Raw genomic sequence first — 72,089 nt, 5'->3', positions numbered from 1 at the left:
ACCTTTATTTTATCTGTATGCAGTGCTGAGAATCAAACCGAGCGCCTCATACATGCAGGCAAGCACTTTACTACCACTGAGCCACAACCCAGTGAGAAGTTTATTTTTTTATATTTTCTTTTAATCATCCTTTGGTGTTTGGGAAACTTTTTTTTTTTTTTGTGGTACCAGGGATTGAACCTAGGGGCACTTAACCACAGAGCCATATCCCCAGCCCTTTTTTATATTTTTATTAGTGACAGGGTCTCACTGAGTTGCTTAGGGCCTCACTAAGTTGATGAGACTGGGTTTGAACTCGTGATCCTTCTGCCTCAGTCTCCTGAGTCGCTGGGACAGGTGTGCTCCACATTGGGGGACTATGAAGTGTTTTGAGAATGGATCTCAAATTTATATATTTTGGTCAAGATGGAGAAATTGGACCAGATGCCCTAGGCTTAAACAGGTAGGATTTTAGATAAAATGTATGAAGCACCAGTTTTTAGACACTGAATAAAAGGCATTGTCTGACTTGAAATCCAGAAAGTAGGGGAAAGAAGTAGGTGAGTTCTATGATTGCCTGAGAGGCAGTTGCTGGACTGTGGTGCAGGAAGGCAGGGATTTGTCAAACCCTTGGTGTCTTGCTGAGTTGCAAAGATCAAGGCTGAAGTTAGAGAAACCAAGGCAAGACTGGTGAAGAGCAGGGAGTTGAATACAGAGGGAGCACCAGAGAATTGCAGAAAGGTCCCATCTTTGCTGGGTGTGGACTTGTGCATGTAGGAGAGACCCACCCAGTGCTCAGTCAATAACCACCAGAAAGGAGTGAAGAATACTATTACAATCTCATGCACTGTTGGCAATAGTTTGCATTCCCACCAACTAGAGTGAAAGACTTTGTACTTGGGGGCATCAGGTAGAATCCTTAGAAGGGTATTGACTTAGTAGAGGGGTTAATTTAAGACCTGCCCTACCAAAATGTAAAAGCAAACCTTGAAAGACTCTAATTCCAAATACCTTATCTGTGTCAGAACAAAACTCCAATGTTATATATAAGAATACAAACAAAACAAAATACAGCATGCAGTAATGTAAAATTTAAAATGCCCAACATCCATTGAAAAATTAACAAGCCTGCAATGTAGTAGGAATACATGGTCTACAATCAGGAGAAAAAAAATAGTTCATAGAAAAAAACTCGAAAATAATAGGGATGGTGGAACTCACAAAGATGCTAAAGCAGTTAAGAATATGCTCCATTGTTTAAGAAAAAAAAATCATGAACACAATAAGAAAAGAAATAGAAAATATAAGATAACCAAATATTACTTCTTTTTCTTTCTTTTTTTTTTGGGGGGGGGTTACTAGGGATTGAACCCAGGAGCACTCAACCACTGAGCCACACCCCCAGTCCTTTTTGTTTTTTATTTTGAGACTGTTTTACCGAGTTGCTTAGGGCCTCACTAAGTTGCTGAGGCTGGCTTTGAACTTGCAATCCTCCTGCCTCAGCCTCCCATGGTGTGCACCGCCACGCCTGACACAAATATTACTTCTATGGTGCTAAAAAGAAGTGAGCTCTCAAGCCATGAAAAGAATGCATACTACCAGGCAGAAGAAGCCAATTTGAAAAGGCAAAATACTGTGGCATTCCAACTCTTTAATAATCCAGAAAGAGTCAAACTATGGAGACAGGGAAAAGATTAGTGGCTGCCAAGAGTAAGGGGGAGAGAGGTATGAATAGTGCATTACAGAGGATTTTGGGGGGAAAAAGTAAAAACTAATTTAGTATGATGCTCCATTGATGGACACATGTCTTCATGCATTTACTGAAATCCATACAATGTACACCAGGAGTGAACCCAACATAAACTCTAATAGACTCTGGATGATTATGATGTGTCAGTGTAGACGCTATGCTACATACCACGCGGGAGGGGGGGCTGTGTTGTATGTGTGTAAAGTTAGGGTTTATGTGGGAACTCTGGTTTTTGTTCAGTTTTGCTGAGAACTTAAACCTGCTCTAAAAATAGTGTATTAAATATGTCAGAGACTGCGGGTTGCCTACCCCATTTATCTTCTCTTTCATGTTTGTTCTGGGGCTACAGTAACAGAGTACCACAAACTGGGTGGCATAAATAACAAAAACATATGTTCTCCAATTCCAGAGGCTGGTCATGTCCCCTGGAGTCAGTGTCTTCTGAGGGCTCTGAGAGAGACTCTGTTCCAACCTGCCCTCCTAGCTTCATGCACTCAAGCGTTCTTGGCTTATGGACAGAGTTGCTTTCTGTGCCTCTGTCTCTGTGTCCCGATTTCCTTAGTCATATTGGATTAGGGCTCGTCTTAGTGACATCACTTTAACTTGATAACCTCCTTAAAGACCCTATTTCCAAATAAAGTCGCATTCTGAGGTGCCCAGGATTAGGTCTCCAACATACCTTTTTTGGGAGGGCCACAGTTCAGTCCATAACACCTTTCTTCCTTCCTTCTTTTAAAAATTTTTAGTTATTGGTTCTTTTTAGTTACTCATGACAGCAGAATCCTTCTTTCTTATCAGCAGAACCCTGAGTGTGGCTGGCATGGCCACCTAGCCCACTAAACACCCATTTCTGAGACCCTTTTATAGTTAGGTATGGCCATTTGTCAGGTTCTGACCAAAGAGATGGAAGCAGGTGCCTGCTAGGGATTTCCTGCGAAAGTTTCCTTTCTTGTGAAGAGGATGGCCATATCCTCCGTCTGCTCCCTTCTTTCCTTTCACATGGAAGCCAGACTAGAATTGCTTTGTGGTTATGATGGCATCTTGCAGCTTGGGCTATTCACCTCATGACTTCCAGTGAGCAAAACAATGTCTGTTGTTGGGTGGGGAGGAGTGAGTGCGGGTAACTGAACTCAATCCTAACCAGAAGAATGTTTTAGGAGGAGACCTGGGGACTTTGTGCCTAAGACTTTTGAATAAAGATGGCACTAATTCCATCTAGAGGCTTCTGTGTGGTCAGGGAGCCAGTCTACCTGGAGGGAATTTCTGGGGAAGCCAGAATCAGTGCCTTTCCATCATGTTCTAAATATGGGGGAAAAGCACTCTGAGAGTCTTGGTGGAAAATAGGGAGGGCATGCAGACATCATTCCTAGACAACATACTAGGAGCTGAAGAGGAGCAGGAGGGACACCACCCATTCCCAGATGTTGAGTGACAATCATCACAGCCCTGGACTGCTATGACCAGACAGTGAATGAAAGTCAAGTACAAGGCCACTGTTCTTTGGGTGTAATGAATACCTTATCTAAGTGACCTTAGAAAAATACATTTAGCTTCAAATTGCTAAAATTTGTCAGTCCAAGATAAAATTGGTGGTACACAATTTTAATACTGGATGCACAGCGGTGTTTGTGGAAAGTCTGAGATGGAATAGACATAGAGCAGGGATTTCTTCTGGTTTGTTTAAGAAGAAAAGAACCGGGCTAGGGATGTGGCTCAAGCGGTAGCGCGCCCGCCTTGCATGCGTGTGGCCCGGGTTCGATCCTCAGCACCACATACCAACAAAGATGTTGTGTCCGCCGAGAACTAAAAAATAAATATTAAAAAAAATTCTCTCTCTCTCTCTCTCTCTCTCACTCTCTCTTTAAAAAAAAGAAGAAGAAGAAGAAAAGAACCGAGAAGGTTTGGGGTAGCTTGCATGATCTCTAGGAGGACTTGGGCCAAGATTTAGTCGCTACAGAGACAGAACAAAAGCAGCCAGGAGAAATGTCCAGGCAAGTCAGCTGTCACAGGTGCTGTCACCATTGCATTTCCTCAATGCCTGTTGCACTCAGGACTGACATGTTCCTAGAGCTGCCCAGAATAACCAAAGCCCTCTGACATCATGCTGCCACGAAGGGCCCCTCCGCTGCCGCCTCTGTGCTCACTCTTGTCACCAATGACAGGCCTGCTGGCAGAACTTGACCACCTCTCAAACTGAAGCTGTCGAGTCTCGGGAAGTGGAACATTCCAGAAGAGCCAAGGAGAAGAAAACCGAGAGGCTTCACTGAGCCGTCAGAGCATCTGCTGCTGAAGATGGCACTAGCTCAAGCCTGTGAAGCCCTGCACGGGCCAATGCAGCATACCGCACATTTCCATGCGCTTTTGAATCACTTCTGAATCGGAAATCCTTGTCGATTGAGGGTTTGTTATATTTTCAAAAACTTCTCATGCCAATGTAAAATTAGAACTGTTGCTTGCTTCTTGGAGGCTATTATCCCACGGATGCTATTTAGCATGCATTTCCAAATTCCAGAAACAGGCTGGCTGCAGCAGTGCATGCCTATAGTTTCAGAAATTCAGGAGGCTGAAGGCAGGACTATAAGTTTGAGGCTAGTTTGGGTAACTTAGCCAGACCTTGTCCCAATAAAAAAAGGGGTGGCCAATCTGGGGATCTAGCTCAGTGGTAGAGCAGCCCTAGGTCCAATCCCCAGGACCACAAAATGAGTAAAAATAAATAAATTCGGGAAACACTGGGAACTGGATGTGCATCATACGCTAGAGGAGGAGGCCCTCCCTAGGCCCTTGTCCACCTGCTTCTCTCCTGGCTGAACGCACTTTTCCTTTATGGTCTCATCCTCAGAAAGCTCTTAATTCCTGAGCTTGACTTTGACCCCTGACTTTCTGAGTTTGCAGCTGCATGTAGGCCATCTCTTTTTGAGGTACCAGAGGAACATCCAAATAAACATGGCAACATCCAAACTCACAGCTGTACTGATTAAATTTATTTTTCTTCCGGTGTTTTCTGGAAACCTCCAGATTCTATGTCCTCGAGTTTCTCTTTCCTCCATCTCTCACATCTGGTCCTCCTCCTGGACCCAGCACTCCTGCTGTGTCCAACATGGGCCTTGGTCCCCTTCTTTCCGAAGGCAGTGGTCACCACAGGCACCCCAGACCTGAGCTTCTGACAGCTAGGCTGCTCAATACTTCAGTTTCCTTGTTTCTATTAATTAATAAATTTTCCTAATTTTTATTATTTGGGGACTATTTACATTTATTCATAAATTAATATATTAACATATTTTATATATCACATTTATAATGACAGATGTCTGGAATGTACACAAAGGAGTATACTATCTTAATAGTTACTTTTAGAAAAACAAACACACTTTCCTTTTACTTGTGTACATAGACATCTGAATCAAACACCGTACACATAGCTTTTATCTTCCTGTGGATGGTGACACACACAGGCAGGCAGGTAGCTGCATATATATGGATACATTTCTGTGTTTTATTTGCAAACACCTTTATATAGTTATGTACAGATTTCTAGTTGTCCCACCCATATATATATTCATGCATATATAAATATGCAAATATTTATCAGACAAGGCTTGTTTTGCTGAGGAGGCCATATGGGTCTCAGCCTGGCATGAGTGACCTGAGGGACCCCTGGCTGCTGGCCCTGCCTCCTGCTGACCTTCCTCCTGGGGCTATGCCCAGCTCTTTGCCTTGCGCATGTGCAGTTTCCAGTCTCCTCATTTTCAAAAACAACTGGTAGGTTATTGTGAGGATTAAACAAGTTAATGTGTGTGTGGTATCCTTTGTGCATGACAAATTTCCCCAAAGTTCAGTAGATCAAACCACCCTCACTCACGGTCTCTCACTGTTGTGGAGGGTGGACTGTGGGAGCGGATCAGCAGGGTCCTCTGGTGTGGGGTCTCCGGTGACAGCTGGTGGAGCACCCCCCGTGCTCCTCTGGCTTCTCTCTCCCTGGGCCCTCTCTACCTGGCAGCCGAACTTCCTACATGGTGCCTAGAGACACTGGAGCAAGTGGCCCAAGATCAACCTGCAAAGCTCTAGGGCCTTTTCTCATTTAGCTCAGGGCTGGGGTTGTGGCTCGGTGGTAGAGCTCTTGCCTAGCATGTGCAAGACCCTGGGTTCCATCCTTAACACCACATATAAATAAATAAGTAAAGATATGTGTTCAACTACAACTAAAAAAATAAATATAAAGATAAAAAAGTCACTCTACTCATCCCCAGCAGCAGTCCCCCAAACCTCCCTGAGCTACAGGGGAGGAGACATAAATTATATTTGTGGGTGGGAGACCAGGCAGAAAACTTAGGAACTTTTAAAAAAAGCCATCACAGAGTGACCATGAAGATATATTGTAGCATTCACAATAGTCTACTTTTTATCTCTGGCAGAATAATTAAAAGCATTTAAATAAAGATATGCACACACATTTTTTTTTTCACAGAGAACTGATTTGAATCATAGACCACATTTTTTGTTTGTTTGTTTGTTTTTGCAGCCCTGAGGATTGAACTCACGCCTGCTCTACCACTGAGCTCCACCTCCAGCTCTTTCTATTATTTATTTATTTATTTGCTACTGGGGATTGAACTCAGGGGCACTGGGCCACTGAGGCCCATCCCAAGTCTTATTTTGCATTTTATTTAGAGACAGGGTTTCACTGAGTTGCTTAGCACCTCACTGTTGCTGAGGCTGTTTTTGAACTCTCCATTCTCCTGCCTCAGCCTCTCTAGCTGCTGGGATTACAGGTGTTTACCACCACACCTGGCTTCTATTTTTTATTTTGAGACAGGGCCTCACTCAATTGCCCAGGCCACACTTGAACTTGCCAGCCTCCTGCCTCAACCTCCCAAGTAGGTAGCTGGGTTACAGGTGTATGCTTTACCAAGCTAGCTGTCAATCACATTTATAATGACAAATGTCTGGAATGTACACAAAGAAGTATACTACCTTAATAGTTATTTTTAGAAAAGCAAACACACTTAATCTACCTCTTCCTGGTGGATATCTGGAAATGTTACCATCTGATATGATTTTGCTTCTAAAGCTATGTCACCTATAAAAATTCTCTTAACCCAATTTTAAAAGTCTGAAATTTCCACACTGTTTAGAATTCTTTCAAACTAAGATTTAAACTAGGGTTTGGACCCAATTGTTACAAATATAAATATAACACCTAATTAGTTTGTAAGAACAACTAGGGGAGAAGCCAATTTAGAAAATTAATTCCAGTAAAAACTTTTGCAAAGCTGGTGGGAATTGAAAACTCAGGAGTAGGTCCCCCACCTCCACCCCCTGCACCAGGGATTAAACCCAGGAGTGCTTAACCACTGAGCCACATCCCTAGCCCTTTTTATTTTTGGTTTTGAAACAGGGTTTCATTAAGTTGTTTAGGACTTCCCTAAGTTGCTCAGGATGGCCTTGAACTTGTGATCCTCCTGCTTCAGACTCCCAAATTGCAAGGATCATGGGCGTATGCCACTGTGTCTCGTCAGGAGTGGGTCTTAATAAGCCAGGGCAATCATCTCCTCTTCCTCCTCCTCCTCCCTCTCCCCTTTCTCTTTCTTCTTCTCCCTCCTCCTTCTTCTTCCTTATTCTACTTGGATCTAAGGATCTTTCTAAGGTCATTTCTTTTTTAGCTTTGATAGACATTAAATGGGAGTAACAACATAAACACCATATACAAATAGATCTTCACCTTGCTTTATCATGAAGCGTTAAATCAAGGTGTTCAAAATGATGAAGCATATCTAATTCATGACTTTGATTTTAAGATATCAGCAAAATAGTTCAGTGTGTGTGTGTATGTATGTGTGTGTGTGATAAACAGGTTTTTTTAGGACTAAGTGAAAAAGAAAAATTATTTAAAAAATTTTTTATCTTCTTCTAAATTTCTATTTTGTAAATGGTGTTTGATCTACTTAATGTGATTAGTGGTTTGTGATTATAATTTTATATGAACCGATCAGAGGTGAAACAGTAGTGTTTGCTCACACACTTTTCTGATGGGGGTGAGAAGGCTACTGACACCACCACTTTGTTGGTAATCTGTGCCCCAGCCTCGGCAGGGGCAGGTGAGTCTTCTTTGTGGCCCTGTGGCCACACCCTCTGGCTGTGTGGGAAGTCGCAGTGCCAAGGGCCTGTGCTTGAGGATCCACATTAGGCAGCTGTCTATCAGTTCTGCTCGTAGCGGCCTTGATTGCATGGACAGTCTTCGCATCTTTGTGGTCGATATCTTGGATTTGATCTTCCCTTGTTTCCTACACAGCCCTGCTCTCCTTCCCCCACAAGAATTTGCCATCTGAAAATCACTTACTTCCTTGAGTGATTCCTCTCGATTCTTTAAAGCTCCAAGGACTTTATAAGAGGAAAAAAAAAATCCCGTTGTGCTGGTTGAGTCATGCTTTGTGAAAATGAGCAATTTATGCCCAGCACGATGCTATGGCAATACTACATTAAGACTTTGCAGAGAACATGTGTCTTTTGAGAATTTTCTTACATGAAAGTATAAATAAAGTCACTTTGCTTTTCATTTCTTTGTTAAGCTTAACAAAATGTCTTCATTAAAAAAGACAATTAGGCTGGGTGCTGTGTCGCATGCCTGTGATCCCAGTGGCTGGGAAGGCTGAGACCGGAAGATTCAGAGTTCAAAGCCAGCCTCAGCAACTTAGTGAGACACTAAGCAACTCAGTGAGACCCTGTCGCTAAATAAAATACAAAATAGGGCTGGAATGTGGCTCAGTGGTTGAGTGCCCCTGAGTTCAATCCCCCAGTACCAAAATACAAAACAAAACAAAACAAAACAAAAAAAAACCAAAACAACAACAAAACCCTCTGAATTCCTCATCTGTTTCTCTTGTATCAAAATGGCAAGAAGGTCCAGTTCTGCTGGTTGGTTCTCACTCAGGAAGACCTCTACAAACCACATTACAGTTCTCTATCAGTCTGAGTTTCCCCATCTGCAAGGTGAGGACAATAATAATACCACCATTTTTAAGTCATAGAACATTTATCATTAAGTCGACTTTTATTGATTGGGTTCAGTGATGCATGCCTATAATCCCAGCAGCTCCAAGGCTGAGGCAGGAGGATCTCAAGTTCCAAGCCAGCCTCAGCAACTTAGCAAGGCCCTAAGCAACTCAGCAAGACCTTGTCTCTAATAAAATATTGCTCAGTGGGTTCAATCCCTGGTACCTCCCCGCAACTGACTTTGATTAATTAAATCCTCTGAGAAGCATAAGTATTCTTCTGCAATTGACAGCCTAGTTTCTAATACAAACTTCTCTACTTTCTATGATTGTATTTTATGTGGCTCCCCATCATCCCCAAATTTAATAGAGCCAGAATCTTTTATGGCCTTATGAATTGACTTTGAATTAGAGGCTGATGGTTCCAGATACTCTTTGTAGCACAAATAGAGCCAACAGGAAGCCAGCAGACTCTGTCTGAGGTTCTGACCAGCTCAGAGAGGCTGGCTCAGCAGAGTCCTGGGGGCTTCTCACAGGCCTTTCCCTCCCAGGGGACCCTCCACCACTGTACAGGCAGAATGCAGATGTGTTCTGAGCCAGACTTCGCCTCTCACCCTTTCCAACTCTTTTTCTTTCCCTAGGGGCTCAGGACTTCTCCCTTCCCACCTGGGAATCTTGGAACTTCCGAAATGGTGGCTGCCTGGCTCCAAGAAGACTCTATTTTGCAAGAAGCTGCCTTGTTCCGCCTTCCGCCCTCAGCAAGTTCTCTTTGTCTGTTAGGGAGTTCTCCCTGGGCTCAGGAGCTTTCAGATGACCTGTGAAGAACTTATGATGGGGAAAAGAAAAAAGGATTGACCCCCAAATAGGAAAATACAATGAATAAAGCAAATTTAAGAAACATTTGGTTAAGCCTACAAACTAAAAATTGTGCTGACATTACTAATTGATAAAAGGTCATAAAATATTCATAAAATAATTACACTTGGAAACAATTGGTGGTAGGTTAGTTATTTCTACTCAAAAGATTTCCAACCAAATACCATGATTGCTTAGAAACTTTGGTTACAGATTAAATGGTTTATTTATAGTTAAATCATTTCAAAGGCAAAATTCTTTTTCTTTTTCTTTTTTTTAATTAGAGCATTATAGTTATGGGTTAATTTTGACCAAACTATACCTGCATGGAATTTGATTTACTCTATTTCAGTCTCTGTTCCCTACTTGTCTCCCTCCCCCCCCCTTCCTATTATTCTTCTTCCTCTACTGGTTTTCTTTTTTGTTTATTTATTTATTCATTTATTTATTTTTGGTACCAAAAATTGAACCCAGGGGCACTTGGACACTGAGCCCCATCCCCAGCCCTAGTCTGTATTTTATTTAGAGACAGAGTCTCACTGAGTTGCTTAGCACCCCACTTTAGCTGAGGCTGGCTTTGAACTCATCATCATCCTGACTCAGCCTCCCAAGAGCCACTGGGATTACAGGCATGGGCCACCACGCCTGGGAAATTTATTTATTTTTGATTGGTACTGTCACATACACATAAAGGTGAAATTCCCTGCAATAAGTTTACATATAAGCACAACATAATTTTGTTAAATTCATTCCAAATTTCCTCCCCTTTCCTGTCTCTCTTCCTGCCCTCTCCATCTCCCCTATATCTTTATGATATTCTCCCCCATCCTTCTTCCCCTTATTTTGCTCTAACTTCTATGTATGAGAGAAAACATTCATCCCTTGACGTTCTGAGTCTGGCTTATTTCACTTAGCACGATGTTCTCTATTTCTACCCATTTACTGGCAAATGGCATAATTTCATTCTTCTTGATGGCTGAGTAAAACTCCATTGTGTATATATGCCACATTTTCTTAATCTGGGCTGATTCCATAATATGGCTATTGTAAATCATGCTGCTACAAACATGGGTGTGGCTATATCACTATAGTATTTTAGTTCTGATTTTAGTTCTTTTGGATAAATACCAAAGAATGGGAGGGCTGGGTCATATGGTGGTTCCATTCCTAGTGTTTTGAGGAATCTTCATACTGCTTCCAGAGTGGCTGCAGTCCTATCAACAACGTATCAGTGCACTTTCCCCCAATCCTTGCCAACATTTATTATTTGAGTTTCTGATCATTGCCATTCTGACTGGAGTGAGATGAAAGTGTAGCTTTGATTTGCATTTCCCTGATTCCTAGAGATGTTGAGAACATTTTTTCATGTATTTGTTGGCTATTTTGTGTTTCTTATTTTGAGAAATGTCTATTTAGTTCTTTCACCCATTTATTGATTGGATTACTTTTTTTTTCCTTTTGGTGTTAAGTTTTTTGAATTCTTTATATATTCTGGATGTGAATCCTTTATCTGACTAGCAACTGGCAAAGATTTTCTCCCATTCTGTAGGTTCTCTCTTCATGCTCTAAATCGTTTCCTTTGCTGTGCAGAAGCCTTTCACTTACTGACTTTTGGTTTTATTTCTTGCATTTTAGGGGTCTTGTTAAGGAAATCTGTGCTGGTGTCTATATGATGGAGTGTTAACCCTATTTTCTTCAAGCAGTTGCAAAATTTCTGGTTTAATTCCTAGGTCTTTGATTCATTTTGATTTGACTTTTGTGCAGGGTGAGAGTTGGGAATCTAGTTTCGTTGTTCTACATATGGATATCCAGTTTTCCTAGCACTCTTTGTTAAAAAGGGTGTCTTTTCTTCAACATATATTTTTGACACCTTTGTCAAGTAGCAGATGCTGTATATTGCTTTGTCTCTGTGTCTTCTTCTCTATTCCATTGGTCTTCGTGTCGACTTTGATACCAATATCATGCTCTTTTTCTTATTACAACTTTGTAGTACAATTTAAGATTGGGTATTGTGATGCCTCCTGCATTGTTCTTCATGCTCAGGATTGCTTTGGTCATTCTTAGTTTCTTACTCTTCCAAATGAATTTTTTAAAATATTTATTCTTTAGTTTTAGGTGGATACAATATCTTTATTTTATTTTTATGGGGTGCTGAGGATCAATCCCAGTGCCTCACATGTGCTAGGTGAGCACTCTACCACTTGAGGCACAACCCCAGCCCCCCAAATGAATTTTTAAGTCTGTTTTTTGCTGCAGTCTGACTGGGCACAAATCACGAGCCACTCAAGCAGGAACAAACTTTATTTCTGAACTCCACCAGCACACTCCACACACGCTCCCCGGGAACTCTCCCGAACGCCACCCACGTGGCTCCTCCAGGAACCCCACACACCAACCGGAACTCTCTCTCCAGGAACTTCCCCAACCATCGCGAACTCCCCAGGCAATCCTCACGAGAACTCCAAAGTATCGGGTGCCCAGGCGGACAGTAAAGGTCTAATATACAATTGAATCAATCCAGCATCATCTTAATGGCTTGCCTCTCAACCAATACTATAGGTAAAATGCCAGAGGCCATTCCGACTGGCTGTGGCTCTCAACAGTTTTTCATAGTTCTTTGAAGAATGTCATTGGTATTTTGATGGGGATTGCACTGAATTTGTATATTGCTTTGGTAATATGGCCATTTTGACAATATTGATTCTGCCTATTAAGAATATGGGAGGTCTTTCCATATTATAGGGTCTTATTCAATTTCTTTCTTCAGTCTTCTATAATTTTCACTGTAGAAATCTTTCACCTCCTTGGGTAGATTAAAGTCCCGAGTTTTTTTTTTTTTTTTTTTTTTTTAATGTTATTGTGAATGGGACGGTTTTCTTGATTTCTTCCTTGGCTGAATCATTGTTGGAATATAGGAAAACTATTGATTCATGGGTGTTGATTTTGTGTCCTGATACTTTGTTGAGTTCATTCATCAGCTCTAGAAGTCTTCTGGTGGAGTTTTTTGGGTCTTCCAGATATCAGATCATGTCATCCCCAGATGGAGATATTTTGACTTTTTCTTTTTCTCTTTGTAACCCTCTAATTTCCTTCTCTTGTCTGATTGCTCTGGATAGTGTTTCAAGAGCTAAATTGAATAGAAGTGGTCTTGTGCCTGATTTTAGAGAAAATACTTTCATTTTTTCTCTGTTCAATATGATGTTGGCTTTGGGTTTGTCGTATACAACATTTATAATGTTGAGGTAAGTTCCTTCTATCTCTAGCTTCTCCAACATTTTTAGCATGAATAGGTGCTAGATTTTTATCAAAGGCCTTTTCTGCATCTTTTGAGATGATCATATGATTCTTGTGCTTAATTCTGTTTAAGTGGTGGATTACATTTATTGATTTGTATATGTTGAGCCAACCTGGCATCCCTAGGATGAAACCCACTTGATCATGGTGTATTATCTTCTTGATGTGTGTTTTGAATAAAGTTTGCTAATATTAAGAATTTTCAGAGGCAAATTATTTATTTTTTTTTCAGAAAAACTGTACAATAATATGGGTCCATTTTGATACTGTTGAGTCTTCCTGCCCAATAATATGGTAAGTCTCTCCATTTATTTAGGTTTTCTTTAATGTCATTCATAATTTTCTTCTAAAAAGAATTTTTGTTTTCTTTTCTTTTCTTTTCTTTTCTTTTTTTTGGTACTGGGGATTGAATTCAGGGGCATTTGACCACTGTGCCACATCCCCAGCCCTATTTTGTATTTTGTTTAGAGACAGGGTCTCACTGAGTTGTGTAGCACCTGGCTTTAGCTGAGGCTGGCTTTGAGCTCCTGATACTCCTGCCTTAGCCTCCAGAGCTGCTGGAATTATAAGCATGAGCCACTGTGCCTGGCTCTAAAAAGATTCTTAAAATTTTTTTCTAAAGTATTTTTTGTTGCTTTTTAAAGGCATCTTTAAGTTTTTTCATTTTCTATTTGCTTGCTGCTGATGTATGGAAATACAATTGATTTTAGTATATTGACAGAGTATTGAGGAGACAAAAGAGACATTTTTAAAAAAGTTTTTATTATTTTTAATTCTTTAGAGATGAGGTGTCAATATGTTGCCCAGGTTGAACGTCATCTTCTGGGCTCATAGGATCCTCCCTCAGCCTCTCAGTCACACCAGCACACCTGTAGCTGTGAAACACTTATTAATTCTAAAGATTTGTTTGTAGATTTCTTTTGATGTTCTATATAAGTAATATCATCTGCAAATAACAACCAATTTTTAAAAAATATTTTCCAATTCCTATTCTTTTTATTTTTTATTTACCTTATGTTGTTCTACTTTACTGGCCAGATGTCCAACATAATATGAAATGGAGTGACGACACAGCAGTCTCTACTACATTCTGCTCTCGGAATTGCTCTCCTACTTTTTAATTTTCCCCAGTAAGTTGGCCCTCCTGATTACTCTTCCTGGAAGTCATCCAGCCATCACGCATGTCCTGGGTTGATACTTGCTTTTCTCACCCCATACTTGTTTAGTGTCCCATTTCCTTTGATGAATCAATAGAAGGTGGAGATTCACCAGGAAGGCTCATTCATTTATTTAATAAATATTGCATGAGTGTCTCCCAGGTTGTAGGCACTGTACAAAGGACTAAAGAGGTAGCAATGAACAAGACAAAGACCATCCCACCATGATGCATATGTATCTTCTAGTGGTAGAAGACAGACAGCTAACAAGTGAACAAATACACACAGTAACTGTGGCTTGGGGATAAGGGATGACAAATGAAACAATATGGGTGATACGCAGAGGGTAAGTGGAGGAACATCTAAGACAGGATGGTCACAGAGGAATCTCTAATGGGGACCTGTGAGTTGTGAGTGCTGAAGTTGGGGAAGGGGGACCCAGGTAAAAGGCTAGAGGAGAATTTGGGCAGAGGAGCCAGCAGATAGCCAAGGAGCCAGGAGCTCACTTGGCGAGTTTGAGGAACAGAAGGTTTGGCTGGAGCACAGTAGGGCAGGGTCGGAGCAGGGAGGGACTGAATGAGACTGTAGAGGCCGAGGGAATCTGGATTTTACTCTCTGATGGAAAGTCATTGAAGGGGCTCAGCAGGGCAATGGCATGATCTGCTTCCCTGTTTAACAGACCAGTGCAGCTGCTGTGAGGAACATTAGCTAGGGGTAGAAGTCAAGAGCAAGTCAGCACAGGCTATTTCCTGCCTCCCAAGCCCCACTGTCTCAGGAAAGAACAGGATCTGGTGGAAAAGCCTAGCTGCAAGAGTTTCTTGGAATGTGAATATTTAAGGCACAGGAAGGCAAGGGGAAAATGTCCTGTGAATGGCTTTTGAATAACCAATCCACAGCGTCTGCAGCTAGGAGTCATCTCCACTGTATCAGAAATGAGCCTACAGAAATAGACTGGACAATTTTTATTTATCTCATTTATAAAGGGCTAAACCATTAAAAAGCACACAGGTTGGTGTTGTAGCTCAGTGGTACAGTGCTTCTTAGCTTATGCTGGGCCCTGGGTTCAGTTGCCACACTGGGAAAAAACAAACATACAAACAACAACAACAACCAAAAGAAAAAAACCCAGCACACAGTTAAAAGAGAAGATCAAGGGCTAGAGTTCAGATTTCCTCCCCCCCCACCCAGTACTGGGTCTGGAACCCCAGGCTTCCTGAATGCTAGGTAAATGTTCTACCACTGAGCTGCATTGCCAGTCCTTTGAAAGAATTTTATTCTTGCCAGGTGTGGAGATGCATGCTTATAATCCCAGTGGCTTGGGAGGCTGAGGCAGGAGGATTGCAAGTTCAAAGTCAGCAAGGCTCTAAGCAACTCAGTGAGACCCTGTTTCTAAATAAAATATAAAAATGGGCTCGGGGGGGGGGGGCTGGGGCTGTAGCTCAGAGGCAAAGCGCTCGCCTGGCATGTGCGGGGCACTAGGTTTGATCCTCAGCACCGCATAAAATAAAATAAAGTTATTGTGTCCATCTATAATTAAAAAAAATTTTTTTTAAACCTTAAAAAAAAAAACGGGCTGGGGATGTGGTTAGTGGTTTAGCACCCCTGGGTTCAATTCCTGGTACCAAAAAATAAAAAGAAAAGGAATTTAATGCTGAGTCAGGGTCTCCCTAAGTTGCCCAGGCTGGTCTTGATTGTGATCCTCCTGTCTCAGCCCCCTGAGTAGCAGGGATTAATGAGTTCATATCTTTTGATCTCAGATTGAATGTGCTCTCTTATTACTTTAAAGCAATAAGAGCCCTGCAAAACGCGGATCTGGTTACACATATCCTGGTGTGTCTACTAGTGACCCTTTCTTGGAACTCTGTGAGCAACATCTATCATGTGTGCAATTATTAAGGCTGGACAGGCACTGAGGGATGCCAGGTCACCAAACTCAACTTTAGAATGAAAAGAAGCCTAAAACAGGAAAAGAAAAAGCAAAGTAATAAGCAGTGTCTTCTATTAAACTAGGAAATATTGTTTCACCAAATAATGATAAAATGGAGAAATATACCCCAAAGGACAGGAAGGACATTCCCCTGGATTCGGGGAACATTGGAGGTAAACATTGGCCTCCTCACCCTCCATTTGTCAGTGGATTATGACAAAGAGCCTAGGCAATTGGCTTTATGATAATGTATCTTAAACTCCTCCAATTCCTTTGTAATGATATTGGGAATTTCAATGAAATTCTACCCAGAAATAATGCTTCATAATGTGATGTATGTGTGTCTCACATACACATTATATATACTTAAGAGATAATAAGTATATTTCATATCTGTCACATGGCACTGTAGGCAGAATGTGGCTCTGTAGATGACTTGAAGTATTTAACTCAAGCAGTGAACCATCTCTTTCATTCATTTCCTTCGTTTAACCAATTTGGAAGAAAGCCTTGCTAAGGAATTGCATACCATAAAACATGCATATGGAGGGCTGGGGTTGTAGCTCAGTTGGTGGAGTGTTTGCCTTGTATGTGTGAAGCCCTGGGTTCGATCCTCAGCACCACATAAAAACAAATAAAAAAAAATTAAAGGTATTGCATTTGCCTACAACAACAACAAAAAATTAAAAACAAACAAAAATCATGTGTATAGAAATTAAATGAGATAACCAATGGGAAGCCCCCAGCAGAAGGTTTGCTGCACCATAAGCATTCAATAGCTTATAGCTATTGTTTGTGCAGAAATTCAAGGAAGGAACTGTGAACTGGATGGGGTGTTTTTGCACCTTGGTGGCTGCTTGCTCAGGGTCACCTGGGAGATGTTCATTACATTGGGAAATCTTCCTTGACTTAGTCCCTTTCCTGGTCCTTAAAGGCTCCCAAACTTTAAGTTTTCAGCCCACTCTGAGCAGCCATGCCTTTTGGGACAGACTCACTAACCAAACTCATAAGACCAATGTTCAGAACCAGAACCCAGTGTAGTCACAAATAGAAGGATGTGATTGTCCCATAAATTGAGGGGCTATGCTGACATGAGCCATAAAACATGAATATATGTTTTATATTCTATATGCATGTTTATGGTATGCAAAAAAATGAAATATTTTCTCCTTGGTGCCGCATTGTCAACCAGAGAATCGCTTGGTGAGCAGGGAATCTGGAACAGAGGCGTTTCCATACATGTAAATGTCATGTTTAATGATACCTGATGTATCCATTTCATAAGAGAGATTAGTTGCCAGGGGGCTCAGGAAATTCAAGGAAGGTAATTGCTTGGATGGAATTAGAACGATAAGGCTTGCCTCTGTGACTCCTGTTTTTCGACATGTTTGTAGCTCATAACCTTTTGGGTTGTAGATAGATATAAAACCTTTATTTTATGTATTTATTTTTATGCGGTACTGAGGATGGAGCCCAGTGCCTCACACCTGTTAGGTAAGTGTTCTACCACTGAACTACACCTGCAGCCCTGGGTTTTCAAATTCTCTCCCTTCCCCCTTCTTCTTCTTCTTCATTTTTTTTTTTTTTTTTTTTATTGTGGAGACTTAAAGACCTGCACAACTCCACCTCTAGTGCTGGGTTTGGTGCCCAGCCCCCACTGCAACACATGGCCAATCCAGTTTGTCCACACCTCCAGCCACTTCCCTCACCTCCTGCATGATTGTGAAGAAAATTCTAAACATTCTCATTGTTTTCAAAGCTATTTATCCAGTCTTGCAGGTTTGAGAGTTGTTTTTTTTCTTTCTCTGGTGAGTTTAGATGTCTTTGCTCAGATCTTAAAATGGCTCCCAGAGAGTGATCTTAAGTTCTTGGGGGGAGGCCAATGTTCTGCCAACAATCACATGGACATTAAGCCGTCTACTTCCACTTACTTTTATCTCTTCATAATCACTTGGGAACATTAGGAGTATCAGTTATGGGTCTGCACTGGAAAGCAAGGATGCCAGTTTTTCTGTGTTCCACCCACGGGACCGCCCAGATCTGCGGACTCTCTGCGAGTGCAGCTCAAGAACGTGTGCATTTAACACACTCCCAGGCGACGCCTCTGCGGCCAGAGTTAGCTAGAGAAGCACCTGGCTGAGGACGTTTTCAGAGATCATTACGGTACATAGGTCACAAGCCTGGTGCAGAGAAACTGGAAAGGAGACTTTTAGAAAACCAAGTGCATTTTTCTAACCCTTCTCTCTCTGGCTCTTGGTGACTCCTCCCTGGGCCAGGGCTCTGAGGCTGATCTCTGCTGTTCCGCGGTGGTGTGCCAGGGCAAAGTGCATGAACTCTGGAAAAGCTCTTGGCCGCTCAGAGGTCACTTGGTCCCTGGTTTCTGGCTGTGCCCCAGCTGTGGGTCTCCACACACACCCAAATGCACACAGGTCAAGGGCTCGAAGCCTTCTCATGTGTAAAGGAATTTCTTTACTGTCTCAATCCTGTGGGTCTCTTTTAGAAATCAGTTTCAGTCCCCGGTGGGGTGGACGCGAATCTCCAGCATACAGCCCACTCACATGGCGAGCCTGAATATGACTCGGTTCATCTCACTCTCCCTATAAAGGTCCTCAAGCCTTCCCTGTTTTGGAGACATTTTCTCTTTCTGTCCCAGATAGGAGCTAAATTCTAGGATCTAGAAGAAACCCAGGAAGTGGTGGATGGTACATTGATTTAATTCCAGATGGTTTGTGCCTGTGATTAATGAAAGAGCAACTTCCTCTGGTGAACCAAGACTCATTCTCCATAAGACACTGACTCATTTAAAAAAAAAAAAGAAAAAGAAAAAGGAGAAGTAATAGGTCAGGAAAGTGCAGAACTGTGTTATTTTAAGACATTTGAACCTATAACCCATATTTTGGCAAACAACTGTGCTAGCCATACAGAATTTAAAGAGCCACATAACTTAAAAAATGCTTTTGTTTTAAAAGATAAACTTTTGTTCAACTTTGTTCAACTTACTTTTACTGCAGTCTCTAAACATACTATTTAACCCTTTTGAAATTGGGATTTATTTAAAAAGTCATGGAAATTGTATGTTCAGTCAGCTACTCAAAGTTCACCCTGATGATAGGAAAGAGCATTAGCCAAGAATTTTTAAATTTCTATTTATTTATTTATTTTTTGGTACCAGGGATTGAATCCAAGGGCACTTAACCACTGAGCCACATCCCCAGCCTTTTTTGTATTTTATTTAGAGATTGAGTCTCACTGAGTTGCTACTAAGCACCTTGCCGTTGCTGAGGTTGGCTTTGAACTTGGGATCCTCCTGCCTCAGCTTCCTGAGCCATTGGGATTACAGGTGTACACCAAGGAGCCAGGCTAGCCAAGAATTTGTTTGTTTTGGGTTTCTTGTTTAGCAGCGCTGGGGACTGTATCCAGGACCTCACATGTGCTTCACCTCCACCCCACTGGTCAAATTTCCACATTTGCTTTTAAAATGTGTTAAATCATCCTCTCCCTATAGCTCTGTTCTCTGTCTTCTTGTAAGAAACAATGTAATAAATTCTTACCACAAGAGGGAGCTGGACCATGAAGAAATTCATGGATTATTTTGGAAACAAAAACTGGAGCGTGGGAGATTGAGGTTAGCCCAGGTGACAGTTTATTTTCACTAAGTGATTACTCCTGTCTTAGAGGCTCAGACCCAAAACCATAGACCTCATGCTTGATTCCTTACTTCCTAATGTAGGAGACATGTCTTTTTCTTTTTTTGGAGCTGGGGATCAAACGCAGGCCTTTGGACAATGCCAGACAGGTGCAGTTCCACCACGCAGATGCACCCCCCAGCCCTGAACCCTGTCTTTTTTTTTTTGGTGGTACTGAGGATTGAACCCCTCAATCCTCTGCTTCTTAAAGGCAGAGACAGTAGAATTTGCTGAGATGTAGGGTCAGGCATTTTTAGATGTAGATCTTATTAAGGTACGATGAGACCAAGATCCGGAGAAGAGTGCCGAGTGAAGACAGTTAATCACAGTTCCTGTGAGGTGGTGGTCTTCTTTGTTACAAAAACCGATTGATTGAGTTGGATTCTCTTTCCTCTTTCCCTCCCTCCCTCCCTCCCTCCTTCCCTCTTTCCTTCTTTCCTCCCTTTCTTTCTCCAGGGACTGAACCCAGGGATACTTTACCAGTGAGCCACATCCCCAGCCCATTTTTTTTTTTAACTTTGAGACATGGCCTTGTTAAATTACTTTGGGCCTAGCTAAATTGCTGAGGCTGGCCTCAAATTGGAGATCCTCATCCTAGCCTCCCAAGTTGCTGGGATTACAGGCGTGTGCCACTGAGCCCAGCTTGGATTTTTATATTTGAAGCTAGAAGCATTCTCATACTTGTAGAAGTAAAAACCTGGTACCAATTGAGATGACTGTTAATCCCCTTTCTCTATACTGTACACTATAAGAGGTGAAGCTCTGAAATCAAATGTTGCCTTTTTTTCTTTTCCTCCCACAGCAAAACAAAACTTTAGGAAAAACACATTTACTGAATTCATCAACATGTTTTGGGGGAGTTAGACAAAAGTTATTTTCTGTAATATTTGGGAGCAGAATCTTAATAAACAACCACAAATCAATCATATGCTGAGTTCAAACTGGATGACTATGCTATGGTTCAAATGTTGTGTTAGAACAGGGCATGCCGATGCACAACTTTAAATCCTAGTGATTCAGCGGGCTGAGGCAGGAGGTTCACAAGTTCAAGGCTAGCTTCAGCAACTTAGCAAGACTCTGTCTCAAAATAAGAAGATAAAAAGGGATGGAGATGTAGCTTGGTGATTAAATTCCCAGCAGCCCCCCCCCCCCAAAAAAAAAAAAAGAAAGGAAAAGAAAAAGAAAACGTTGTATTAGCTTTCCACTGCTGTGACCAAAAGACCTGACAAGAGCAACTTGGAAGAAGAAAAGTGTATTTTGGGCTCATGATTTCAGAGGTTCAGTCCATTTGTCAGCTGACCCCAGAGCTCTGGGCCCAAGGTGAGACAGAACATCATGGCTGAAGGGCATGGTGGAAGAAAGCTGCTCACTTCATGGCAGACGGGAAGCAGAGAGAGCTTGAGCCAGGGATAATATAATCCCCAAGGACCTACTCCTCCAGCCATGCCCTACCTGCCAACACTTACTACCCATTAGTCATGTGATTAATCCATCAAATGGTATTTCAATCATTAGGTCACAGCTCTCATAATCTAATAATTGCACCCATGAACATTCCCGCATCGTCTCACACATGAGCTTCTGGGGAACACCTCACATCCAAACCCAAACAAACGTGTTCCACAAATTTTACGTGTTGTAAACTTGATCCCCAAACTCATATGCTGATGGTTTTTGAAGGTGGGCCCACTGGGAGGTAATTAGGAACAGAGAAGGTCATCAGGGTGGGCCCCAGGAGGGGACTGGTGGTTTTATGAGAGTGGACACACACTTGCCCTGACTGGCCACGTGGTGCCTGTGGCCAGGTCATGATGCAGCACACAGCCCTCAGGGAGTGCTGAGCAGATTCCGGCTCTGTGCTCTCGGACTTCCCAGCTTCCAGAACTATGAGCCAAATAATTGTATTCTCCACAAGTTACCCATCTTAGGTATTTCATCATAGCAACAGGAAATGGAGTAAGATAGCCCACTTCTGAATGGCTGGTGCCTTCACCTGGAGGTGACTGCTGAATGGGCAGGTTGAATGATCGAGGTTTCAGTAACAAGTCTCCCTGGATGGTTACTGACACCAGCAGTGTTTGGTCTAGATCTTCTTCACATGACCTTTCTCTGTAACTCTTGGGCCCACAGGGAAGCTGCCTGATTCACTTTTGAAAGTTTAGCTTCTTAGAATTACCTGGTTTGTATTAAAATTTTAATTCTACACCTCTTTTCCCCCACAGGGAAGGATATCACCGTTGTGGTCTAAGCCATGAGTGCTGGTGGGGACAGACCTGCCTTAAGATCCAGTGTGGGACTTCCCTGTGCAAGCCGAGGAGCTGACCCAAGTCCACTTAGATCATCATCCTTGTTTCTGTTTCCTTTCTTCTGCAGAAGGAGGAGTGATGAGATCAAGGACTGGGCAATGGAAGGAGCCAGGAGAGCAGTTATGTCCTCTTCCAGGTGAGGCCTAACTGAGTCTCAGGTTGCCTGACCCAACTCCCTGAGGTTAACTGCTTTGGGGTCCTGGTGACCCAGCCAAGAAGGAAGCACTGTTTCGACTCTCTGTCGTTGGCTTTTGTGTTTTGGGAATAGTGGAGGGGATGGTTTAGAAATGTAGATTGTGAGTGGGCAGGAATAAGTTCCTGGGTTCTTCACCCCAAATGCCTCATAAGATTGCCAAAATCTCCTGCAATGTCTGACCTTTTTAAGATATCTTCCGTAAGCCATGAGTTGAAGCTTTTTAGCTTTCAGATAAGTTTCCTTAACACTTATGTATTCACTTCTGGTGCTGCGGCTAATGATTCAAGATTCATGAGTATTTGGGGACTCAGCTACTTCCTTCCCCTCCTGCTCTCCTCCTCAGATCTTACTGCAAAGCTTTGAAAGTGGAAAAGGCTGAAGAGCATTTTTAAACAATTTGTAATGTAAAGTTTTTAGTAATTTAGTTGCAGGACAATAACATTGTTTTTTCAACCAAAGAAAGACAAAGGCGGATGATTGTATATTTTGTTTAATACTTGCATTGTTTCTATAGCGCAATTATAGCAATCTTTAAATTTACTTTTCATTACAAATATTTGTCAAGTTTTGTTTCAGAAACATTTTTCCTACTCTCTTGCACATGCACCCAGACACGCTACAAAAAATTCATTCATAACACAGTAAGGGCAAACATTACTCATGTAAACATCTTCCATTAATTTCCCATAATTTAAAAAAATCATAGAATTATAGATATTGAATAAGGCTCATAGATTTTGTTCAAATTCCACAAAAGACCAAAGATGCTTCTTAACTGAGATGGGGTTGACTTTTGGTTGCGGCGAATGCCGGAAGCATCCCCCTGGCTTCCACTCCTTAAACATACCTCACAACCTAAAAAATGCATTTTTAGGAGAAAAAGAGAACAGAGAGGAAAAACTTTTAAAGTAGGGAGCTCAGAATCATGGACATAACTTTCTTATACCATAAGCAGGCATTTATGTCATCCCTGTCATTTCTCCATACAGCAATCAAGATTAAGTAGAGTAACCCCGAAATGTAACCAAGTAGATCTGTTAGGAGACATTGGCATGTGTGTTCATATTGCTAGTATACACAGTGAAAATTTGTCATGTTTATATTTCATTATATCCAGGACCAAAATGAACAAGAACAAAACAACCCACTCAAGTCCAATGTCACTATAAAGGATTTTTTTTTCCCCCCAGTAACTCAAGAGTCAGGGGGCTGGGAGGTATGCCTAGGGATGGGAGTGGTCTTGATATTTGGATGACTTCTAACAACTGCGAGTAAAGTCACAGAGGAAGCAAGGATTCCCGTTATCCGAGGACGTCTCTCTCTCTGGTTGGAAGTTTGGTGCTGGGGTGCATAGTCTTCCAGAGCTGAGACAGGGAATGGGCTGTGCTGAGAAATACGCCCCTGGCCGGCGGCTGCCTTCCCCTCCCTCCCTGGGAGGTGGAGGTCAGAAGGCAGGGATCGCTGGCAAAACCGTGAAGTCCCACCCTGGGGTCTGAGCCCCAACTCCACTGAGGGCAGCCTCCCTGACATTGTGACTAGGCAGTAGGGGTGGCGGTTGGTGGCCGGGCTTCACCCGGCCAGGTCTGGCTTCTGATTCTGCTGCCCTGCAAAGAAATTGTGCTCCGGATACTGCACCGGTGTCTCGAATGCCCCGGGTTGGCTCCCGGGCCCCTAGTGAGTCACTGAAAGGCGGACACACCTTCATTAGCACCAAACTAACCACCAGGAAGCGGCGGAGGCACTGGCGAAGCCTACGGGGCTCTCTCCGGACAGACCGACAGACGGACAGACCGACAGACGGACAGACCGACAGGAGGCTGCCTCGGTCAGAGTCGTGCGTAGGCTTTTTGATTTTTAAAAATCAAAATTGATCTGCATTATATCTCAATAGACTCAGATAATTCTCACCAAAATTTTTTGTAATGTGTTTAAATAGCACTGGAATAATTCAACTTCATTTAAATATATTCATTCTACCATGAAAATATTTCATACAAACATCTATTTACATACAAACACATCAAAATTTGTGAAAAGGGTTTCCACCCCCATGGTTGTATGGCTTGAAATCGTTTCATTGCTTTGAATATGTACGCACACATTTGGCAAAAGAAAAAAAAATTAAATTTAGAATTTAAAAAAAAACCAACCCAAAAACCTGACACCAAAGCTCCAAATTCCTCAAGGAAAGATCCAAGAAAAGAAACAATCTATTGAGGTACCTCAAGTACATGTAAATTTAATATATTTTGTGAACCTTTGATCTGTGGCAAATTAACATTACAACTATCCATCTTGCAACACAGTTTTGCTTGTTTTTCTACAACAAAAGATGTCTGGATTCTAAATCACTACTCTTAACACAGAACTTGAGGCAAGGGTTTGAAAACAAAACAGAGAACTCTGTCTTCTTGGAGGATTTTAAATGCATTTTGCACTGAGTGATTTAATTTTTTACACATTAAATGAAAATAACTAAAAGTGCCACATACTGTCTCACTAAGACAACCCTTTACTTCACTGTTCACAATTAATGCAATTTTATTTTTTCCGCAGTGCTGGGGATGAAACTCAGGGCCTCAGACTTCCTAGGCACATGCTGTGCCACTGAGCTAGTCCCCAGCCCAGTGAAATCTTCTTTTGCTACAATTAAATGTTGCAAATGGTTATATTTGACCTTGTTGGCTATTTCAGGTTATTCATGATGAGGAAATAGTTTTTCAAGTTTGATCAACCTACAGGGCAAAGAGGTTGAACTCTATTCCCAGATAGGTCCAAAGAGATCTTGAAAAACGAGTTCCCTTCTCAGGTGCTCAGGAAGACCAGGGGTGAAGCTGGTTAAAATCAGAATAGGTACTACAAAGCTCAAGTCCTCCTCAGCGGTCACTGTTAATTTCACCATTTCTTTGTGTCAGAAATTCAATCCTCCCCGTTGCTCTTGTTAGTCCACACAAATGCCAATTTGGGGACATGCTCTTACAGATTAGTTCCTATTCCTAACTCTAACACAAGATAATATTCATAATAGAAAAGATGCTAAGGCAAGGTCTAGTCATGCAGGGATTGGCTTGAGAGCTCTGAGTGAATCCCCTTGACCCCAGGGTGTCATGCACACACAGGTGCTGGCTCTTTTGGGAGAGCACAAGTCCTTATTCTGCACCATATGTGGGAGATACTATGCTAAGGCCACTTGATTCGGTTGCTTCCTATGTTCTTTTGTAAAGCATGTAAAAAGCAGAAAAATACATTCTGAAGCTTTTCCACTTTGGTTCAACCAAGGAGCAAACCCCTACCTCCTCAACAGTGAATTCTTCATGGAACCCCCCCCCCCCATCAACTTCTTCACCTACCTACCAACACAGTGAATCTCCACCCCCTGAGTGCCAACTGTGACAGTCAGAAGTTTGGGGGAGAGAGAGGGAGAGAGAGAGAGAGAGAGAGAGAGAGAGAGAGAGAGAGAGAGAGAGAGAGAGAGAGAGAAGGAAAGAGAGGGAGGGAGGGAGGGAGGGAGGGAGAGAGAGAGAGACAGACTAGTAAGAGAGGAGAGGCTCTCTGCATGGAGAAAGAGATGGGCTGGCGCTATCATTCCACACGGAAGCCCAGGCAGTTCTCATGCACGGAGAGGGAAGAGGAAAGAGACACAAGAGCTAGAAGACAGGTGAGTATGAGAAGAGGGAGAAAGACACAGAGAGATTTCCTCTTTCCTCTGATTTGTTGCAAGGTCACAGACAACCGCTAGGTTTTAAACCCAGAATGTGAGCATTCACTGATGTGGAGAATTGATTATCTGGTTAATCAATTAACTTACAACTCTCCAATCCCATTTATCCAAAAAAATATATATTTAAAAAAATCCCATTTGAATGGGATAAGAATAGCCCTTTAGAATAGAAATGATACCCCACTGAAACCACCCTCAGGCCCACCCATCCTCAGGCACGAAATGACTGAGCCAGCTGTGAGGAGGCATGACCTGCATTCTCTCCTCCAGCCCAGGTTTCACTGCCCAAGGTCATGACAGGGTGGATGAAAGCCATCTTTCTCCTGAAGACAGTCACTCACTTTGGGACACATTTAAATTAAAGCACCTATCAAAATACAAATCCAGAGCCTTGGCCCACCTGTCACAGTTCACAGACCAGTCTCTTTCTACAGAATAGAAGCAATCCTATCCTGGTGCCTTTCATCTAAAAACTCTATTGGGAGATCTTTCTGGAAGCCTGACAACTTCCTCTCCTGTGGGAACTGGCAGCTCAAGCTCATAAACAGGGATCCAACTGGATTCTCCGAAAACCACTGCCATCTAGCTGCAGAGGAGGCAGCTAGATGTTCCAGGAAGCCTGTCCTTGCAAAGAGAAGAGCAGCCCTGTCATTCACTGTCCTGGGGGTTGAACCCTGAGCCCAGAGGCCGCCTCAACCAAAAATCGGGAGCAGCCCCGAATCAAGCACTTTTGTCAAAGGTTTGGTGAGAACAACGTGTCACTGACAACCAACAGGGAACTTCCTCTGCCGGGTTCCTCACTCTCTCCCACTCCAGCAAGCACATCTCATCTGCTGGAGCTCTCTGCACAACTTGGAAGGCATTAGCTTTCAAGACCAAACCGACAGAGGTGACAGGTGGCACAGCTGACAGCTGCAGACTGGCACAACTGCTGCTCCCAGGCCTTCCAGCCACCTCATCTGTCCAGGCGGCTAAAGAAGACAGAGCCATGGCATGTGATGAGGGGGCTTATCAAAAATGACAGCTCTCAGAATTCACTCAGAGCAACCCCAGTTATGTTACAGATCTAATATGCTAAACTAAAAAACAGGGTTTTTTTTTTTCCTTATTTCTGTAGTGGTGATTATACATGGCTTGTGAAATGGCTGAAATGCTATCAATAATGCTTTTAAAGTATGCAGGTGTGAACTCTTAGCTTACAGGTAAGTGCTTTGAAATTACAACGAGGAAGGGTTTTAGCATTAAGGTTTGATTTGTACCTAGTGATCAGTATGTCTGCTTTCATAGTACTGATTTAAAATAAATTTTTGAATTCTGCGTTAGAATTCAAGTTTTCTGTTTGACTTCTGAATTCAATGCACTGGGCACCCCAAGCTAGGCTGTGCTAGGTTATGTACATGTAATGTGTACCCAGGGAGAAAAAAGAGTAGCTAGCACTATTGAAGATATTGCAAAATTGCCACAGTTACTGCTTGGAAATAACTAATTTTCCTCTCTTCTTTCTGAAAGTATATATTACAACTCTTCCATAACTTAATGCAAACAAAGCAAATTCATTTCTTCTCACATCTGAAAGCAAAGATATCTTTGTTTACATGCGAGAATAATAATTCTATAGTAATATCCTGGCCTTAGGAGCCAGTACTTATATTAGGACATAATAATGAAATAATGATATAGAAAGAACCAGAGAGACGTACACATTGCCACGGATGCAGAATCCATGTGGAAGTTTCTCCTGTGAAGGGCATCTATGATAGGGAATGAGAGGAGTAACTCAAGTGGGCTTCTGTTCACTAGGAAAAGAAACAAAGCCATTCTATTGCAAGATACAGATCAAAGGTTAAAAGGCAAATTATCCTACATTGAGAGAATAAAGATGTCGTCGTTCTCTACTCCAGCACGGCACAAAGGCAAGCGTAACGACAGTTTGCTTTGGCCGTAGGAAAAACATCATGGAAAACCCCCGACAAAAAAATGACTGAAAAAAAAAAACCCCTTTCCCTTTTTCAGTCTAATCATTTGGCATCTCTGAACGTGGTACAGGTTTAGACTTGAACCACCAAAGTACATGGTGTTGTCTGTGTCGGCGCTCGGCAAGACCTCTCAGTAAGACGTTGTTGCAAGGCTAGCTAATTTTAAATCTGGTATGAGTAATACAGTCAAACCTAGTTAGTATGCGAGAAAGTCGTTGCTAACGCAGGGTGAGAGGATGTGATGTCACAGCATGAGCAGTCCCTGGTTGTCCCATTGTTGGATAAACGTAGTGCATAGATCCAAGTTTCTATTCCAGGTCTCTGGACTCCGGAGCCAGGCCTTTCACTTTTGCTGGGTGGCCTGGAAGGCCTTCAGCTCCACCTGGTACCACTCGGGGGCTTCAGGCCCGCTCTTTCCAGGAGGGCTGTGGTCATAGCCGTAGGCAACTGTGAGCTCCTCGTCGGCCTCCACTGCTCGCAGGGTGCGGATGCATTTGATGGGCCCGAAGCGGGGGTGGACAAACCTAGACATCAAGATGCACACGGTCATGCCAGGGCCAGACCTGGGAGGGACAGGCAAAGGCCAGCGAGGGCCAGTGCAGATGAGCCCATGTGCTCTTGCCTGGGCACCGCTGGAGGGCACTGGAGGTGCACGCACAGGTCAGCCAGCTTCTGCTTCACCTGAGTGCTCATTAGACTAGAGCATCTCAGCCATGCCTAGACATAGGTGGGAATGTGCATTTAACAACACCTGGAGATTCACTGGCATATTCAAGTTTGAAAAGCACTGCTTTATCTTCCATTTTGAGCATATTGGGCACTCTATTTTTTTTGGGGGGGGGTACCAGAGATGGAACCCAGGGATGCTTAACTACTGAGCCACATTCACCATCCTTTTTATTTTGAAACAGGGTCTTATTTAGTTGCTTAGGGCCTCGATAAGTTGCTGAGGCCGACCTTGAACTTGTGACCCTCCTGTCTCAGCCTCTTTATTTGCTGGGTTACAGGCATGTGCCACTGCACTGGGCTATGGCACTCTGTATTTCTAAAGCAACAATCAGGGTCAACAACAAAAACCTGTCCTTAAAGAAAAGTGAGATCCCGTGCAGCTTCCCACAGTTCAGCTCACTGCCTGGTAGCATCAGGCTCCTTGGCTATTTCTCAAGCAGAAAGAAGGCTTGATCAGATTGCTTTTTTGGAATTGTAAGGACAGCCTTGTGGCTTTTCAAAAGCAAAAAAAAAAAAAACAAAACAAAACAAACAAACAAAAAAAAAAACAAAACCCCCATTTGTATTGTTCCCTATCCATAGAGAGGAAGTATTACTTTCTAGCATAAGAATAGATGAAGATTTCTTCCCAAGAGGGAAGTCTAGACCTTTCTGCCTACCTGTTTCTTCCATATTTCCCTTGGTGGGAAGCATCCTGTGAAGGGAACAATATCTCCTCCTAGTAAAATCCTCTCAGAACCAGAAGTGGGGTTAACACTCTATAATCACTTGCCACAGGTTCCCACCACTGTTCACCTGCCCAGCGCCCTGCACAACAGGTGCATAAATAAGTAATGGACTTAGCTCCCCTGACAGTTGCTGAAAGGGATCTAAGACCAACATGGCCAGAGAGCAATCTGTTTTATTTTTATATGCATTTGGCCAACTCAATCTCATTCACTTATAGTCATATGTTAAACAAAGGGCCCTGAGTTGGGGTGCACATGATAGTTTGGCTGACTCCCTCTGTTGGTGGTGGAGATAGGAGCATCTGAGGTTTGGGGCTATCTTCCATGTGGAATAAAAAGGAGCAACCTCTACCTCACACCAAAGGGGACTCAATGTCCTACCAGAGCTGACACCAGAGTCTCCTGACCCCAGGTTAAATGTCCCTTTTATGAAACATCACGAACATCTCTTTTATGATAAAATACTATTTCACCAAAGGGATGCTTAACTTGGGGTCAAAAGACTCTGTTGATAGTCCTGGGTCCACACATATTACTGGGTCTTCTTGGAAACTCTACCTTGTATTTCTCTCTCTCTCTCTCTCTCTTTGGTGGTGGTGCTGGGGATTGAACCCAGGGCCTTGTGCATGTTAGGCAAGCACTCTATCAATTGAGCTATACCCCCAGCCCCTCCACCTTGTATTTCTGAATCCCACTTTCTTAATCTATAAAATCATAATGATACTAGTAAGACTTACCCTATGGGGTCATCATGGTGACAAAATGGGGTCACACATAGAAAGCACCCCACACAAATCCTGGTACAATAGAGGACTTGACTAATATTAGTTACTGTGTGTGTGTGTGAGTATGCCTATGTGTGAACTTGTGTGTGAATGTGCGTGTGTGTATGAGCATGTGTAAGCATGTAAGCACACAGTAGTATCAGATTGTGTCCATCACAAAGGAGATGCCTGCACCAGGGATTGAGGAATTCCTTGTTAAAAAATCACAACTTTGTAAATTAAAATGTTCATCATAATTTCCATCATGTTCTTTCAGGATGAAGGAAAAAACTGCACTCCTGAACTAGAGCTCTGATTAATCTTCTGACCCACTGAAAAAATCCTGGGTTGCCTTTTCCTGGCCTATAGGGTTTCTATAATCCTCTTGTATTTCCATTCTCCTGCTCATCATCATTGTTTTCAGAGTAGATAATGGGCAGATTGAAAAGAAGGAACTTATTTCAGTGTTGATCCTCTTGGAGAGGGCATTCCCAACCCCTGGGCCTTCCTGATCTGCATTTCCTGGTCTGAAATCTGGACAGTAATACAAGTGGGCTCTTGAATTCCTGGGCTGATCAAATGAGAAAATGCATGAAAATCACCCAAAGTGAGGATTAGGGTGTGGCTCAGTGATAAAGTATGTGCTTAGCTTGTGTGAGTCCCTGGGTGTGATCCCCAGCACCACCACCACCACCAAAAAAAAAAAAAAAAAAAAGTACCCAGAGTAGTTACTGACCATTTTCAGATGCATGCTTGGCCATCAACCCAAACCTCTGTGCCAAGCAGTTTGACCCCTGTCCACATGTTACCTATATTTACAGCTAGGAAAGATCTTGTCTGTGTCCATTTGACATTTTGTGCCTGGTTACATTTAAAACAGCTTAGGAAAGTGGTGTTGTTTTACTTATATTAAAGTGTATGTAACAATACCAGTGTTGGGAAATAAATGAATGCTATGAATTGCAATTTGAATGTTACATTTGATTAGTATTCAAGTAGTCCTCCCCTGACCCCGAATAACTAAGGTTTGATCACACTGAGTTTGCACACCAACCAACCAACCAACAACCAAAGCAAAACCTGAAGAATGGGTTGGGAATGTGGCTCAGTGGTGGAGAGTATGCCTAACAGGTATGAAGCCCTGAATTCCATCCCCAGTTAAAAAAAAAAAAAAAAAAAAAAAAAAAAAAAAAAAAAAAAAAAAAAAAAAGCCCTTCCGAGTAAAGAGACTTGCATTTTTGCATTTGCACCAATAGAACTTTCTCTTGTCTCCTGTGCTCTCTTCCTTCTGGTGAGAAAAATCATGTCCTTGCAATAGAATCATAGAGCTAGTTTGTTTTAAAGGAGTGGTCTCAGTGGCATTTATGATGGTTAGTTCCCATGCTTTAGGGGCCTTGTTGTTTCACTGTGTGCAGCTTGGGGTGATGCTTTGGCTAATGCACTGGCCATGAAAGCCTTGCTGTTAATAACAGTGTCAGTTTCATTTCACTTGACACATGTCCTTTGCCATTTCTGCCGCTCTTTGAACAGAAATTGTAGCTCCAGTGCTTGTTATTGGCTGCCAAAGGGAGCAGATTACTGCCAGAATGATTTTTTAAGCCATCTCAGGGATGCAAGAGGAGACATTCCTGAGGAACCTTCAACTCTTGGCAATTTCCCTGCACATGAACTGCCTACGATCTGCTCTTGCTTATGCTAATAACCTGGGTGACCTGAGGAGCTGCAGTTATAATGAAGCAGAAAAGGTCAGGAGCAGCTCACTGGCTCCCAGGAAAAGCTGGCAGGCTCAGGTCAAGCTCAGGAGGCAATAGAGAAGCCCAGCTGTATCCTTCAGAGAACAGTCAGAGATGCTTGGCTTTGGGAAGAGGACATTTGGGGGCTTGTGAAAGCTGCTAAAATATTTGCAGCGCTATCATGTAGAAGAGAGAGTGACAGATTCCACAGGAAAGAGACAATTAGGACGGAGAGCTGAATATTATAGGAAAACCCATTTAGGCTCAATAAAAGAAACCTGCTAGTCCTCAAAACCCAAAGGCAAATTTCATGCTGTCTCTTTCAATTGCCTTTGTGGATAACAGTAAGCTCCGCACCAACGGAGGTTTCCAAGAAGAGAGTCAACGAGCAGATGGAAGGGCAGGCTTGAACACCAAGGGGGACAGGGTATTTGACTTTTTAAAATACAGCTTTGTTAATATATAATTCACGCACATAAGATTCACCATTTTAAAGTAGTCAATTCTGCGGTATTTAAATATTCACAAAGTTGTGAATCGATCACCATCATCTGATTTTGGAAATTTAATTGCCCTCAAATGACACCCCACTCCCATTAAGCAGTCACTCCTTAGGTGACCTCCCAGCCCCAGGCAGCCACTAGTCTACTTTCTGTCTCCATGGATTTCTCCCTTTGGACATTTCATACAAATGGAATCACCCAATATGTGGCCTTGGTGACCTGATTCTCCCATTTGGCGTAATGCAGCTAACTCTCATCACACTGTGGCAGGTGTCAGTACTTCATGCCTTTTTATTATCAGATAATTGGGGCTCTGATTTTATGGTGCTCTTCTATGAAACTTCATGCCCTTGGCGTAGGATTTTATTTCTCTCTTCCTTTCACATCATAAAAAGGGTTTCCTAACTTTCTCCATTGTACAGAGTAATTTCAGATAATCCTAAATTTTTTATTTTATCCTTTGTGTTTTTTTGCATTGCTGGGGTTCAAACCCAGGGCCTTATGCATGTTAGGCAGGTGCTCCATCACTGAGCGACACCCCCAGCCCCAAGTGAGAAAACTGAAGGACAAAAGGGCAGTAATAAAACAACAACCGCTAAGTAAATTCTTCCTATGGCATGTCCTACTGTGGAAGCACTTGTCTATCTCTTGGCTTGCCAAGGTCACAGGGTGGGGATGTCCGGATTTTTGTTTGTTTGTTCTTTTTAGATACAAATCACAGTAGAATGCATTTTGACATAGTATACATACATGGAGTGTAACTTCCCATTCTTGTAATTGTACATGATGTGGAGTTACACTGGTGGTGCATTCATATATGAACATAGAAAAGTTATGTCTGATGCATTCTGCTGTCTTTGCCATTCCCATCCCCTCCCTTCTCTTCATTCCCCTTTGTCTAATCTAATGGGGATGTTCAGATTTTGAGTTTCGAGTCATAACACAGGCCTGTGGCAGAGGCCCTTTGGTTATTCTGATGGGGCATTTTTTATCTAGATGTAGGGACACTTCCCAAGGGTGCTCCTCAGTCCCAGGGCCCCAGGCATAGATGCATCCAGCAGCTCCGGGCCCCACTTACATATCGTAGATGCAGTTTGGAGTGAAGGAGTGGTTCGCCTTGTGTCCCAAGGAGGCACAGTACTTGGATACGTGGTTATAGGGTTCAGGCACATCAATGACTGTGTCCTCATCGAGGGAGAGGGTGTTTCCATTAAGGGCCCAGTCCCTGCTGTCGACCTGCAGGGAACAAAACAGTGGGCATTCGAGGGTGCCTATCTCTCAAAACTCATAAGATGCCAGAGATATTAACTAATTTCTCCTTAAACTTCATAATTTGAGTATTATAGATGTGGAAAAACAAACACAAAACCCAAGACATCTCTCCACACATGGATGGTGCAAGCAGACAACTCAATTTACTTTTCATTGATTTCCCCCCCTCATTTTATATAGAAAAATTGAGTTCCCTCCCTTGTAAAGACACACAAAAATCGAACTAGATAACTTGAATTAAAAGTAAATGAAAGCTGAGGTGGTGGTGCATGCCTATGATCCCAGCAATTCAGGAGGCCGAAGCAGGAGGATCACGACTTCAAAGCCAGCCTCAAGCAACCTAGGAAGTCCTTAAGCAACTCAGCGAGATCCTGTCTCTAAATAAAAAATAAAAAAGGGGCTGGGGATGTGGTTCAGTGGTTAAGTGCCCTGCGTTCATCTCCCAGTTCTGGGGGCTGGGGGGTGGGGAGTAGATGAAGACGAGGCAAATAAATATATGAATAAATAAATAAAATAGGAACATCAAATGGATGTTCATGTATGAACATAGGCTAGTTATGTCTGATGCAGTCCCATCCCACCTCCTTTCCCTGGGAGAAGTGGGTGGTGATATAGCTCAGTGGTAGAGCACTTGCTTAGCAGGTGCGAGGCCCTGGGTCCCGTCCCCAAGAGATCTCATCATGTAAATGCAAATATTCCCAAATCGGAGAAAATCCCAAACCCCAGACATTTATGGTCCCAAACATTTCAGATAAGGAACCCTCAACCTGTAATGTCTTGTTTTCCTGAAGCCACTGTTCATATGCTGAACTTCTTGGGCTTTCTGGAGTGTGTCTTCAGAGGTCACAGGAACCCTGCTGTGTTGGAGTGCACTGTCCCTTGGCTGGTGCACCTGCTCTGCATGTGTGATATCTCATGGTTTTTTGTTCTTTGTTGTTTGGCAGGGATGAGTAAAAAAGTGGAGATAGGAATGTGAAACATTCGCCGTAAGCTTCAGTCCCACACAGTGAAACTGAATCAGGGATGGAGGTCACTCACTGGGCAGAAGGCTTCAAATTTTGCCCTTAAGCAAACTCTAAGAGGTTAGCTGAGAACTGAAGAAAAAAACCAAAACAAAACAAAGAAAAAAAAAAAAACCCAGAACATACGTCAAATATGTCAAAGTTTGTGTCTCAAAGGGAAGAGGTGATTCAACTGAAACATTCTATCAGCACCTAGAACTCTTCCCAGCAAGACACAGGCTGCATATAGCTTTTGCACTACCAGGAGAAGGGGTTTTCCTAGAGGGCACCCTGCCCAAGGTCATGAATCAATTACTGACAGAATCTGACTGGATCTCAATTTTCCAGACATTGGGTGTGTCTTGTACAAAGCAGTTACTGTCTCAGGGACAGCACTGTCCCCCTTTCTATGAATTAGCTGTGGAACTTTAAAGGGACCCTGTTTGAAACAAACGCTTTAACCAATCTCACAGCTTGTCACCACTCCCCACTCACCTCTTGGTGTGTGATTCGGACTCCATTATAAAAAGACATAACAGTATTCGGTCCCACTGCTACCTTGGAAAATAGTCCTTCTCCGGCACTGGAAATGAGAGACTCAGCAACATAAACCCTACATGGGGGAAAAATAATGACTTTAAAAATGTGATATGTCACTCTTTACGTCAACCACCAAATTATCAATATGGCTACTGGATCCAAAATATCAGTTCCTAATAACCAAACAAAGAAGAAAAGAAGGAAGAAAATGTTAAACCACAACATTTTAACATCAGAAAAGGAAGAAATAGCAGGATAAAGCTACCCAGGACTTGCTATAGCAGCGATTTTCTTTTGGTGGATGGTGAATGACAATTTTGAGTCTGATTGTACAAGTCGATCAGTCTCCAAAGTTAAAACTATACTCAAGTTTGTCAATGTCAGTGATGAACCCAGCCTAATTCCATCTTAAGATTGGGAACCATCTCATCACAAAGTCATGAAAAGTTAATTTTTATTTTACTATAAATTATTGAGATTTCTAAACTTGTCTGGAATTCCTGCCCATGCTCTGAACTCACCCATGTCTGGCTCTTCTTGACCAGATAACAACCCTCTCTAAAACCTTAGTGGCACCTCATAAATCCTGGCTCCCCCTGACCAGATAACGATCCTCTCTGAAACCTCAAGAGCGCATCATAAATTCTGATGTTGGGATCTGAATTTACTCCCTACCTTGAAATATCATGCCATGTAGATCACTAACCTACTATCTGCGTTTGTATTATGCTTGTCAAAATCCTGTTTTTTTCCACCCCCCTTTGAAACTTTTTGTACTATAAAACCTTTTTCCTGGAGAGCTGGGGGGCTGATCTCTAGCCCAGCTTAGGGAGAGACAGTCCTGGCCAGCTTTATTTGTGTAAACAATATAAGCTTGCTTTAATTAGATTTAAAATTGGAGTTGGTGATCTTTTCTTTGCATCGTGGTTCAACAGTCAGGAGGGGAAGACTGTTTCAGTTAAACCCCAAGATGAATCTTCTACATGGAGGAGTGACAGTTAATAGGAATAATTACTTCCCCACTCTTTTTTGTGTTGCTGGGGATTGAATCCAGGGCCTTGTGCTTTTGAGACAAGCACTCTATCTACCAACTGATCCATATCCCCAGCCCTCCAACAAGTACTTCCCAACAAAGTGGTTTGTCCAGACACTGGCTAACTAAAGCCCAAGGATCAAATCTGGCTGCTGCTCATTTTTGTAAATAAAGTTTTATTGGAGCACAGCCACCTGTATAGGCTTGGTATCTTCCTGACTGCTGTAGCTCTACTAAGGCAGAGCTGAGTACTTGCAATGAAGCTCACCGGCCTTCAAAGCCTAAATATTTACTATGTGGCCTTTTGTAGAAACAGGTTGCCAATCACTGGTTTATAAGAAGCAAAGACAGCATTCTGCCATAGAACTCTCTGTGCGTGTGTGTGTGTGTGTGTGTGTGTGTGTGTGTGTGTGTTAGTTACTGGGAATGAAACTCCATATATAGCTCTACTATGGAGCTATATCCCTACCACTTTTTTTTCCCCATAATGCCTTTATTTTATTTATTTGTTTTTATGTGGTGCTGAGAACTGAACCCAGTACCTCCCACATGCTAGGCAAGCACTCTACCATTGAGCTACAGCCCCAGCCCCTTCCCACTTTTTATTGATATTTTGAGACAGGATCTCACTAAGTTGCTGAGGCTGGCTTCAAATTTGTAGTCCTCCTGCCTCAGCTTCCTGAGTCACTGGGATTACCAGTGGATTTGAATTTTAAAACAGAATATATGTTCCATCAACAACTCTTTCAATTCTTTGGACACCATGATGGAATGATGCCGCAGGGATTGGTCATTTGTAATTTTTGCTACATGGAATTTGTGCTTATTTCATGGACTGAATAACAGCTTCCAATTCTACTCTGTGATAGGAGTATACATCCTGCCACTTTGCCAGGTGACCTCGAGGGGCCTCCCCAGTGGTGGATCACACATGTCTGCCCTGCTGACTTAGTACTTGGCTATATTCTGCTTTGTTAGCAGAATGGACAGAAGCGACTGCATGCTAGGTGTCAGGTGGAAGAGCCCTGGAAGAGTTCTGCCAGCCTCCTCCAGCATTTCCATGAGAAGAACATGCCCTGGGGGCTGTACTCCTGTACTCCAAGTCTTGGAATGAAGACTCACGAAACAGACCTGAACCCAACTTGAAGCCTGGAGTCCAGCCTAGTCCAGCTGAACTAGTTGATCTGGGTCCAAAGGGGCTGAACCTCAGCCAACTTGCAGAACCGCATCACATAAAATGTTTGCTTTTGAAAACTGCTCATTGTTTTGAGGGTGTCGTGAAGAATCACCCCAGCAATAATAAGACTGATATACACAGTTACGGTGCTGTGTTGTTTTAGGGCCAACAGAGACACAACTGTCTTCTTTGTAACTGGGCCAGAGCCTCTTGTCAAAAAGAGGCCATTCATTGCTTGTGACATTGCAGGGTCAGCCCTGTCAGCTAAGTCAGGGGACAGAGACTGAATCAGAGCGAGGCAGAGAGAAAACCAACCTCTGAGGTGTCCTTGCTCAGAAACACCAGCTGCTAGGGAATAAGGATCCCAAGCAGGGTATCAGCAAAAGCCACCCGAGAATGGAGGATACAGTGCAGCCTCCTCAAGGGTAACATGTGAAGTGGAACAGAACTTGACACTTGGAGTGAGCTTGTAGAACCCGAGACTTGTCATTTACAAGCTGGAATGTTTTTATGCTTTATATGTTCAGTTTCCAAACTCTCCTTGATGATGAATAAATTGCCTTGCGCTCTGGACCTTCAGCTGGGCTAAGAAAAGGAACGTTCTGGGGGTGAAGGCTAGGGCTTTAAAGAACGTGAAATGCTCCCCTGGAGGACCGCATGAGTGTGCAGCACAAACCTTGCCACCAGAGCTCTAAGAAAGAGGGCCCTTGGGCAGGGCGGGGCCACCTGGCCTATGGCTCTGTTCACTTGGAGCTTCCATGCCAGGAAACATGGGAGCCCTGCTCTGTGCTTGATAAGTGTAGAAACCCTCTCTAGGGAGAGATTCTGTATGAGAATAAAAACACTCATCCTCAGAATATGTAAACATTTATTTGGAAGGTTTGCAAAGGACAAGGGACACTTTCATGAGGGGCTTTGACAGACAGAAGGAGCCCAGCTTCAGCAGAGCGTGAAAGGCATGTGAATTCCCATCACTAGGATTTTTTTGCACCAAGGATTGAACACAGGGGCGCTTAACCACTGACCCACATCTCCAGCCTTTTTTATATTTTTAAATTTATAGACAGGGTCTCACTGAGTTGCTTAGGCCCCTCTAAGTTGCTGAGGCTTGCTTTAAACTCGAAATCCTCCTGCCTCAGCCTCCTGAGTCACTGGGATTATAGGCATGCACCATAGCACCTGGCCCACCACTAGGATTTTTAGCTCTACATAAACAGTACAATTAAAACCACAAGGAATTGCAGCACCATACAGATTTAATGCAATTCCAATCAAAATCTCAATGGTATTCCTCATAGAAAAAACAGTGATGAAATTCATCTGGAAAAATAAGAGACTCAGAATAGCTAAAGCAATCTTAAGCAAGAAGAGTGAAGCAGGCACCACTATACCACACTTTAATCTATACTGCAGAGCAATTGTAACAAAAACAGTATGGTACTGGCACCGAAATAGACTGGTAGACCAATGGTACAGAATAGAGGACACAGAGACTAACCCACAAAATTACAATTATCTTACATTAGACAAAGGCACCAAAAACATACATTGGAGAGAAGACAGCCTCTTCAATAAATGGTGTTGAAAAAAATTGGAAATCCATATGCAACAAAATGAAATTAAGCCCGTATCTCTCACCATCTCTCACAAAACTCAACTCAATGTGGATCAAGGGCCTAGGAATTAAATCAGAAACCCTTCGTCTAATAGAAGAAAAAGTAGGCTCTAATCTCCATCATGTTGGATTAGGCCCCAACTTCTTTAATAAGACTCCTATAGAGCAAGAATTAAAATAAAAAATCAATAAATGGGATGGATTTAAACTAAAAAGTTTCTTCTCAGCAAAAGAAACAATCAGTGAGGTGAATAGACAGCCTACATCTTGGGAGCAGATTTTTACCCCTCACACATCAGATAGAGCACTAATCTCTAGGATATATAAAGAACTCAAAAAGCTAAACACCAAGAAAACAAATAATCCAATCAATAAATGGTCAAAGGATGTGAACAGACACTTCTCAGAAGATGACATACAATCAATCAGTAAATACATGCAAAGGTGTTCATCATCACTAGCAATTAGAGAAATGCAAATGAAAACTACTCTAAGATTTCATCTCACTCCAGTCAGAATGGCAGCTATTATGAAGACAAACAACAAGAAGTGCTGGTGAGGATGTGGGGAAAAAGGTACACTCATACATTGCTGGTGGGACGGCAAATTGGCGTAGCCAATATGGAAAGCAGTATGGAGATTCCTTGGAAAACTGGGAATGGAACCGCCATTTGACCCAGTGATCCCTCTCCTTGGTCTATACCCAAATGACTTAAAAACAGAATACTACAGGGACACAGCCACATCGATGATTATAGCAGCACAATTCAGAACAGCTAAACTGTGGAGCCAACCTAGATGCCCTTCAGTAGATGAGTGGATTAAAAAGATGTGGCATATATACACAATGGAATGTTACTCAGCAATAAAAGAGAATAGAATCATGGCATTTTCAGGTAAATGGATGGAGTTGGAGAAGATAATGCTAAGTGAAGTTAGCCAATTCCCCAAAACCAAATGCCAAATGTTTTCTCTGATATAAGGACGCTGACTCATAGTGGGGTAGGGAGGGGGAACATGGGAGGAATAGATGAACTCTAGATAGGGCAGAGGGGTGGGAGGAGAAGGGAGGGGGCATGGGGGTAGGAAAGACAGTAGAATGAGATGGACATCATTACCATAAGTACATGTATGAAGACATGAATGGTGTGATATACTTTGTGTACAACCATAAGGAAAGGAAAAAAAAAAACCCACAAGGAAAAAGTTACCTGTCCGATTCATAAGGATCTGGAAGGAGAGCATTGGTTGAAATGCAAGATGAAGTCGACTTATCAAAGTGGTACACGGAGCCTAAAAAGCAAAAACAAACAAGCCAATCGTCAGTGCAGGTAGAGGGTTGGGGAAGAGCATTTACAACATTTACTTCTATGCAAGGACAAGAAAGAGCTAAACAACCACAGAGATTATTCTGGTTATACCTATTCGAATGCAATTTTTCCATTCAAATAGATTTATTCTTCAGTTGTATTTTCAAGTCTTAATGAACAGCTATTAAAAGTGCATCTTAAAAATCCCTATTTTGCGATAGGGATTCAAGAGAATTTTCTTCATTCAAACAATTTAAAAGATACTTGGCTACTTAATAATTGTTTTTTTTTTTAATAAAAAATGCTTTGTTGTGGAATTTTCAGATATCTGGTCAGATCAAATTGAATAGTGGTTAAAAATTTTGTTGTGGTTTTCTTCATACCAGACAGTCTGTAAAATCTAACAACTGAGCCCTGGAAGTTGGGTCTTTCACTAAGAATAAACATTCAGTCTCCAGAATTCAGGAGGACTGCACTCACTGCTTTTGATAAAGCATTAACAAAGTCATCTTATTTCTGTTGAGGTGGTTCAGAACTCAATCAGTAATTTTTTCCAGAAACTAAGATGTGCAACCATTCGAGAATTACCAATGAAATCTCTGCAAAGAATAAGCCTCAGAGAATTCTCACCAAGCATAATGGAGACATATGATGTTCTGAAGACTAATAAGTAAAGAAACAAAATTTAGAACCGGAGGGCTTACTGCTGCAAAGTAAATTATTTTAGGCATTGAGACATCACTAATAATCAATTAGGCAGTTCTGCGGTGGTCACCAATGGCTACCAGGTCCTCTATTTTTTTTTTGTACAACCCAAGTCCAAATTAATGTCTCAAATTAAAAGTTAGAAAACAACCCAAATCAATCCAGGACTAAGTAAGAAATAGGCCATTTAAGTATTTCAAAAAGAGAGAATTTAACTCAGGTATTAGTTATACTGGAGACAGGAGAACTGAGAAGCCAAGATGGAGTAGGGAGGAGACAGGAAAAGGAAGCCTCCACTCTAAGTTAAGGGGTCTAAGGGGATGTGGTACACCTGGGGCTCTAGGGCTGGGGTGGCCAGAGTTATGGTGGACTTCCCTGGTGGGAGATGGAATCAGGAGGCGATGGCTAGGCTGCTGCTGCAGATGCTGCTCCACAGAGAGGGAGCTTCCCCAAACCCCCTCCCTGTCTGCCAGGGGGCCAGTAGCCTCCCTGTGGCCAAACCCAGACAGAAGACTGATAACAGAAAAGCCTAGGAAATGCAGAATCCCCTTGCAACAGAAGCAGGTGAGAAAGAATGAGAAATAGATCTGAGAGTAAATCAGTAAGAAACGAACCAGCAGACAATCCATGAAAGGCATTTAGTTCAAAAGAGGAAAAAAAACCACGGATTTATTTTAAACCAACCTTGTGTGTGTGGAGTCCAACCAGAGCCTCACATATGCTAAGCAAGTACTCTACCACTGAGCGAAGTCCCAGCCCTAAATCAAACATTTGTGTGAAAATTCTATAAATTTCCATCTCCTTCCTTAGACTAAAACTTTCAACCCCAGTGTACACTGCGTGCCAGCTACATGTAGCACAACACCTCAGGGCCGCTGCCGATACAAATGGGTTACATCTGTCCTGTATTCCAGGCCGCAGAACAGCTTCTTCCACTCCTTGGGACACACAAGACTCCAGGCAAGCACAACACTCCCTTTTCCTCCCTAGTTTTCACTGTGACTGTGGATTAGAACACATCACACACTCAGCAAGCATTGATTATACCAGTGAGCCAGAGAGCGCAGGGCCTGGCCAGGGGAGGGAGTCTCAGGGAAGGCTGAAGAGTGAGAAGAAAGTCCAGCCAGAGGCAGGAGGAGAAAATCAGCCCAAAGCCAGTGGAGAACCAGAAGCAGTCTGTGGTCACAAAAGCACCAAGAGAAAGGGGGGGTGGGACAGGAAGCCAGTGAGGTGGCAGGTGGGGGAGAACTTTATGGAGCAGATGGTCACATGACCCTGGAATGCCTACTTCATTGGTTAGTCAGCAACAATGCCAACTAAAAGGAGGGCTGGTGGAGAGCCATAGGAATGTGGCAGGACTAGATCTTGGGTGACTTAGAGGTGCCCAGGACAACCAACCATGGTCCCTGACGCTCTTCAGTTTAGCGCTTTCCCACAGAGCTGTTTCCTGACCCCTTTGAAGACCATTTCCTTAAAATGCCAGAGGCCTGCCAGAATCTTGCCCAGGAATGTGCCCCTTTCTCTTTTAACCTAAATGGATTCGAGAAGGGTGTTTGCTATTTGTAACTAGTAAGTATAAGAAAAACAATCATCCTCTTAACAATTATCACTCTCAAAAATCAGTTTTTATTCATACCAAGAAGAACATAAGAACAACAGTAACTTGCATTATGGTGTTTTATAGTAGGTACTAACACCCATATTCAAAGTGAAGAAATAGGTTCTGAAAGATAAATAACTTGCTCAGGACCACAGTATGGTGGAAGTTAAAATTGAGACTCAAACAGGTGACTCTTTTTTCATATATATACATATTTTTTAGTTGTAGTTGGACACAATATCTTTATTTTATTTATTTTTATTATGTGGTGCTGAGGATCGAATCCAGTGCCTTGCATGTGCTAGGCGAGTACTATACTGATGCTCCACAACCCCAGCCCTTCAAACCAGGTGACTCTTGCTATCAACAATGTTGTCATTTCTGAAGTGTTAAACTTTGCATCACTGGGCTGGGGAGGTAGCTCCAGGGGAAGACGGGCTGCCTGGCAGGTGCAAGGCACTGGGTTTGAACTCCAGCACCCAAAAGATAAAAATTGAAAATATTGGATCGCCAGTTGGGATTCTCCCCTGCCCCAGGTCTCCTGGTTTCAAAACATTATAACATTATCTTTTTTTCAGAACATATCAAGAGCTGAAATACTAGAGTTTGTAGCTCAAAGATGACTGCTTCCCTTTTTAAAAAGAAACTGTTCATCTTGGAATAGTTTTAATTATACAGAAAAGTTGCAAAGATAGCACAGAGAGCTTTCACTGTCTCTCCTAATGTTAACTTCTTACATTTCAGGGTACATTTGTCAAAATTAGGAAACCAACATAGATACATTACTAGGAACCAAACTCCAGACTTTATTCAGATTCCACCAGTTTTTCACTAATGTGCTTTTTTTGTTCTAGGATCCAATCCAGAACCTCACATTGCATTTAGACTGCTTCAAAATTTAACTTAAAAAATAAAAATGGAGACATTTAAAGCAACCCAAGTTGGACTTACATGTAAATGTGAGATTTTCTATTTTTGGAGAACTTTCCTTTGCAGATTCTCCTGCAGATCCCAAATAGCTAAGTATTATTTGGGCCTACTAAGGCATAGGTTTATTAGCTTTTTAATTTTTTCTCCTTCAAACCTAACCTGGACCAGAGATACAGGCATTTATAGTTTCCAAGGCATCAGACTAATTCAAACAACGTTCTTAGGCTGTGCCACCCAAAATGCTAAATTTTGAATTTTTTCTTCGTGTTTCCCAATTTTCTACAATAAATAATTTTATATCCAGAAAAAAATATTTTAGTGTGGCATATTGCACATGCAAAGAAAATCCATTTTTTTCTCATATGGATTCTCTTGGGTTCACACATATATTGAGTGTGTGCTCCATGCAAGATGCTGGGTTCTGGAGAGGGCAGGGGAATGTCACTATGCATTTGTCTTTTCCAGTTAGTGCTCAAGTTGAATCAGCCTTCCAGTATGTACAGGTTCGGAGGTCCATCTGATCTGGTTCTTTTTAATATCATTAAATCATGGTTCTGTGCTTTGGAAATGTAGTCATTTGACATTGATTGGATTACTACTGTCATTTCTTAGCTCCTGCACTGTATTATAGACTCATCTATCTGTGCTTCTTGTCATGTGACTTTTCAGTGACTCCCACTAAAGTGTATGATGTAATTTCTGTTTTTCTTGTATCTGGCTTAGCCGTGTAACTTGTTTTGGCCAGAGAAAACTGGTCACTCTGTCAGTTCCAAGGTGAGGCTTTAGGGAACATCACTGGGATCTGCTTCTGTTGTGACATGTTATGATCCACTGTGAGAAAAACCTTGCTCAAAGTTGCCATTGTCCCTTCAGCCCAGGTCCCATCATTAAGACACAATGGCACATGCCTGCAATCCCAGTGACTCGGGAGGTAGAGGCAGGCAGACTGCCAAGTTTGAGGCCAGTCTAAATAACAGTGAGATCCTATCTCAAAAAAAAAAAAAAAAAAAAAAAGCATAAAGCAAATCAAACCTGAACAGAATCCTCCGGCCCAGCCTCGCCCAGCTGTAGCACAGTTGGTCAGCAGACCTACATCTGCTGCTGTAAACCATCAGGTTGGTGAAGTGTCTGTTCTGCAGCAAAACTTGACTAAGGCACCATTACAGTGTGCTACTCAGGTCGAGAGACTTCTCTCGGCCTATCACCCATCTGAAGTGCGTTCAACTTACTTCCAGGCATCAGTTCAAAGTGAGGCTTCCCTTCTTCAGTGGCCATGAGCGTGGCCAGTTTTCCTTCGATCATCTCTCCATCAATGAATTTCCCATAAAGCGCGGTCCTCTCGTCAGGGTACACATAGGCTATCTTCTCTCCAGTCATCTCCCCATCTTCGTTGACATCCCCTACAAGGCTGCCTCCGTCCTGATGGGAGAAACCAAAACCCAGAAAATATTATATATAGTATTTATCTATAGGGCACGAGTTCAAGAAATTTCCATTCTACACTATTAGTAGCAAGAGTGAGAACATGAAACATAACTCCTCAAGTTAATGTCCCCGTGTGCATATAACTTTCCAGATCCTTACAAAAACACTGTGGTGATACTACGTACACAAAGGCTGGTAAAGGATGAGAACGGAGTTACACTTTGTATCCCCAGACTCCCTGCAAATTCTCTATCTTGGTTTGTTATTTAAGAAACAAACATGTTACATTTGGAACATTAGTTGCAGACATTTAAAGACAATGTAACATTACCTCTGGCTAATATCAAGGCAATCCTACCTGCCATTTCTATGATCTACTTAATGTTAGATTTTGGATTTCTAGTCTGTTAAGAAAATCTTTGGTTTAAATGTACCTAAGAATTAATTTGGTGTGCATTGGTAAATATAGAGTCGTCTGCATTTTCTAAGAGAGAAACAAAAGGACTTCCGGACACTGCCTTTCTGAGAATCCTATATCATTATCTTTTTTTCATTATCAATTACATGGTATATTTTTTTCTGGTACCAGGAATTGAACCCAGGAACGCTTAACCACTGAGCCACATCTCCAGTCCTTTTTACAATTTATTTAGAGACGGGGGCTGGCTAAGTTGTTTAGGGTCTCACTAAATTCCTGAAGCTGGCTTTAAACTCGTGATCCTCCTGCCTTAGCCTCCCAAACCATTACCCCTAACCTTAACTCCAAAGGCAAAGTGAAATCAGATGAACTCAATTCTCTCTCAATCACTTCACACTCTATTTACCGCTTCCTTTTGCCTCCTTCAGTAAGAGGAGCCGGTTTTGCTTCATTCCTAAGGATCGCTGTGTACTTTAGCATAGAGGCTATGACAGAATTCTGTATCCTACTAGATTCCACGGACATAGTAGGTAACCCATAAATACTGTTTTAATTGACCTAGGGGTCCAAGAAACAATGCATAATTTAATCCAGTTCCTTCCCCTCACGCCCTACCCTGAAGGTCCTTATAGTATAACTTTGAAATCTAAGATCTTTACATGTTTGATATAATGTAAATGCCATAACATTGCTAAAAGCTTGGTTATTTTCCCTGGTTCAAGGATCTAGAAATAGCTACTCAAAGTCAGTGATGTGGGTGACTTGCTGCTTATTGAGAAACAACAGAAATCAATTACATGGTATATTTGATTTCTATGCCTCCCCACAGTCTAATTGTTCTTTGGTGGGAAAAAGTTTATAAATTAAAATGAATCTCAGTGCTCCCATAAGAGGAAAAATACTTGGAAGCATTTTTTCATAGGTAGAAAGTGCACTAGTACTCTATTTATTGCTCTTCCTCCTCCCCAAATTAATTCTTACTAGGCATAAATGAGGACAATACTTTGTGCATAATGCCTTCAGGCTGTCAGTGATGATTACTGAGCCTGGGCTTATGACATGCCCGAACATAAACCACTACCATTACTAGTAATCTAAAATAGAAGTCTTTCTTCCTACTCCTCATACCTTTTCCCTTAAATGCTTTAACCTTCTGGTTTTGGAAGAAGTGAATGTATTTCTCTAGAATGATAAAATAGAAATTATTTTATTTCCCAAAGGAGTTATGCATTTTTATTTTATTTTATTATTTTTGGATACCAGAGATTGAGCTCACAGGCACTCTACTGCTGAGCTCCTCCCAGCCCTTTTTATTTTTTTAATTTGAGACCTGGTCTTGCTAAATTGCTCAATTGTAAGTTGATCCTATTCACAGGCTGGCCTTGAGCTTGCCATCCTTAGTCACCCAAGTAGCTGGGATAATATTCCAAATAATGTCCAAAGAGTTATGCGTTTTTAATCAAGAACTTTGTTTTACAGTTTGAGGGAATTTCTTGAAAGAAATGAACTCTTCTTAGAGTGAGCCTATAAGCACTGCGGGGAGAATAAATTCTTCTTTTCCTGTTTTGATTCCTTCACACAGAAATATCCTTGTCTGCTCTCTGGGGGGTGCTGGGTAGGAAGCTGTGGATTCTGGCCTCTGCTCGCTGGCTCCTCCTGGTGGAGCGAGGAGTCATTCAAGCGATGTAGTCGGCTAGAGGGCAGGTCTGACACCAATACCCATTTCTTCTTTGGGTGGGGAGTATCAAGATAAAGTCTTCTTTCATGCATCTGCCCTTTTTTTTTTCTTTCCCAGACCCTTATCTGCTGCCTGATTTCCCCTTTCCCTTGGAAGCTCCTCGATGCAGGCCCATAACCCCTGGGCAAACATGCAGCCTTCTAGCCACTATCCAGAGCTGGCCCATCTGCTCAGTTCCCAGGGGAAGGAGTAGAAGGCCATGGGCCCACACCACACCTCCAACCCAACCCTGCCATAATAAAAACTGACAACTTGACCTCTGACACCTGTGTCTATTTCCTAACTGTTTCAGACTCCAGACAGCAGAGGAGTGTGAGCCACCCCCTCAACTGCCCACAGATACCACACTTAAAACAGGCATTATCAACCACTTTTGAAAGCTAAGAACTCATTAGCCCTTCTTTCCAAAGGCAGCTTCTCTTGGCATTTAATAAGATAATAATTAAGGCTACTTATTAAAATGTAGCTGCATTTTTAGTTTTCAAAGTGCAACAACACTGAGAGAGGTGAACACAGTCCCCCAGCTTAGAGCATCTTTGATCTCACAGCGATTGTAAGTTGATCCTATTCACAAGTTAGATGACAGGCAGTGGGAGAGCCTGGGGATCTCTATTTTGCCTCTCTCTGCCTACAGAGTTCCACTTACTTCTGTGACGTCAAGGTTCACTGTCATTTCAGCACCTCCCCAGCAGTGGGCAGCCAGGTGTTCACCTGGAGCCTCAGGAAGCCCAATCTCAGTCTCCTTAAGGTGGCAAGTGCCTCCCCTCTTCCTGTCCCACTTGCCTTTTTCTAGGTGGTAACTGAAATGACTTATCATCAGTCATGGATCCTACCATGAGGATATGTAAATGCTTTCGTAATTTTTAAACAATTCTTATTAGTTATTGATGGACTTTTACTCATTTATTTGTTTATATATGGTGCTGAGAATCGAACCCAGTGCCTCACACATGCTAGGCAAGCGTGCTACCACTGAGCCACAACCCCAGCCCCGCTTTTGTAACTCTTAGCAAATGTTTTACACGTTCTTTTCCTAGAGTATATGTTCCTTCCTTCCTTCCAGATGGGTCTTGCTATGATGTCCTGGGTTCAAGCAGTTCTCTTGCCTCAGCTTCCTGAGTTCTCGGGACTACAGGCATGCACTTCCGTACTCAGTTTAACTTTTTAAGAACAATAATGTGTAAGTAGATTTAAGGGAGCTATTTTTTCTCGTTACATATGTAATAATTTGTTTTTATTAACATTTTTAAATTGTAAGAAGATAAGGTTCAGAGTAAGCATCTGGATATGACAAAATATTAAATAAAATATTCCCTAAGGTTTATTTTCTGAAATATTTTCTGGAAACTCACTAAGAACAGATGGGATATTTGAAATGTGAACATAAATTAGAACATTAATTCTGAACTATGGGTTTTGCCATGTCTACTTGCTCTAATAAATTCCAGTTTACTATCACCAAATACTCAGGCAAGTTAGATTAAATCACCTTAATTCAAGCAATATAAACTATAAAGCGACTTCAAAAGTAGTGACATTGTGAAAGTAAACAATGGTGTAGTAACAAAAAAAAAAAAAGGAAATCTCTGGATTTAATCTTACATATGAGAAAGAGAACACAATAAATAGCAACAATGAAATAGCCTACCACTCTTTCTCTATGACAAAAGGAATTGAAAGCAATGTGTGTGTATATATCTATATCTATCTATATCTCTATATATCTATATATTATCTTTCACTTGGTTAGTGGTATGATAAAATTGATTCATCCCAGTTAATCATTCTTTCCCAAAAATGACTCTAAAAAATGACCAACTCCCAGGACGTCAGCAGCGCACAACATGCCCCGGCCTCCCAGACTCTGGGCTTCAGCTACTGGGCTGGGTTACTCTGGGCTTCAGCTACTGGGTTACTCTGGGCTTCAGCTACTGGGCTGGGTTACGGTTCCGCAGCGTCTCCAGTTGGAGCAGAGCGCGCACCGCGCTCTTTCTGAAGGTCAAAGCCTTGTCTTACTGCGCCACACCTTCCCACAGGGGCAGGCGCAGGCTTACTGGGTAGTAGATCCAGCACACTCCATGGCGAATGTTGTCTTTGTACTGCCCCTTGAAGATCAGGCGCCCATCCGTGTCGTACTCCTGCGCTGGGCCGTTCAGCTCTCCGTCCACGTAGGTGCCCTGGAGAACGCCGCCGTCCTCGTAAGTGTAGACGCCCTGACCCTGCAGGGCGTCGTCCACGTAGTACCCCTCCAGGGTGCTGTGAGGGGGAGGACAAAGAGGGACAGTCAGACAGACTCGACTCTCCCCAGGACAGGACCCCGCCTGAGGCCCTGATGTCCAGCTCTGTCCAGCCGGACAGGCGCAGGGCACCCTCCTGAACCCTGGGTAAAGTGGGTGAGGTGAGGAGGGAAGATGAGATTCAACTCCCAGTCTCGATTCCCATAATCCTTTCTCGGCTGGAGGAAAGAGAAGAAGAAAGCCACAGGTGGAACCGAGGACAGACCTCACCTAAATATGTTTCTGGGGCTAGAGACCAAGCCACACGGGGACAGAGAAATTCCGGCATTACCTTTGCCACTTATAAACCACTCACGTTGATCTCCCTCAAGAGAGGGCCAGAACTCACTGGGAGTTCTCAAGCTCTTTCCAGTGGTTACAGGGATCGCCAATAAGATGAATGCAGGTTAGGATGTGTGTTTTTTTTTTTTTTTTTAAAGAATGCATGGCTACATATGTGTGTGTCTGTCTACCCGCATAAGCTCCAAATCACTAACGTGCAGCTCACCAATGATCGCCTTAAAAGGCATCCATACAAGTAATCCCCTTGTATCTCTTTGGAAGGTCCTGGAGATTTATTTAAATGTATAGACATATGTGTATGTTTGTGTGATACACAGATATAAGTCATGCATCACTTGACATGAGAACAGCTCCTGAGAAATATATATATATATTTGTACTGGGGATTGAACTTGGGCACTTGACCACTGAGCCACATCCCCAGCCCTATTTTGTATTTTATTTAGAAAAACGGGTCTCACTGAGTTGCTTAGCACCTCGCTAAATTGCTGAGGCTGACTTTGAACTCAGGATCCTCCTGCCTCAGCCTCCTGAGCTGCTAGAATTACAGGCATGTGCCACCACAACCAGTAAGGCACATGTAATTTTGCTATTGTGTGAACATTGTAAATGTACCTATACAACCCAGATGGTATAGCCTACAACACACTCAGGCCACAATATAACTGTATGGGTTTCACTATCCTACATTCTGCCTGTCATGCCATTCTTAGGTGGTATGGGGCTGTATACACCCCCCCCACACACACACACACAAACACATGATCATGGCCAGTGGGGGCAAGAAGGAAGACCATGGCTCACCCTGCTGATGTCATGTCTCTGATAACGCCTGAGCCCTGGTACTAGGTGGGAGAACAGTGCTGCAGTGATGTACCAGCACCCCTTTATCTCTCTCCCCAGAAAACACCCTTGGAAGTTCAGAAATAGGACTTCTATGTCCTATCAAAGGCTATGCAATGAAACTAACTCTACCAAATGTTTCCTTTATGTATTAAAATTTGGAATAAGAGCAGCTCAAATTATTATTATTATTATTTGGTACCAGGGATTGAACTCAGGGACACTTGACTACTGAACCACATCCCCAGCCCTATTTTGTATTTTCTTTAGAGATAGGGTCTCACTGAGTTGCTTAGCACCTCGTTTTTGCTGAGGCTGGCTTTGAACTCACCATTCTTCTGACACTGGGATTACAGGCATGAGCCACTGTGTCTGGCTCAAACTATCTTTAAAATTTTAAATGTGAGAAATTTAGAAACAAAAACATCATGATTGTTTTAATATATGCATCTAACATTCATTCATTGATTATTTTAGTATGTGCAACTATATTCACTCATTCATTCATTCATTCATTCATTCACTCAAACAGTGAGCATTTAGAGTGTGCCTTCTGTGTAGCAAGCACTGTGTGCGGCTCTAGAGAACATGAAGACAGAACACACAACTGGACTGTTCGGCCTGGTGGGCACACACTGTGTCCTGAGCCAGGCAGGATGAGCACATGGGGTGCTGGGGTACATGGGATGCAAAGCAGCCACAGGAACTGAGGTGACTGTCCCTGACTGCCTGGTAAAGACTTGTCTCATTTTAATGAATGACTGAGAACGATCTATAATTATTAAATGAAAAGCACAGCCTAACAGGCGATAGCCCTTGATGACATTGTAATTACACTATTTGTAGCCTCCCAAGGAGATAAATAGTTCTCTTTCAGCTTTGTTTGCACTATCAATGACAAATAGGCTTACTAAATTCATGAAGAAAATGCACTTCGCATAGCCATTGCATAAATAATCAAAATTCCAAATCAGTGAGGCTGAAATTAATGAGATTCAACCATTATTAGACTCCCACAATTAAAGAAAAAAAAAACCACCTTGGAGAACGATTACTAATCAACTGACATATTGATGCAATATACAGTACAAAAAACAACTTAATCATTCATCTTCATATTTTGAATTGTCAGATAAAATATCAATGCCTGGTTAAGTCTGAATTCAGAAAAATAACAAATAATTCTTTAAGTATGTCCCACCAATTTTTAACTTAATTAATTTATTTTTAATTTAAAAAATTTCTTTTAGATAGTCTTACACTATTGCTCATGAATGCCTAGGCTCAAATGATCTTGCCACCTCAGCCTCCTGAGTAGCTGGGACTATAAGCATGCATCATGGTGCCCAGCCCAAATACTAAATAGTACATGATTATACTAAATTTTTTTGTTGTTGTTGTTTATCTGAAATTCCAATTTAACCATGTGTGCTGGATTTTTATCTGCTCATCTTGGCAACTCTGTGGACTTTGGATTCTCAGCAACATTCAAAATGTTCCTGTGTGTGTTTGGGTACAATTATCCCCCAAAGGACCAGTCTGCCAATATTCCTCAGGTTTAAGACCAAATCTTCAAGGCACAGGTCTTGCAAATCAGTTAAATAATAACATAGACTTGCACATATTTTCCCATAACCATATCCATATTGTCCTATTCCTTGCCAATGGCCAATGAAGAAACTGCTGTTTCCCTCTCTTAGTCCAGGGGACTTTGGACACACGAGTGCAAATTCTTAAGGTGCTGGACAGTAATCTTACTGCATGACTCTTTAGCATCTGCTTATCCTTAGCTTTCTTGGCAACTTTTTATGGTAACTCGGATGGAATCTTAATGTAAAAAGGGCACGTCACACACTCGAACTGGGTTCTCCAAGGAAATAAAAATCTCTGAAATCCTCTGGCACTGAAGAAATGAAGGGAAAGCTCCTTAGATTGGCCTTCAAAGCCAGGCTTTCTTTCCAGCTTTTCCTTCCTTAGAGAAGGCTGGAAATTGTGGCCCATGACTTGCTTTTGTCAATAAAGTTTTATGTGAACACAGCCATGCACATTCCTTCTTGCCTCCTGTGGCTGCTTTCCGACGCTGGTGGAAGAGTTGAGGAGTTGCAGAGTCGGTATGTAGCCCAGGAAGCCTGTTCCTCTCTCACCCTGAATAAAAAACATTTGCTGCCTCCTGTTCTAGAATCTTCGGCTTACATTATATATTCACAGACTTCTATGTACCTTAGCTTCCATGCTGTGTGTTTCCTTTCATCCTCCTTGAAACCTAAGTGAGCTGACTTTTTAGCTCTGCATCTCCAAGGACATATTCAGGAAAAAAATCACGAGTTAATTTTTCTGTCATCTTCCTTCCTTCCTTTTCTCTTCATTCAAAACATAAATGCCTTGGGATGATAATGAATATTTTCAATCCTCTGGCATTTTTCCATTCAAAGAGAGAAAAAAAAAAAACTAAGAGAAAATGGTGCTATTTTGTAGCCACTAAAATGTCAATGTGGTTATATTTGAAAAGTAGGTACACAGAAGTAGCTTTCTAATCTTTCTTGCAGAAACTGGACTGAGAGTTGTTTTAGAGCATCTGCTCCTCACTGTAGGAACATAGATTCCTCATCTTCCCCATGGAGCCCTAATTTCCCTCAAACTCTACCCTGGCCAAGCAGCCCTGCAGACCATTACTCATTGCAGCTTAGTCAGGCACTATTCTAGAACACTCCAAAGCTCTACTGAGGTTAAACTCCATGTCCTGGGCTGCGGTGTAGCCCAGTGGCAGAGTGCTTGCTTGGCATGTGCAAGGCCCTGGGTTTGGTTCCCAGCATTGCAAAAAGTAAATAAATAATGTGTCCTATTTTTCTCTATCTAGGTTGTAAGTCCTTTACATATAAACATAGCAGATCATCCTAAAGCAAGAACCTCAAGGCTATGATGGCGAGCTTTCCACTGAGAAACTGGGTTTAAAGCAAGGAGACAGTTATAAAACACTGGGATAGTCAAATTTAAAAACTGCTTCAATTCTACTTTTTTTTTTTTTTTTTTTTTTTTTAAGCAAGAAAGAGTCCTCTCTTTTTGCAGTAAATTATGAGTGACCCAGTTGAAAGGGGAAGGGTGGAATAAATGGCTCTTTATGTTAAAAAGGTAACGTGTTCACTGTCAAAGAAAACACACACAAGCACCCTGAGCCGTGGAAAGCAGAAACCCAGGATTTGTGCCCAATTATGCACAGCATCTGAGACTTTTTCAAGAGTGTACCATGCATTTTCCCACCTTTTGTTTTTGTTGTTTTAACAAAAATGGGATCACAACACACAATTTCTTAACTTGTATTTTCTTGAAGTCCTTTTCAACATCTTGGCAGATTTTTCAGGAGGTTATGAAATTACAAAAAAAAAAAAAAAAAAAAAAAAAAAAGGTCTTTCAATTTTTCTGGCACCAGCATCTGAATTAAACAACTGGAAAGTTTAGAGGAAATGAAAACATCAATTTTAATTAAATTTCTTTCTCTGCATGCACACGCACCATTTCTGGTTTATCAAAGCTCTCATACTTCCAGTGAAGTTTTCAGTAATAAATTAGGAAATCTAACTTAACATAAAAAATACGTTTTATAATAGTTTGCAAGAAGCACTTGAGATCTGATACACTTGCATTTTATACAGACACCACTGCATTTTCACTTAAAAATCACCTGCAGTATCTGAATTTGCAAATGTCATTAGGGACTAAACAGTGTGGACTTGTTGTCAGGGTCTGAGGCTCTAGAAGATTTGCTGCTTTCCATCTCATGGGCTTAAATTTTATTCCCTTACTTTTGTCATCTACAGCAACATAAGAACCAAGAGGGAAATATAAAAATGAATCATAATTCTACTTTAAATTTCCATTCTTGGGGCTGGGGATGTGGCTCAAGCGGTAGCGCGCTCGCCTGGCATGCGTGCGGCCCGGGTTCGATCCTCAGCACCACATACCAACAAAGATGTTGTGTCCGCCGAGAAGTAAAAAATAAAAATATTAAAAATTCTCTCTCTCTCTCTCTCTCTCTCTCTCTCTCCTCTCTCACTCTCTCTTAAAAAAAAATAAATTTCCATTCTTAACCAAATTAAATTGTGACTCTTAATATTAAAATATTGTTTTAGGAATTATTTTACATTATGCATTATCTCTTAAAATATGGCAAAGTAGTGAGGAACAATAAGACCCAACTCTGCCCAGTCTTTCTTTCTTTCTTTCTTTCTTTCTTTCTTTCTTTCTTTCTTTCTTTCTTTCTTTCTTTCTTTCTTTCTATTTTTTAGTTGTAGTTGGACATAATACCTTTATATTTATTTATTTATTTATTTATTTATATGTGGTGGTGAGGATCGAACCCAGCATCTTGCATCTGCTAGGTGAATGCTCTACCACTGAGCCACAACCTCTGCCCCTCTGCCCAAGCTATTTCTTTTTCTGTTTTTAAATATTTATTTAGTTGAAGATGAACACACAGTATCTTTATTTATTTTTATGTGTGCTGAGGATTGAACCCAGTGCCTCACACATTTGAGGCGAGCGTTTTACCACTGAGCTACAACCCCAGCCCAGCCCAAGTTATTTCTAACTAACAACTTCATGCTTCACAAGTGTGATAAGCAAGCATTGTAGTGCTTCTAGATGTATGCTATATTGTGTTTCTATTTTTCTTTTTGTTGTTGTTTGTTTTTAACCCTGAAAAAAACATATTGAAGATCTATGAGTCTATAAGATCTGATTATCATAAAAGCTCAAAATAGCAATAAAATATCTGAGGAGCAATTAGTGCAATTTAGCTTTACTCTCAAAGAACAAACAACCATAAAACTAAACAAACAAACAAAAAAGAAAAAAAAACCTAAGAAAAGTTCTGACTCTCCAATATTTGGGTTGAAATCCTAACCCCCAGGAAGATGGGCTCAGGAGGTGGGGCTCTGAGAGATAATTAGGTCATGAAGGCAGAAGCTTCCAGAATGGGTTTAGTGCCCTTATAAAAAGACATTAGAGAGCCCACTTCCTCTCTCCCTCCTCTGCACCGTGGGGAGGCACACAAGGAGAAGGAAGCCATCTAAACCAGGAAGCCATCATCACTAGACATGTACCAGCCAGCTCCCTGGTCTTGGGCTTCCAGCCTCCAGAACTGTGAGAAGGGAATGTTGTTTATTTTTTTTTATTTATTTTTGGTACCAGGGATTGAACCCAGGGGTGCTTAACCATTGAGTCACACCCCCAGCCCTGTTTTGTATTTTATTTAGGGACAGGGTCTCACTGAGTTGCTTAGGGCCTTGCTAAGTTGCTGAGGCTGGCTTTGAACTTGTGATCCCCCTGCCTCAGTCTCTTGAGCCGCTGGGATTATAGGTGTGTGCCACTGCACCTGGCTGGTGAATGTTGTCTAAAACACTCAGATAGCATTTATTACAGCAGGCCAAAACTGATTAAGACACTGAGATACTGTGATACATTTATAGTTTGGTTTTCAGCCATGCTTCCTGACCCATAACTCCCTCCCCCAGGCAGGCTATCGAAACTAGAATTTCTCTTTTCCAAGGTGGTCACAGAAACTCTAATCATCCCCTGCCTTTCTGTGCAGGAGCTGGCCATAGAGAAAATCTCTGACCAGCCATTGTCTGAGAGTAGGTCATAAGACCCCCTCCTTCCAGAGGGGTCCTGTTCATACCCTGGAGGGAGGAGTGCTGCACAGAGTCCCAGAAAGGATCTGAAGAGACAGGCTTTCTGGGCTCCCCACCAGCTGTTAGCAATCATGTTACCACGATGAAATCTCTCCACAAACCCCAAAGGAATGGGTTCCAAGAGCGTCCAGATACGGACATGGCAAGTTACACTTCTAAGACGGCTTGGTGGTGCCACGCAGGCCCCTTCCCCAGGCCTCGCCCTGCGCATTTCTGCATGGGTACCCTTTGCAGCATCTTATATAATGAACCAGGGAACATGAGCATCTCCTTGAGTGGCTCAAGCTGACTACAGAACGTGGGAATGGGGTTGTGGGAGCCTCAAATTTCAGCTGGTCAGTCAGAAGCACGGGTCAAACGGCCTGGACCCTGAGCTTGGCATGTAGTGGGAGCAGTCTTGGAGACTGAGCCCTCCGCCTGTGGAGTGTGACGCTGTCTCGTGTAGACAGCATCAGGACAGAGTTGGATGAGAGGACACCAGCCACAGAACGGTTTGCTTGCTGGTGGGGAGACATCTCCACACCTTTTGAAGTCACAGAAGTCTGCTGTGTTGCCTGTCATGTGACACTGGGAGCAGAAGGAGATGCAGGCACTCTGAGCCTTTCCCAATCCATTCCCCCAGTCACCGTTGTCAACTCAACAGTGACCACGATGATGACGGATCATCGGATCATCGTCTCCATCCATCCACCGATTCCTCTGAGCACCTAGGGGAGGCCCTACATTTGATAGGGTTCTCCAGGTTTCCTCATTTAATCACAACAACTCTGAAAAGTAGGTTTGTTTATTCCCATTTTACAAATGAGAAAGCTGAAGTTTAGGGAGGCCAACCAGCTAGAACTTTCCATCAGTCTCCCAAGCTCCTACCAAGTTGTTAAAGTTCCTACAGGAAAAAGAGCTGGGTTCACCCCAGGCCTCCTTTGAATTTTTCATAATTATAGCTTTTGAGTGACCTGAAGCCCCACGAGAGTGTGGAGGGAAATCGTGAGGACCAGCTATTTCCCTGTTTGTAGTTGGAGGAGGGGACACATGTAGTGGACAGAGGGCCTCATCTTGGTTGAATCTCAGCTCCAGCTCCTACAAACTAGATGGTCATGGGACAGTTATTTAGTCTTAGTTTCTTCATACTTAAAATGGGATCATGAAACCATCGTGGCGGATTGTTGTGAAGGCAGAGCCCAGTGCTGAACGGATGTGCAGATATTCAGAGGTACCTATTTATTTTCCATTCCCTTGCTTGCTGCATGTTACAAAATCTTTTGCCTCAATTCGGACTGTTCTTTAGAATACAGATGAACACATTTGCTGAGCCTAGTCCTACAAGAGCTGGACAACACTCAGGAACATGAAGGACTTTTGCCTTCTGTGGGAGGCTGGGAGACATGACTTCAGAGGTCCACTCCAACTCCATTTTCTCTGAAATGTGACCAAACCCTTTCTTAAAATGTAGCACAAGAAATTCTGCATAGAAGTGTCACTTCAGGGGCTCATCAGATATCCTCGTTTGGGTTACTGGGCCAGTGATAAACTACAAGGAGCTCTCTTGGCTGGACACACTAGTGTAGCAAGCGACATCAGAAGATGACTTGGACACAGAATGAAGTCATGGGGTAATTGATACTTTGAAATCTAACTGGCATGTCAAGGAGAAGCATCATGTTTACACAGCAAACAACACATGATGCATTATAGATTTGTAACTATTTTATATATTACTCATATATCTACATGTGTACGTGTGCATACATAGATATGAGCAAATGAGTTAACTCATCTTTTTCTCAGGCTAAGAAACAATTCCCTAATATCCCACAGCCCCAAAGAAAGCCGATCTAAACTGGAACTTCTTCCTTCTTCTTACCATTCTAGGACAGTGACAAATTCTGCCTTGAGATCCATAAATCTTGGTTGAAGTGAGAACAATTAAAGAAAACTACATGATAATAAACATCCAGAATTGGGGAATTATAAAGATTAGAGCTGTATACATCAAAATATTAGATATTTTCCTAATATCCCTTAGTACTCCCATAAATCCTCTAGTGCCAGGTTCCAGATCCACACGAACAATGCCTTGAGATCCTGTTTACCTTCCCAACATGTGCCTCTACCTTAGAACCAGAATGATATTAAGAAGAAGTCCCAATTACTTAATTTTAGGAAAAGTTTCTTCTCTCCCCTCCCTTTTTCTTCCCCCCCCCTTTTTTTTGGTGATTCTGGTGATTGAGATCAGGAATGCTTTACCACTGAGCTACATCCCCAGCCCTCTTTATTTTTTTTTATTTGAGATAGAGTTGTCCTAAATTGCTGAGACTGGCCTCAAGATTGTGATCCTCCTGCCTCAGCCTCCTGAGTTGCTGGGATTACAGGTGTGTGACACTGTTAACAGGTTTCTTCTCTCTTTTAAGGAGAGAGTAAAATGGAAAACAATAGCTGTTTTAAAAGACAATTTTAAAAAAACTAGTTTATTTTCCCATTCCTTCCTCATTCTGGGGATAAACTGTCAGGTGAAGGATGAGTGGTCTAACCTAGGTTTCCAACTTAACCAGCCAGTTTCAGTAACTTAGCTTTCCTGTTGCACATTTTGTCACAAATACAGGGATGACCAAGTCTTGGTTATGGTCTACAAACCTGCAAACTTTCTGAAGCTGAGACAGTAGGGAAGGGGAGAACAATGACTGTTCTGTTTCTTTCAGCTGATTTAGCGATAGCTAGCTGTTTCTGTTTTTATCTTGAGCACCCTTAAGATGCTCACATGGGGGCTGGGATTGTGGCTCAGCGGTAGAGCACTCACCTAGCACAGGCGGGACCAGGGTTTGGTCCTCAGCACCACATAAAAATAAAGGCATTGTGCTGTGTCCACCTACACCTCAAAATAAATGTTAAAAAAAAAAAAAAGATGCTCACCTTTTCTGTCAACAGTGGTCACCTTGGTGACATGGGGTAGGGGTGGGGTTTAAAAAAAGGAACCTTTTTTTTACATTTCTGTGATTCTGAAGAGTTTTAATCCACCAAGCATTTGCTATATTTTTAACCTTTAAAATATTCTGCTTCTCTCTAGGAACTTGGTTAAAAATTTTAACAAGATCATTTCTCCTGTAAATGTGGATGCTTATTGTTCTTAATCAGGCTTATTATATTCTATGTCAAGGGGAAAGTTGATTCTAAAATTTTCTTCACATTCATTTGAGCCCTTCGCATGATTGCACATCTGGGTTCAGGTTTCATATAAGACTAAAAATGCATCTTCTGTTACTACACTTTGTGATTTTCCTTCTTGCTTTCCAAACACAGGTTTCTACAATTTCAAAGAAACCCTTTAATGGGATCATAGATCAGCACTAGAGGTTTAAGCAAGTTTCTTTAACAAAACTTTTGTTTCCTGACCTTTACTTCAAAAGCTTGATTTCAGACTTTTTCAGGGAATATTTCAAGACTAAAGGCCTTGACTGTAGAGTCCCACTTAATTTAAAAAAAAATTATAATAAATGGACCCAAACCCAGCACCTCCCATGTGCTAAGCAAGCACTCTACCAATTGAGCCACAACCCCAGCCCCACCCCCACCCCCACATAATTTTAACAACACATAGATCCTAATAATCAGGAGTGGTAACAGGGAGGAAATATTAACAGATAAATGTAAATAGAGATGCTGCCCCTGTAGAAATAAATGGCTTTCCGTGTGCCACACCCCACCAAAACTATACCCTCTTAAAAGACGCAATAGATTCCACGGCCTTTGTTTCAGTCATAAGATGCTCACTAATTTTTGCAGAAAATTCTCTTAGCAGACATTTCACATCAAGACATGTATTGGGATTATGAAGGATGACAGTGACCTTCTGAGGGCCTGTCCCTGCATAGATTCTCATGTGCAATAACCACCCTCTTACCCAGGGTATTGGCTCTGGCCTCTCTGAAGATCAACCAGCCTCCCCCTCACCCCCCCCCCACATCCTTGCCAACAATATACTGTTTCTTTTTTTGGTACCAGGGATTGAACCCAGGGGTTCTTAACCACTGAGCCACATCCCCAGCCCTTTTAAAAAATATTTTATCTAAAGACAGGGTCTCGCTGAGTTGCTTAGGGTCTTACTAAATTGTTGAGGCTGGCTTTGAACTTGAAATCCTCCTGCCTCAGCCTCCCAGGTGGCTGGAATTCTAGGCATGCACCACCCTAACTGGCAATACTTGAGTGGTAGGTATGGAAATTAGTGAATAGGAGCCTTGAAAAGAAAAAAAGAGTCAATGAATTTATTTCTAGCTGGAGGGTGGTTACAGGGTCTGGGCTTCCACCTGACCCCATGCTTTGAAGTTTTCATGTCATGACACACACACAGAGATTTCTGCATGTGTGTGGCCCACTGGGTCAGTGGCTGGAGCTCATGGGGCCTGGTCTTCATGAAGGCTCAGGCCTTGCTCAGCAAACCGGGGGCGACATCCTGCTCGTTCTTGGCATTCTGGTTCAGAAACTGGGTCTGGACCCTCAGTACTTTTGTTTATCAGATCTGTGAGGCAAGAAGGTAACCAACACCAAATCACCAACTTTAACCAAATCTGTTGGGCTGTTTTCAATCAGTCACTGGTTATAATCATCAAACTATCAGATTTTAAAGCCTGGGGAGGGCATGTTTTGGGTGAATTCCACACTTTTCTTTCAGCTCCCTACTCAGCAAGGACTCTATTACGGTTTTGATTTTAGTATCAACTCAAGGGAAAGTGCTATGGAGCATAAGAGATGTTATAGACACAGAATCTGTCCCACGGAAATCTCTGTCCTTGGATATGGAGCAGCCGAAAGAAGACATTCATGTAAGTGATTGCAGAGAGAGGAGAACGCTTGCAGGATAAGGTAAAATGGGACTGTCAAGAAGAAGAACTTTATGTCAGCTGCGGTGGAAATGGGTGGGAAAAGCTGCCCTTGGACAGGTTGCCAGGCACGTGGGAGACCAGCACCTTGACCAGGTCTCCAGTAGGCCTTCCCATTAGGATGAAAGAAGAGAAGAGAGCTACCTAGCCAGTTTCCCATTGACAGCGTGAAAGCAGAATACTGATAACTATCACGTGGGGTGAGGGCTTGGGGACAATAGGAAAGGAAAGGGTGGTATTAGTCATTACAATGAAACTTTTTTTCTCCACTGCCAAGAGTGGAACTCAGGGCCTTATACTTGCCAGGCACTGAGCCAAATCCCCAGTTCCTGAAATAAAACTTTGCAAAAGTCCTATGGTCAATTATTATTGCTTTCCTCACTTTCTTATATCAGAGAATGGAGGAACAATTGTCATCTCTGAAACCAACCCACTGCATTTCAAAAAAAGGTTTGTGGTGGCATGCCAGTGCCTGGGATCACCCTTCAGCTGCCAGCCTAGACATCCCCTTTCCTCAAGTTTAGAAAGTGCTGGCGCATCACCAATGCCAGGGGTGTAGTAAAGGGTGCCATCACCCACACGCTCCTGAAACCTTATCGAAGTCTTTTCTGTATTTCCCACTCGACGGGTCTGATAATAGTTGGCCCTTCCATGGCTCCAGATTTCTTTAACTGCTTGAGAAATTCACAGCTTCTGAAGCTGACATGGAAGAAGACCTTGCTGAAGAGTGGGGCCCATGGAACCCTATTCCAGTCATGCCTGGCCATCACAGGAGGGCAAACAGCCTCTGCCACGTGGCATCCTTATGAAAGGATGCAAGAAGAGATGTGAGATACCTTGTCCAGGTGGTGCAAGTGTAAGTGCTTTGACTACAGGTAAACCATGGAAAATACTAGCACAGACATCAGTGTGGCGGTATCACATAGAAGGACCAATTATCCCAAAGGCAGGCATCTAGCGGACCATGAGTCTAGAGCTCTGTACCCCACTGTCTACCCACTGTCTTACTTCTTGGACTGAGATGATGTGGCTTTGATGGTTTTTGCCAGATGAATTCTTCAGCAACCTGGTCAGGAGAGGGAATGTAAGGAAAGGATGAAGCTAAGGAGTCACCCAGGCAGCTGAATTGAGAAACCACAACTGCTGACAGAGTAGGCTGAAGGCAGGTATGCACATTACACTTGGAAGAAATGGAATCAGTCTCTGCTGGAATTGCCCAAACTGGCCACCAACAGAAGTGACCCGCACTTGTGTGACCTCACTGAGATGCATCACAGTACTTGAATGATCAGGTGAGATCCATCAGAGAACTGGGTGACCATGTAATGAATGAACTTGTGCAAGATGGGGGTCCCTGAATCTGGCAGGGCAGAGTATCACCTAGACAGATCCATCATGGGCTTTGCACACCTGACGGTGGCTTCCCGATAGCCACCGGGGTCACATCCCAGCCACCAAAGCAGCGCATACATATTGGGGTTACCTTTTTACCTTTTGTATAAGTTGTACAAAAATTTCCACTGGAATTCTTTCATTTGTGTCATTCCTTCATGTGAAATAGTTCAGTTCCCATCAAAACAAAAAACAAAACAGTGAGTGCTACCTGCCATCAAAGAAGAAGAACTTCCCACGTCCGTTCTTTTCTCCATGAACAAAGTTGCCCTCAAATCTGTCGGTGGAGGAGTAGGTGACTGTGCAGAACCCATGCGGCAATCCATCGTCATCCAGGTGTCCTGGGGAAAGAACCACAAGGCAAAGCTTCATAGAGTCTGGGCTCCTCACCACTGTCAGCCCGGATGCTGCCAGGCAAGTCCTGGGGTTGCCCGAGGACCCCTTCCTCGGCACCAGGTGGTCAAACATGCAAACCTTTCATTCTCGCTCACGCTGGCGGCACCCACTGGATCATGGACACTTTGTGAACTGACAGGTTTACAGGGACTTGGCCACATTTCAGAATATGAAATTTAAATAGGCTTGCATCTCATGTGGGACTGAGGGCCATTATCAATAAGATCTGCAGTGCTGGCGACAATGTACACTAGATCTTCTCATGTTTGAAAAGAAACTCTGTGCTTAACTGAAATGTGGTTCAGAGTCATTGTTAGAGTGTATCGCCAGATACATTATCTTTGCAATAAATTATCCAATTCTTGAGTTTTTAAAGTACCCAATATGATTTTATATATCATTCTGTTTTATGATGTGGAGGACCACAGTCATTCTGAGACCCCCCAAGTTTACATGTTATGCTCAGATAACAAGAAAGAGAGTCATGTCTCTAAAACTGCCCTGCTATTCATACACAGCCTCATTGGCTAAGAGTCCTTTTTTAAAATTTTTTTAAATTTTGGTTTTGAGGATTGAACCCAGAGGTGCTCTACCATTGATCCACATCCCCAGCACATTTTATTTTCTATTTTGAGATAGGGTCTTGCTAAGTTGCTGAGGACCTTGCTAAATTGCTGAGGCTGGCCTTGAACTTGCAATCCTCTTGCCTCAGCCTCCAGAGTCACTGGGATTACAGGTATGTGCCACCACCACACATGACTGGCTGACAGTCCTTCTAAGCTCAAACTTGAGCATAACCTGTTTTATTTTGCAAAATCATTCAGCTTTGAATGTTTAGCAACAACCTTGTCGCATACCCCCTACCACTGTGTGTCAGAGGGTTTGTATTCTAAATGGAGGCAGAAGTGTCCACAAAGCCATTTCATTAGTGATCTTTCAATTGCTGGCTCTTCCTGGATCCCAGGCGGTCTATTCTAATGTACATGTTTGCAGTCCACGTTTCAGTTCTTTATTACTATCTACATATTTCACAAACCCCAGGGATCACCTCATGGGGTCTCCCCACTCATTCTGGAAAACTGATTTTGCAGAGCTGGGTGAAAATAAGGGCAGTCATTACTCTACTGGCTTTTTTCCTGGGTTAACAACCAGGGTCACGGATGGAAAAGGAATAGAGACATTACACACCGTGTGCAGCACACGACATTAAATACTAAAATGTGGCTTCCAGATGGCGCACAGACAGGAGAAAACATACCAAACCACCACAAGGAATGTTTTCATCTCCTAAAATAATTTCTTCTAGCATGATAAAAGAATATTATCAGGCTGGGCTGTAGCTCAGTGGTAGATGGTTGTTCTAAGCATTCGTGAGGTCCTGGATTTGATTCCCAGCATCACAAAAGAAAAAAAAAATAAGAATATTACAAAGAATTAAAATGCTCCTTAGTTCTATTACTGATTACAGAAGGATAAAATAACAGCCAACAGATCAATATATTATTGCTACATCCGACTCCACATAAAATGAGTCTCGCTGAACGAGTTCAGTAAGACATGACTACTTAAATCCATGACAATCAAGATAGTCCCTTTCCTCTCAACATATGCTTTTCCCACCAGGGCCAGGAAATCAATTGTCAGGAGGGAACTAGGTCATAAGTGCTTTGTTTTTATATAAAAACCAATGGTACATGACCCTTGAGTCATATGAAATATGTGGATAGCTGTTTTCTAAATATCTACTGATGACATTTTTCTCACTGAAACAGATTAAGTTTACTTTTTTTCCTTTCATAAAAAACCCACTCAGTATACAATAGCAAAAGTTTTTTTTTTTTTTTAATGAAAATGTTGTTGGGATCAAATTAAATTTAGCCATTAAAGTTCCTATAAATTCAATGTCCTACTTTGAATTGGGTATAAAGTTCAGAATAATCAGGTTAACCTCATATGAGAGTATTTACTAATTTGTTGAAAATGCTTTTTTTTTCATAGAAAACAGTTCACACATTTCACACTTTACACAGTCAATGTTGATAAATCTGTTATTTCACTTTAGATCAAGAGAAATATTATGATAAACATGAACACTAATTCCAATGTAAATGCACCCTGCTTTCCCTCTAGCCTGTCCTATTTCTGAATAAAGAGCTCACGGTTCACCCTCAGCAATGGAACTGAACTATCAGGGAAATGGAAGATGCCAGACAACACACCAAAAGCGCATAGAGGTCAGCACTGACCCCAGGTGAGATGACCAGAGGCTCAACCCTGCTCCACGAGGGATGCCTGTGTTAGTGCTTTGCAACAGGCCAACGGAGAGGAGTCCCACCATCCTTTTAATCTCTTAGGAGAGAGAGAGAGGGACCTACTGAATAATGGCCATTTCTCAGGTGACCTTGTGATTCTAGAAGAAGATGCATAGGTGTGTGACCCTTCCCTGTCATTCTTAAGGTTTTTATTTTGCTGGTGGGGGAGTTCTGAAATCTCTCAGAGCACACTGGGGTCTCTTTCTCCTTCCTCTACCCTTCCTCTCCCCCCTCCTTCTTTTCTTTCTCTTCTTCTTTTCACAGTACTAGGGATGAACCCAACGTGTAGCTAAATATACTGCTACATATTTAGGCAAGGTGCTAGGCAAGTGCTCTACCACTGAGCTACATTCCCAACCCTTTTTATTTTGAGACAGGGCCTCTCTAAGGTGCTGAGGCTGGTCTGGAACTTGGAATCCTCCTGCCTCAGCTTCTGGAATAGCTGGGATGGCAGGTGTGCACCCACAAGTCCTGCTCAGGGATGCCCCACTTGACTGGCTTTTTTTTTTCCCCCATATCGTCAGGATGTGATCAACTAATAGCATTAGAAATTAGAGGCTGTGATCATTCAAGACTTCCACCCTGAATATTTAATAGCTCAGGGGATTTTTCTGAGCAGTAGAACTTTACATCTAGAAAACAACCAAAACAATAACAACAAAGACTTTTCCAAACAAATAAACACAGGGAACATAAGAAATTGGGTGGCTATGCCCCTCCATTTCCTTTTAACATTAGTTCTATGAGAGATTCCAGCATGATTTCATTTCAAATGTCCTTTAGACAATATGATTTATGATATTTTGTCATGTCAGTGATAGTCTTATTTAGTTAGTTTTTGCAGTGTGGGAGATGGAACCCAGAGCCTTGTGTGTGCCAAGCAAATTCTATACCCTTTTACCCCACCTCTAGTCCTAGGAAGAGTCAATTTAATGAAGTAGGATGTTGATAAACAGAAGAAGAACCCACTGGATCAAGTGCTTCCTGTTATCACTTTAAACCTCAAAACAATCTTCTAGATTTCCACCTATTTCCGCTGAGGACACCAATGACACATGACTTGTCTATGAATGCTGCAAGCCCTTCCCCCAAGGCCAACAATTCCTCTTCTCTTGGGAGGAGCGTTGAGCACTCTTTCTTCCTGGCTGCTATAGAACAAGGTGTCATTACAAAAGACAGGCGTGTCCAAGGCCCTGGTAGAGAAGGTAATCTTCCTAGAACTGCAGAGATTCTCAATAGCATGTCCAGGTTGTCAATTCCTGTCCCCTGCCAGTGTTACCTAACTTAAAGAGAAGCCCTGGTCCCCCCAGCTCTGATTGAGGTCGGTCTGCAGAATGTGCCAGGTCAGCCAACAGCCTTCCAGGCCAGTTTCCACTACACAGAGGGGGAGCACCAGGCCCAGAGGACAGGGAAATTAACTTGAATGACTGCTCTGTGTTTTTAATGCTGCTCCAGCTAATCCACCGTATATCCGTCTGCAGCATGATTTTAAATATTTATAGGCATTAGAGAAAGGAAAAGAAAAAGCAACAATTTCACAAGTCTACTTTTTCATTTTGTTCTAAAGATCATTATCTACTGAATGGATAGAAAGTTAAATATTTCCCCTTGAGTTACTTTTGAGTGAGGTTTTTTTCCCCCTGAACCTGATAGAAGCCAGGCCTCTACTCTGCCAGCAATGTTTGCCTCAGCAAAGGAAATTCCCTCCAGATCAGACTCTGCTGCTGACTGCCTCAGGCTCACAAGGGATCTTGGAGTGCAGTGTGGGTTTCCTCAAAACAAGAGACCCTTCCACACACTGTTGGTTTTGCACAGCCCTCCAAAAGTAGTAATAATAAAAGCCAAGCTTATTCTAATAATAATGCAAAAAAAAAAAAAAAAAAAGCCTTCCTGATGATACACTCACACAGGCTGTTAAAAATATAATTTGATTTTTAAGGGCAATTCACTGCAAGAGCTCAACTGTTAGTTGTGAGGGTCATAATTTCAGCACGTGGCCCACAGGGAGAGGGTGCTACCAGTACACTGAGCATGCGTTTGTCCTAGGAACACAGCGTGGGCAGTCTTATTACAGAAGCCAGGACAGGATGTTGGGTGGCCTGTTAATAGAAATATTACTGTTTTGAGGGCGCTGGGTAGGGGAACACTGAGCGGCTGTTTTCATCCTGGTCCCTTGTCCTGGGGATTCTGCTCTTTCCCTCTTTTGAGCAATTTTCCTTGGTGTCTCCTAGGCGTTTCCAGGGCTTCCTGTTTTTTTCCTGCTTCATAACTGCACACCTGGACCATTGCAAGGGGCCTATAAGGTGACATTCAGCTGCCCATTCAGCCCCTCCCAGTGCCCCTGCTTACCACTGCCCAGAGCAGAGCTCCAAAGGGTCCCTGTAGCTCCCTGGCCTCCAGCTGTCATCATCTGGTCCTGTGACCCACGATCCCCTCCCTCAGGCACCCTCCACTTCTCTCCTTCTAAGCCCAGTATTACAGCAGATCCCACAAAATGATTCTCTGGATGGACCCGAGTAGTTCCATGTGGGATGTCTTTGCTTTCAAAGTTTCCCTCTCAACTCAACTCTGTGCCACCTCTTTGGGGGAAATCTTTCCCCCTCTACTTCCCTAAGCTGCAAGTAATTGTTACTTGCTCTGAACCACTGAGATTCATCTATGTAGACATGCTACAATTTTAAACTGCTAATAGGGACTACATTGTATTCATTTTCTTTCCATCTATGGGTGGACAAAGAAATAGAAAAATAAATGTTTCCAAAGCCTCTGATGAAAACTAACACATGAAAGCTAAACATCACTCTTCACTGAACAAACTAGACTTTTCATGTTTTAAAAAGCCACAGTGAGAACAAGGAGCAGTGACATGCACCTCATCTCAGCTTATCCAGAGGCTGTGGCAAGAGAATCACTTGAGCCCCAGAGTTCGAGGCCAGCCTGGGCAACATAGCAAGACCCCTGTCTCAGAAGTCATAAAAATAAAAATTTTAAAATAAAAATAAAAAGCCACAGAGAGAGCTGGGGTGCAGCCCCCAGGTCTCAGAGCTTGTTGTTTACCCAAAGGAGCAGGGCAGGCAGAGGTGCAAAGAATGCTCCCTCCTGACAACCCCATTTCCCCTCTGGGAGTTCATTCACTCTGAGTTTAGAACTTCACTAGGTTACAATTCTACCCTGATAGAGATCCAAAATGTATATAATGCACAAGACATTTAAACTCAAGTCCTCAAGAGATCAGTTTCTCCCCCAGGGTACACTTTAATGGGGGAGGGGAGAGGAGAAAGGATTCCTGTGGCAGAGGCTGAAATGAAATTATCTTTCCCAAATGCATTATTCTGAGACACCAAACTCTGACAGAAAAACCTCTGAAGAGTTATTCTGATAAAGAACAATGTTGACATAATATTTAGCTGTTTCTCAACTCAAACACCCAAATACTTCATATAATTGACTGATAGAACAAAAATGTAAAAATATGTGGGGAGACAGTTTGGTATATTGGAGGGGAAGTCCAGCCTGTCTCTCCCCCTTGCTAAATGTCCTTGAATTAGTTCTTCTCTATGTCTCATTTCTCCTCCTCAGTAACATTAGAATATTTGTACCTGTCTCATAAGACTGAATGGATAATATGTGCAAAACACTAAGCACAGAACTTCCACATAATAAGAACTAATATACTAACAATTATAGCAACGATAATAATAGCTAAGACAATGAACTTCTGAGCAGAGAGGCTGTGTTTATGGAGAGAGGTAGATTAGTTGGCACTTGAACACCAAGATATTCAGACTAGTTTCTCTTTGGGAAAAGGTCATAAACAGTTTATATCATATACCTGTGTTAGATGTTAAGCAGAGCCCACTGCACAAGAATTAAAAAGGCCAACAATTGCTGAGAAAGGCCCAAGGGTGCAATTTGCCAGGAGCACAAACACAGCTTTAGACATCCTGCAAATTTGAACCTGACGACTCATTATTATTTATTTATTTTATTTAATTGAGACAGGGACTCGCCAGGTTGCTCAGGCTGGCCTAGAACTGTCAAGTGATCCCGCCTCAGTTCCCAGAGCAGCTGGGACTTCAGGCATACACCACCATACCTGGTTTCTCTAAGGACTTTTAAAGATCAAAAGTTATTCTAGGATTGGGAATGTAGCTCAGTGATAGAATATTTACATAGCAGGCGCTGGGTTTGATCCCTAGCACCACAGGAAAAAAATAAATTAAAAATTTAAAAATTTAAAATTAATCTAATTGTCTAGTGTTAGGTACCACTGAGTGTGTGTCCCAGATTGCTCAAGATAGTCAAGGTTTAAGCCAGTTGTCCCAGCATAATTATTAATAGTGCCCACTCTTGCTCTCAGGAGTGTTCTGATTTAGGACAATAATGTATATGCTCAACCTGTATAACTGCCTTCCCTGGTGATAAAAGGAAACTTCCCTGCTTCTAATCCAGGAGATTATCTCAAAAACAACACAGATACATGTTGAAAGCCTCCTTAACATTCTGCAAAAGGCCCCCAGGACCACAGGGGAAGGAGGCTTAATCTGTGATCAGGGTTTTCACAAGTAAAAAGTAAAAGTAAACTTTGAGGAATAAGAGTAAACCCTAACAAGCCCTAATTTGAGAAGAGCATTTTTCCCCCCATGACAGAGGCAGAAGAAGTCAGTAACTTAATTCAAAGACTTGTGGACCAACTCAATCAATGCCTTTGGGTCCCACTAAGTTCCAACATTAAGTTTACTTAAGGGGTACAAGCTCTGAGTTCACAACATTGTGAAAATTTTCTCAAGTTAAAAAGCATACTAATTGCCTTTGAACCTAGATGAAAAAAATAATAAGTTTTAATATTTACATCAGATTGAATACCTTTTGGAGAATTAATAAATATCACTCTGATTAATCTCCTTCAAGAGCACTGCAATAGGAATTATGTTTATGAAATCATAAAATTTGATTTTTCCTACTGTAGCACTGACCACGCATCCTTATGCATTTGTAAAGCGTTGCCACTTTAGTTTTTAATTGTTTGTGAGAATTTGTTTATACAAATTAGATAGAAACCAGATTCAACCAATAGCTAAAAATTATTTGCTGGGATGCTGTTTAAAATATTCTGGAACAATACCACACACAACATTGCAAAACATCACGACGCACGGTTTAGGGTAGGATCGAATAAATACGCTAAAGAGTATTTTCCAGTATTCAGTGTTACAAAATCATATCATCTGATGACACAAACAACGAGATTGTATAACGTCCCCACAGCGTTTTTCAGAACTACTAAAAAAGAGGTGGAGAAACTCAGCAAAACAAAGTGGCAAGGAAAGTCGGGGGAGGGGCGGCAGAAGAGAAGGGGCGGAGAAACACGACAACGCGGTGGTGATATCACCCACAGCCAACTGCAAGGAATTCAGAAAGTTAAGTGTCACCCAGCAATTTCGGTCGGGGTTTGCGGCGCGCCCGCACAGCGTGGCGGCGGCGGCGACACCCCGGCTCGGAAGCAGGAAGGGGGAGGGGGGCTTGACAGAGTTCGTTCCGGGAAGCAGAAGGGAGGGCCACCCGCCTCCCCGACCTCGCACGATCGAGCTCGGGGTCGGAAGCGTGGTCCAGTACCCTGCAATGATTTCATCCTTTTGGAGGAGCCGCCGCTGCCGCCACGTGCCAGGTTCGGCCCGGTGCGCGGCGCTGGGGGACCCACCCGGTGGCTGCCGCGGTGGCCGCGGGGCGCAGCGGCGAACGGAAGCAAAGAGCTAGTGGCCGGAGAGGGAATCCAGGTTGCCCAAACTGCACTGGGGGGTTGCTCCGCGGGGACAACCAGGTCGCTGACCTCCAGGGTACCCTACCCTCCATCCCCGCGAGGGGAAAGGCCAGAGTACGGGGCAGGTTAGCAACTCCAAGGGAGGATGCAGGCTGTGGCCGGGCGGGATGAAGCCACTGTGCATTCCCAGGGCCCCCGGCCCAGGGAGCCCCATTCCCGGCCTGCGCCCCGCCGCGAACGGTGAGCTCCCGGCAGCGTGGCCGTAGCTGTCCGGCCCCCGCCACCCCCTTAGGGGACAGTGGCTGCCGCGGGGCCCGGCACCTCGCAGGTCGCAGCCCGCCACTCCTTCGGCGCTCCGGGCCCTAGGAGTGTCCTCCCCGGTCCCGGAGAAATGCTTGTACCTTCCACTGCCTCCTCCACCATCTCGTCGTCGCTATCCATGGCGGCCGGGGACCCTGCCCAGCTCGGGGCCGCGCGGCTGCCTCCCGTCCCTCCGGGTGCTCCCGGCGGCTGAGCGAGCGCTGGGGCTGAGCCCTGCGAGTTTGGAGGAGGAGGAGGAAGAGGAGGAGCAGTCGGGGCTGGCTCGCACTGCCTCCCCCTACAGCCCTTTCAATTCCTCGGCCTTCAGCTGCTGCCGCAGCAGCCGTCCCCCCTCCCTTCGCCCACTTGCCCCTGGCCTCCGAGGCTCTGGGGTGCCGCGGTGGCCGCCGCCGCTGCAACTTTCTCCTGTGATACCCCCTCTTTGTTATCGAGCAGCTGATCCGCTGACATCACCCAGCGCCGGTGCGCTCCCTCCCTCGCTGATTGACAGTTCCCTGTCCCTTCCCAGAAGTAAGGCTCCTTAAAACGAAAGGCGCTCCGGGGCCCAGCCCTCGGGTCCCTGGGCCCTCGGCGTTTATCTCTTGCTTTTGAGCGACTTTGCGCGCTCCGAGCGTGCCACAGGGTCCTGGCAGCTCGGGGCTTCTCACGTGCACTCAGGACCGCAGGGTACCTGCCCTCTGGGGGTCTCCCGCAACTTGGAACTCCGCAGTGCAGTGCCCCCTCCCTCCCCGCACTTCGGGACAACCTCCAAAGCTCAAGGGAAGCCGAGGAAGCTTTGCTGCCGCCCCGGCGCCTCGACTTCCTCTCGCCCTCGCCCCCGCGTCACCCGGTGTGCCACCGGAGCTGCACAGTGCGGCAGGCACAAGAGCG

General features: G+C 42.8%; 1 protein-coding gene across 1 annotated transcript; it reads right to left on the bottom strand.

Moving 5' to 3' along the window:
* Positions 1-22,611: 22,611 nt before the first annotated feature.
* On the bottom strand, positions 22,612-71,740 carry SETD7 (SET domain containing 7, histone lysine methyltransferase). Its single transcript, XM_081304783.1, has 8 exons — positions 71,300-71,740; positions 62,641-62,770; positions 49,112-49,313; positions 44,706-44,895; positions 40,143-40,224; positions 35,062-35,179; positions 33,372-33,529; positions 22,612-28,360 (listed from the first exon to the last, which is right to left on the bottom strand). Exons 1-8 carry the CDS (start codon positions 71,337-71,339, stop codon positions 28,180-28,182), a joined length of 1,101 nt encoding a protein of 366 aa, XP_081160909.1. The 5' UTR covers positions 71,340-71,740; the 3' UTR covers positions 22,612-28,179.
* Positions 71,741-72,089: the final 349 nt, after the last annotated feature.

The sequence above is a fragment of the Spermophilus citellus genome (assembly GCF_964194105.1).
Source record: "Spermophilus citellus genome assembly, chromosome: 8".
In the NCBI taxonomy this organism is placed as follows: domain Eukaryota; kingdom Metazoa; phylum Chordata; class Mammalia; order Rodentia; family Sciuridae; genus Spermophilus; species Spermophilus citellus.
Note: the sequence above shows the minus strand (reverse complement) of the source record. Positions and strands in the feature narration are given on the sequence as shown.

Coding starts and splice junctions, on each gene's coding strand:
- SETD7 (XM_081304783.1), bottom strand. CDS start 71,339: ATGGATAGCGACGACGAGATGGTGGAGGAGGCAGTGGAAG. Junction 49,314..62,640: donor TTCTTCTTCTTTGATGGCAG/GTAGCACTCACT, acceptor TCCCCCTCACAG/CACCCTGGAGGGGTACTACG. Junction 44,896..49,111: donor TGTGCTGGATCTACTACCCA/GTAAGCCTGCGC, acceptor TTCTCCCATCAG/GACGGAGGCAGCCTTGTAGG.